This window comes from Peromyscus maniculatus, chromosome 6 (genome assembly GCF_049852395.1).
Source record: "Peromyscus maniculatus bairdii isolate BWxNUB_F1_BW_parent chromosome 6, HU_Pman_BW_mat_3.1, whole genome shotgun sequence".
In the NCBI taxonomy this organism is placed as follows: domain Eukaryota; kingdom Metazoa; phylum Chordata; class Mammalia; order Rodentia; family Cricetidae; genus Peromyscus; species Peromyscus maniculatus.
The window spans coordinates 113398040-113470128 of NC_134857.1; the positions used below are offsets into that span (position 1 = coordinate 113398040).

The following is a 72089-nucleotide window of genomic DNA, read 5'->3' on the forward strand; positions in this document are numbered from 1 at the left end:
AAAAAGAAAAAATAAGACAATGAGAGAGAGAGAGAGAGAGAGCGAGCGATCCAAGAAGTTTCTGTCTGCATAGAAATACAAGCAATTAAAAAAAAAAAGCAATATTGCTGCTCCAAAAGTTGAAATGCTGCAGCAACTAATTATAAAGCTGATCAGTAAATGAAAGGACAGATAAAGAATTCAAAGGTGAGGTTGTAGATTATGGTTCAGTGTTTAAGAGAGCTAGCTAGCTGCTCCTGCAGGGGATTATAATTTGATTTTCAATACATATATCCAGCAACTCACAACTGTGTATAACTACATACAGCTCAAGTGGATCTGACATACTCTTTTGGCCTCTGTGGGCACTCATTCTCATGTGCACAACATGCATAGACATACACATGTGCACTATTAAAAATAAATCTAGAAAAATCAAAGGAATGATTCCTTTAAAAAATATTAAAGAACTCCAAGTGAAACAATGTAGGGTATGAATGAATAGTTCAATAATCTAGATCAAGTATAAACAAGGATTTCAGTGTTTGAACATGAGATGAAATTGATTAATTAGAACATCCAGACACTAGTAGAGAGAAAAAAGAATCATAAGCAAAAAACGAAAACCTTCTGAGACTCACATAAAGACCTCCATAATTTTGTCTATAAGTACCAAGGTACAAAGGAAAGATACAGAAAATGTACCCAGGAAAATATCAACACAAAAATCTCCAGGTCTTGAGGGGAAATGAACAAAATGTATAGCAATCACCCTGAATCTCAAATAGACACCACCAGGAAGAACCTCACTGTGCTATTACAGTTAAAATATCAATCTGTACAGAACAAAGAAAGTGTATTAAATTCTACATAAGACAAACACCAATTCACTTGCAATGGGTATCCTCTCAGGATATCAGCAGATTTCTCAACATGAACTCTAAGGATCAAGATATATTTCAAATTCTAAAAGACACTAACTGCCAAACTAGGTTACTGTATCTAATACAGCTATTCTTCAGAATCGAAGAAAAACACATTCCTAGATAAGCATAATTTAAAGGAATTCGTGAGCATAAAGTCAGCATTGCATAAGATATTTAAAAGACCATGAAACCACAGGAGAAAAATAAATTCCATGGGAAAAGTGGATATGCAAATTAGAATGCAGAATCCAAAAGTAAGCAGGAGTGGTTATACTAATGTCTGGCAAACTGATTTAAAACCAGAATTGGACTATATATTGGTCAAGGGAAGAATACATAATAATGTTTAATGAAAAAACAAAAGGAAAAGAAATGATGTCTATGACTATGCCCAAAATTTTGCTGTACTTAACTTCATAAAATAAGTTTTACTGGACAAAGAGAAACAGACAAACTCTAATATAATAATAGTGGGTGACTTCGATACTGTAGTCTTACAACAGATAGGTCATTTGGACAAAACAAAAAAATCAACAAAGAAACTCAAGACTGTAGATCAGATGGACTAAACACATCTAATGAACAATATTTAACCATAGAATGGATACACACAGAACTTTCCCCCAAATTTTATTTTAGACCATAAACTAAACCTTACTAGATACAAAGACTTGAAAGAATTTCCTGTATCTTGTCATAATAGAAGGGAAGTGGAAATGATCAGCAAGAGAAATTAAAACAACTATACAGACACATGGAGACTGAGCAACACACATTTCAAAAGTTAGTGGGTATTTGAAGAATTCAGGGGAAAATTAGAACATTTATAAAATCAAATGAAAACAGGAACAAAACTTGTGTGACTCTGTGTGATGAAGTAAAATCAGCTCTAAGATGAATTTTTATAGCTATGAGTGCTTGTGTGAAAAAACAGAGATCTTAAATATCCTAACAATGCATTTGAGATCACAGAAAGACAAAAGTAACAGAAAATGGAAAGCAACAGAATGAAAGAGTTAGTAAAGATCAGAGCTGAAATGAAAGAAATCAAATATAAAAAAACAATACAAAGAATCAGAGAAATAGTTATTGGAAAAGATCAATAAAACTGATATTCCTTAAACCAAGCAAATGAGTGATTAACCAAATTAATATAATCTGAGATGAAGAGAGGAATATCTCCCAACCTATTACTGCAATCCATAATTGTATGGAGGAATATTTTGAAGACATGTACAGCCATAGTTAGAAAAACTAGAAGAAAATGATTTTTTTCTAGACACGTAGGTCCTATCAGGATTGAACCAGAAGATGTAGAAAACCTGAACAGAACAATGGGATTGACACAGTAATAAAAAGTTTCCCAGTGAAAGACCCCAATTTCCAGAAAGATTTGCTATGGAATTTTTATCAGACCTTTGAAGAATAACCACACAAATCTTCTTCAAACTACTACAAAAATAGAAAAAAGAGGTACTCTTATGGATCCATTGTATAAAGCCAGTTTTATCCTAAATCAAAGGTGGATAAATGATACAACTATAAAAGATAACCATAGATTGGTATCATTGATGAAAATTACTTAATTAAAATTCTTTAAAATTGAATTCAAGAACACTATAAAATATTGCCTATGATGATGAACTGTTTTATTCTAGGAATGACATATCCATGCATTAGTTAACATGATAAAACATGTGACTCAGGTGCAGACTGAAGACACACATTGGAAGTTGCATTTTCCAAGCCATGACCACTGACCCATGCGGATGGAGAGACCCTTCAAGCGTCTTTCAACAAAGGGTAGAAGATAATGGGCTCATTGGAGGAGAGCAATCCCGAGGAAAAACAGGCTACACCTCAGAACCATAGTAACCAAAGAAGCATGACATTGGCATAAGAAAGTATATAAAAGCCAATGAAGTAGAGTACAGATCACATATGAATCAGCACATTTATGACCCTCTGATTCTCAGCAAAGGTACCCAAAACACACAAAGGAGACAGCGAGACTTCAAATTTTTTATTTTAAAGACAGGAACTCTCTATGTAGTCCTGGCTGCCCTAGAACTTGCTAGTAATAGACCAGACTGGCCTCCAACTCACCGAGATCCTTCTGCCTCTGCCTTCCTGGTCTGGTCTGGGTTGCATAACAAAGCAGGCTGAGCAACTGATAGGGAGAAAGCTAGTAAGCAGCAATTCCCCATAACCTCTGTATCAGTTTCTGCCTCCAAGTTCCTTCCTTGAGTCCCTCTGCTGACTTCCTTTGATAATAGACAGATGTGAAACTATTGGCTAAAATATACCCTTTTGTAGCATGAATCCTAATTGTTCTTATCAATAAAAACCTGGAGTCAAATATCAAGGTGAAAGCTGAAAGATCAGAGAAGCAGAGTAGCCAGCCACTAGTTCTTACCTCTACACAATCCTCAGCCAAAAGGGCCTGAGGTCCTTTTTCCTCCTGCCTTATATTTCTTTTTCCATCCAGCCATATCACTTCCTGTCTCTATATTCCTAGTGCTGGGATTAAAAGCCTGAGATCCCAAGGGCTGGGATAAAACGTGTGTGCCACCACTGCCTGGCTGTGTTTCTCTTTTAGACTGGATCAATCTTATGTAGCCCAGGGTGGCCTTGAACTCACGGAGATTTGTCTGACTCTGCCTCCCAAATAAAAGGCGTGTGCCATGACTGCCTGGCTTCTATGACTAACTAATGTCTTAACTCTGCACTCTGATCTTCAGGCAAGCTTTATTTGTTAGATCACAAACAAAATATCACATTTCCCCCTTTTTTAATCTAAAATATAAAAGGTTATAACTAATATAAGAAAAACTATATACAGTAAGTACTGTAACTATATACAATATATGCATGCAATAAATATATCAACAATGTCTAGTTCATTTTCATTTGACAAATTCAGAGAAAATACTCTATTACCTATCCTATCTTGGTGAGTCCAAAGTCTTGTATCTAATTCATTTTCTATCCTAACTTGCTTTACCATCTAAAACTATCTTTTGATGTCTCTCAACCTTATAAACTTTATACCTCTTTAGTGAATTTCATTTCTGAATTTGTTAACAAGGAAAACTATAACTATAACTATCTACTCTTCAACTCCAGAGACCTAAGAAGGAAATAATATTAACTGAGTAAACAGGAAATGCAAGCATGCAACTTCCAAAAATCATGAGGAATGACAGAAACAGCTGGTTGCCTGGATAGTCACCCAAGGTTCCCCTCAACATTGGGGCATCCATCTTAGGCCTACAGGCCTATGATATCTGACAGACTTATTGGTGAAGCAGGATGTTCTGAAGGGCTGTCCTAACTTGTCTTGGCAAAGTTCAGCTGTCCTTTCTTTTGTGTCCTGCTTGTCTCACTTAGACAACATAAAGTCAGCAGTCAAGGCAAGGGCATTTTCTTGCCCAGTGGCTAATTTTTGCCACAAAGAAAGTAACCTCCATATGGAGTTTCTTCAATGCCTGTCATCTTCTCTGAAGTAGATTGGTGCTTCCAGGAGCAGACATGTTCATTGTCATAAAAGAAGAACCTACATTATTAAAACATCTTAAATGCCATATTATGTAGATCTCTGAAATGTTTATCTATCTGTCTAAAATATATCTCTGTTTGATCTTGAAAACATACCTAACATGACTATAAGTTTGATTGTCATGACTAATAACTTGAATTTTTTATATCCTCATTAGTTTGTAATAATTACTTTCAAGGACTAGAAATTTGCATTACATTGTTAAATGTGTTGTATAAGTACAATACCTTGAACAAGATTAAAAATGTATGATATTGTGTTCTATCAAAATTAATCTCAAATTTGTATCAATATACAAAATTTGTATACAATATACAAAAATCCAATCCAATATAAAATATTTAAAATTAGTAGATGCTTTTTAAAAGTAAATTCAATAATATATCTTTTATTATATCATACCTATATCCTCCCTTTTTTCTTTCCAGAGTAGATTCAATAATCTACCCTTTATCCCATCATTTTTATCTTTTTGTTCAGAGTAGATTCAACAATTTACCCTTTTATCCTAGCATATCTTTATCCCCGTTTTTTCTTTTTCTTTTTTTTTAAACAAGAACCCTGAATCTAATCTCCTTTGTTCAGCTTTTTTTCACTGACCATTACCAATAACAACTTGTAACCAGCTACCCAGAATGATTACAAATATCTATAACCCACTGAAAGACCAAAAACCACCTACCCCATCTCTTGGGACTGTGAGCATTTGAGTATTGTGTTCTTAAATTTACTTCCTACTGCCTAGGGGCAATGGCATCTTTAGGGGATCCTGAAAAGAAAAATTTCAGTTAATTGTCAAGCCCTGGGAAAGGTAGCTATATCATTTGTTGTCTAGTCTCTGTGTAATGGGAAAGCACAAGGCTTGTCTCAAGTCCTGGCTAGAGTAGTCTGTGAGGCTGGATCATCTCAGCCAGCCACCTCGAGATTGTCTTGAGCAGTTTGTAGTCAAAAGCCAATCTTTAGGTGGTGTTTTTCAGCTTAGTGGCATTATCATAATCCATGTGAAATCACCTTTGTGGGGTCACATCATCATTTTGGAGACTCCAAAGGTTACTGTTAGGTGTGGTTTGTTGCAGAAAACAAACATTTTAAATGTCATATGTAGCAGATCTCAAAGAGGTTAAAGGATCAATATTTGTTATGTACATCCATAGTACAAAAACTTAATTCCTTGTTATCTGATAGAGACTCAAACCTGAAATCATGTATAGGAAGCTAGATGAAGTCTTTCTTTAGAATTAGTTAGTACTCTATATGGCCATTAACATCATGACAAAAAGTTTAAAATATATATTATATTAATCTTATCAATTTTGAGATAATATTCATATCTTACAAAAAAGATTCAAATAGTCAAAATAAAACCAAAGGATTATGAGATAACGTCAATAAAATAGTCCATAATTTTTTGTTTTTCTTCTATCCCATATCAGGTGGCTTTTCTGACATGATACAGATTTTGTATTTTACTTTAACAAGCATGTGTGGGTTTAGAGAAGTAGAGAGCCACACTCCAACTCCAAAGCCAGATTTAACTTTTAATTGGACTGGGACTACAAAAAAACCCACTTGCATTATATGTCTGAAGAGAACAGCAGAAACAAACATTTGGGAAGATTTATGAAATTTTATCTTGTTGAAAATGTGATATATCAATAGGCCAATTTACTCTTTTTCTTGGGACTTTTTTTTCCAGAATGATTTGTCTTTTTTCTTCACATGTCTCTTTTGTCCAGTAGTCTTCAGATTCCTTAGCTGGATGCCTTCATTCTCCTGAAAAGACAAAAGCAAAACCCTGTCTCAACCCTAACTTTAGGGAGGTTCCCTTTTGGCAAGCTGTATCTGATTAAATGAGAAGCATTTGTTAGTTGTATGAGTCTCTCTTGCTCAAATCTAATCTTTTAATTGCTCTGGGGAGGAGTTTCCCCCATGGTGACCAGGAATGGCATGAGGGTCTGAGAGAGGCCCCCCCAAGCATTTCCTGATGGTAAAGGGTTACCCTGTCTGACCCTTGTTGATCTACATTTGTTAGTCTAATGCCAGCCTTTGCCACACCTTCTCCATAATCCAGAAGGGAGGGGTGTTCTGTTGGGATATTTCTTAGCAAAGCATTGTTTCTAGGAATGTCCCATTTACAGTCCCTTTTTAGGTGACCTTGTTTACAGAAATTGAAACATTTGACATTTTAATTTTTCTTCAAACCTCTGGAAATTACTTCTCTGATCCAAGTATCATCATGGTTATGAGATTCAATATTGATTGTATCTTGGATCCATTCCTTTAAGGGTGCTGATCTTGCCTTTAATGGGCTAATTACCTTTTTTGTACATTAGCATTTTCAAAAGCCAGAGATTCAATTATTATTTGTCTAGCTTCTGAATTTGTTATCATTCTATTTACTGCTGAAGTCAATCTTTATAAGCAATCAATGAAGGTTCCTTTTGGGCCCTGCATAACTTAAGTAAATGACTCAATTTTCTTTCCTACTTCTTCAATTCTGTCCTAAGCATTCAAGGCTGCCATGCAGCATAAAGCTAGGGTTTGGTCATCATATAAAGATTGTCTTTGTATATCAGCATAATCTCCTTCTCCAAGAAGGTCATGGGAAATCTCAATACTTCTAGTGTTACTTTGTTGTTCAATGGTGTTAGCCTCATCTTTCCACCAGATCCTCCATTGTAATTGAGGACCAGCCTCCAAAACTGCTATAACCAAATCTTTCCAGTCTTGAGGTATAATTCTACTACAAGTTGACAGAGAGCTTAACATCTGTTTCACAAAATGTAAATGCACGACCTATGAGACTAATGTTTCCTTGAATCCCCTCAAGTCTAACATTTGCACAGGAGTCCATTCAGCTCTTACACAGTCTTGAGGATATCTATCATTGGCAGTTCCTGTAAAGTTACTGGATAAATTAAGTTTGGCTGTTTGAAAGCCTTAGGCTGTTTCTCTGTAACCTTATAATGCAATGTTGAGATTGGTTCTCCTTTAAATTCCTCTGTCTTGGTCTGAATAGCTCTATGACCTATTTTAAAAAAGTTTTTCTAAAACTTTCATCTTGGCACTCAAATTAACCAACTTTTAAAATGATGAAACTAAAATGATCAAATAATATTTGTAATTGACATGTAAATCTCAACTAAATTAATTATCTTCTCATTTAATTGCTCCATTTTCAAACCGCCTAGCAAATTATCAGAGCCCTAACTCCCCCCATTGTAAAAATTGTTTCCCATTTTTTTTTAATGTGGGAAAAAAAAAAAAAAAAAAACCTCGCCGGGCAGTGGTGGCGCACGCCTTTAATCCCAGCACTTGGGAGGCAGAGCCAGGCGGATCTCTGTGAGTTCGAGGCCAGCCTGGACTACCAAGTGAGTCCCAGGAGAGGCGCAAAGCTACACAGAGAAACCCTGTCTTGAAAAACCAAAAAAAAAAAAAAAAAACCTTTCTCTGTTTTTTTTTTTTTTTTTTTTTTTTCTTAAACCAATTCCCCCCTTTAAGAAATCCTAATTGAATTCCTGCGATGGCAGCCCAGGCAGAAGAGGAAGGTTAGCCGGACCGGCACAGAGCTGCGAAGGCGGAGCCCAAGTGGCGCTAGGCAAGGCTGTCGGCCAAGCCCGCCCCTGCCAAGGTGGACGGGAAGCCGAAGAAGGCCCCGGAAAAGGATAAACCATCAGACAAAAAAGTGCAAACAAAAGGGAAGAGGGGAGCAAAGGGCAAACAGGCGGAGGTGGCTGACCAGCAAACCACAGATGTGCCTGCAGAAAATGGAAAGACCGAGAACCAGAGTCCAGCCTCTGAAGTAGAAGAGATAGAAGCCAAGTCCGACTAACCATCCATCGTGTCTGTCAGTGTCCCTGCCTCCCTTCTAGTACAATCCAGAGGAATATTTTTATCAACTATTTTGTAAATGCGAGTTTTTTTAGTAGCTCTAGAAACATTTTTAAAAGGTGGGAGGAAGTCCCGCCTCATCCCATTTTTTTAAGTGTAAATGATTTTTTTAAGAGGTTAAATCACTTGCTGGTTGTTTGTTTTTTGGTACAACCAGAAAATAGCAGGATACTGAATCAGGAGAGGCTGTGACTGTCTCGGGGGTCACCATAACATTCTGTAGAGGGGACCTAGTTTTATATTCTACAACACAAAGTATACTTGGAGTCTTGGCCGTGCATTTGTGTCTGGAATATGACCAGTTATTTCTGGTCTCGTGTTTCTAGTAAAACTGTATCCTAAAAAACCACTCCTGGGTCCTTGCCCTGTCAGAACTGTCTCTGGTCATGGCAGTCCATTTTCCTAACAATTGTGATAATGTGCTGTGAAAGATTGAAATTTTGAATATGCACTGTATGTGGCATAACATTGTGAGTCAGTGGAATTAAGGATTGTGAGCATTTGATTGTTATGTGAGGTCTTAGGGAAAACTTGCCAAGCTTAGGATGGAACATCACTGGAATAAGTTCAAAGAGAACGTGAACACAAAGTATTACTCTTAGAGTTTGGGTCCATGTTTTAAGAACTGAAATGTCTGTGTACTCAACCAATAAAGTCTCAGTTGTGAAAGAGAAAAAAAAAAAGAAATCCTAATTGACTCACCAAATCTGCGGACAATGATGGTTCGGATGACGGTGAAGTGAAAAAGCTACCTAAGCCACAACCCACTGGGAGAGGAAAGAAACCAGAGTCAGCCATCTGCATGGGGGAACAAATGAAAGTGGCTGACTCCTGCGGCTTTTGGAGCCCCAAAGCCTGTGAAATCTGCTGCAGAGAGGCTGCAACAGAAAAAACAAAACAAAACAAAAACAAAAACAAAAACAAAAAAAAAACTCAAAAACTCCAAACTCCCTCAGAGGTCTTGGGGAAGAAAAGGGAAATCTAACCAGCGGGGTAGTGACTCTGGCCACGTGTGGCTCCTGCCTGACCTGGTGGCTGCAAAGCCACAGGCAAACAGCTTTGTTTTGTGAATTCATGCCCCAAAAGTTGGGTGCCAGATAGAGCATGAATCGTAATTGGTCTTAGTAATAAAAACCTAGAGATAGATATCGGGGTGAAAGTTGAACAATCGGAGAAGCAGAGTAGCCAGCCACTGGTTCTTACCTCTAGGCAATCCTCAGCCCAAAGGACCTGAGTTCCTGTCTCCTTCTGCCTTATATTCTTTTCTCTGCCTAACCATATCACTTCCTGTCTCAACCTCCCTAGTGCTGATTAAAGGCGTGTGTGCCACCACTGCCTGGCTCTGTTTCTCTTTTAAACTGCATCAATCTTGTGTAGGCCAAGGTGGCCTCACAGAGATCTGTCTGCCTCTGTCTCCTGAGTGCTGGGATTAAAGGTGTGTGCCACCTCTGCCTGGCCTCTATGTCTCACTAGTGGCTTAGCTCTACAATCTGATCTTCAGCCAAGCTTTATTTGTTGGATCACAAACAAAATATCACTACACCCTTTCATCTTCCAGTTGCTTTTGGTCATGGTGTGTTATCATAATACAAACCCTAACTAAGATACCATGTTTTTTTTCCTTCCAATTTAGAAAGACACCATTTATTTTAAACGTGAGACTTACCTGTGTACTTAAGATGTATCTTATTTTGGATACTTCCCCTCACTCTTTCGTGTAAGTGAATGTATAGGTGACTGTAGCCAATCAGGCATGATTCAGAAAATGTGTGTGCAAGATTCAGGTAGATAAATTTACATGATTGAATCACAGTTTGAAGTGCCCAGGACCAGAATCTATGGAGCATGGTTGTATGTCTCTAGTTCAGAAAGGATCAACTATACCACATCTGCACTTTTCTAATCACATTTAGGCCCTCAAAATTGTCTGATTTTAAATTATAATTTGTGGGTAACTATACCTATTGTGTGGAATTAAAGGCATCATCATTGCTAATTTCTATTGATATTTCACTTTGTCAAAGACAAAATACTGTGACGGGACTTTATTCATGTATGATATTGTCAAATGCTATACCCACATCCCGTTGCTCCCCACTTGAGAGATGAAGGTCATTGGGAAAAAATATGCTTACTTAAGTGCTACAGTGTCAGAAGACTAGGGGACCTATTGATTCAGTCCCCCCTGAGGGAACTCAGGTAGGTGAAAAGGGTATTGGATGCAGTTACAGGAGATGCAGGGCATTGTAGAAAAGAAGGCTGCATGCTGGGTAGGGTCTTATGCATCCACACTTGCACTTCCCTCTTCCTTGGAACATTGCAGTGGTGTTTGACCTCCTTGAGCTGATTTATGGGATTATTTATACAAACACATTACTTTTCAGAAACTTAAGCATCATAAGCAATTATGTGTTTTATGTCAATTGATGCTCAGTATCAAAGAACAAGAAGGGAGAATGTTATACCATCTGATGCTGCATGAAAATCACTATATTCAGTTTTTAAATGTAAAGAAATATTAGTTTCAGTTAACATCTTAGTGAATTGGGTGTGGCTCTTCTCAGTTAGGAGAGGAAGAAACTCTAGAAAGGACAGCTTTGAAAGGATCAGCACTGCCATATTAACAAATAATGTATTGGGCCTTGTCTCTGGTTCCTGGTACAAATGCTTCTAAAATTCTTAGAATTCCATATGGTGGGGATTAGGGTTGCATCCTTTGTTACTTATAAAATGCCCTTTGGCCATTTCTGAGTCACATAGATGGAGTGACTTTTGGTGAACCTTGGCGTAGCATCAGCATGGTGGTTGGTTTCTAAAGAACCTGACCAAGTTATCTTCCCACCACTGTGACAAAATACCTGAAAGAAGCTACTGTAAATGAAAAATTATTTTCTTTGAGATGATGGTTTCTGAGATTTCAGTCCATGTGTGGCTGTTTCTATTACCTTTGTGGTGTGACACTATTCCAGGATAGATATGAACAAATGTCCACTCACATCAGACAGGGAACTGACAATAGATTAAAGTTAGGATACCACAAAGATCCAACTTAGTAAACCAATGAATTTTATTGGGTTTATTTACAGAAATATGGGTGAAAAATACATAAACAGAAATGATTCAAAGACAGTCTTTTATCGCCAAAAGCCCACTCCAGCATAGAGACAGGTCACAAAATCTGGAAACCTGGGGTTCACTGTGCAACTTGGAAGCAGGTCAATAGATTTATGTCTCTTCCAGGCAGCTCAGCTTGTCTGAGCCTCTTCTAAGCAGCTTGTTTTAGAGCACCTCTCAGTAATTCTTACTGCTTATATAAGCTTGGAAATGGAAGGGCCTAGTCAATCTGATAAGTTTCATGGACTTCCTGAAGCTATTGAGTTGTTAACTTTCTTAATTTTTTTAAAAAGATTTATTTATTATGTATACAGTGTTCTGCCTGCATGTATGTCTGCAGGTCAGAAGAGGGCACCAGATCTCATTATAGATGGTTGTGAGCCACCATGCAGTTGCTGGGAATTGAATTCAGGACCTCTGGAAGAGCAGTCAGTGCTCTTAACCTCTGAGCCATCTCTCCAGCCCTAACTTTCTTAATTTTGAGGAGCTTTCCTGATAGATGGAATATTTCACCTCACTTTAGAATAACATGTCTTGATGAGTTTCTTTCCAAGGTAGAATGTTGGATTTTGTAGGAAATTGCTACACAACAGGACAAAAGATGAGGCAGATCATCCTAGTGGGGAGCACATGTTAGAAGAAATGTACTTACTTTGTGGTAGCCAGAAAGAAGAAAGAGAAGGAGGAGAAGGAGAAGGAGACTGGGAGGGAGTGGTAAAGCAGAGTGGGAAGGGGGAAGGAAGAAGAAGAAAGAGAGAAGACAGGTCTAGGCATAAGACCCAACCTTGACGACATGTCCAGTGACTACTGTCTCTACCCAGGCCCTAATCCTCATAGCCCTTTCAGTTAGGACCTCAGCAGTGGAGTAATCCACTGATGAATTTAGCACCCTCACAATCCAATTACTGATCACTTATTTTTACCATAAAATTTGAATTAGCTGCATTATCCAGTTTCTAAACTGGACGAACAGTGGTTAAGTAACCTGCTCTTTTGTCGGTGACAGTGCTACTCTCCTGTGGCTCATCATAAAGAGTAGAGAAGAAGAGGATGGCATTATGTGAACATGTCATGTAAAATCCACATATTCAAGCACAGATGCCAAGCAGAGCTGTCATAGATGAGATGGGCACTTAAAAAAACAGGTGTGGGGAGCTGCCTACCCTACCCTTCTTTCTGTTCTCTGCCACGTGAAGACACGACAAAGTACCCACCACACACAGAGTGCCAGTACATGGGTCTTAGACTTCCCACTTTCCAAAGATGTAAGGAAAAATAAAAAAAAAAACACCTTCTGTTATTTATAAACTACCCAACCTCAAGTATGTGGTTATAGGAGTAAAATGGTCAAGACAGTGGGTGATAAGAAGTTAATGTAAGGGCAGTAAGAAGAAATGGCCATATTCAACTTGAGCCTCTCACAGGTAGGAACATCTCATTTAAATTAATGGGTTATGGAGGTTTATAACATTTTTATGTGATGCAAAGGGGGAAAATTATAGAGTATGGTTTTACTCAAGTGCAATGTAGAGAAAATATGCTAGTAAGAAGCATATTTCACTTCGGTTCCCACCTCACCCATAAGATGCTCACAAATGAGTTTTCTGAAGAAAGATTTGCCAATTAGAATTGTCCCAACATGGAAGAATTGCACATCTCAGCTGTCGATGGCGTTATTGGAAAGACTAAAATTAGAATGCTGGAGGAAGAGGCCTTAGAATCTGTGAAAGATGTGGATTTTCTTTCAAAAGAATAGTTGTCAAGAAGAGTCATTTCCATATTTAAGACCCACAAAACCATCCTCTGATACACTTTGTAAAAATATACATTTTCCACAATGTGCACTTAATCTCTGTGGAGGGAAAGGATGGGAAGCTACTGAGCCTGGGATAAGGAGTGGGTGTTTATTGGGAGGATGCCGTTAGGGTAGTGTACAAAACACAGTCAGTCAGAATGACTAAGCCCTTTTCTGATTCCTTGCCTTCTAAATGATCTGAGCATTCAGGCCTAAGAAACAAGCCATTTGTGTACTATTCAAGAAACTGTATCTATGTAGACTACTTTTAGTAAGACTCTTGAAACAAAACATACACGTTATTTTATTCTGTATGGGCTTTTAGTGCATATTCATCACTACATAATATGAGATTTGAAGTTCTTTCAAATGTTTTCATGTCCCAAGGCCTTTTATGAGAATGAGCTTTTTTATGGTCCTTTCTTAAAATCAGAAAAGGCCAGAAAAGATTGCTATCTGTAGTCTTTCTGTAACTCCTGGGCCTTTATTTCACTGCTACCTATCGAATAGCACCCTCCTCTTAGCACATTCGAGAGTGATTAGGGAACAAGACTGATGATACTAAAGATAATTTGGTATGTCTGATGGCTGACAGTTGCACATAGCAACATGACGGATAGCAAAAGCAAATTGCATAAGAAAGCCCCTGTTCAAGTTGCATCTCCGAAGAGGGAGTGCTAAGCATGTGTTTCCTTTGAATTCTTAACTACTTCCTTAGTTCAATTTTTACACATTCAACTTCTGATTAACTATAGACATCTATATAATTAAAAGGCTCATTCTTTTCCCTTTTGTTTTGTTTTTGCTGCATAGTTCAGGCTGGCCCAGAACTTGCAGTGATCTTCTGTCTTCTGCCTTTCAGTGTTGGAATTACAGATGTGCACCATCATGCCCAGCTTGAGAAAGGAAATTCCAAACACAGGCAGAAGCTATCTTGAGGGTATTTGATGAAAAGGTCTTAACAAAGCTGGACTTAAGAATGGAATGTAGTGTTAAATTGTTCCTCACTACTGTAGAGGACAGAATGCATGGAGAGATGCTGGATGAAAAGGAGAGAAGACATAACGTCTGGATGACCACAGCCTCAATGTTCTATCCTGAGTGACAAGCCACAAGTGAATGGAATCAGGAAAGAGCATTACTTTTGCTATGGGCAGTTGTACTGGTTATTAAAATTTGTTTCTTCGCTTTGTCATCTCGACACAGGCTAGAGACACCTGGGAAAAGGAATTATCAACTGAGGAATTGCCCCCATCATGTTGATCTGCTGGCATAGCTGTGGGGGCATTTTCTTTCTTTAAAAAATGTTTTATATGTGTGGATGTTTTGTCTGCATGTGTGTCTGTGCACCAATTGCATAGGATCCCTGCAGAGGTGAGAAGGGTGTTGGGTACTCTGGAACTCCAGTGACAGAGGGCTGTGAACTGCCATGTGGGTGCTGGGAAACCATTTTTAAAAATTCTATCACGCTACTATTTTATTTTTTTCACATTTGAGTTTCAACAAATGACAATTTTTATTTATAGCTAAAAACATCTGAAAGTTTCATCATACCTAGGTGCTAAGATGTTTCAGTTAAATATTCTTGTAAGACTATATACTCTGTAGTTCTGAAAACTACTAATCATTTCTATGAATTGAGTCCTGTGTAGAAACAGATTCTTGACTATAAATCTTAAAAGTTCTAGCTACATAAATTGTAATGGTGAATATTTTTTAGCATTATGATAAAAATTAGTTCAGAAAATTCTACAGACCTTATGTGCTGATGTTCATTTCCAGGATTTATATCAACATGATAAATATTAATTCTTGGTGTATTTACATTTTGTTGCAAACACAGGAAGGCATGATTGTGCTCTGCAGAGACTATCAATTTTTTAATATTATTAGTTACTTGAGAGTTGCATTCAGCGCCGTGGTCATCATCACTGACCTTCTCTAACTCTTTGCAGATCCACCCCATCTTCCCTACCAACCTCTTTTAAAATGAAACCCCCAAAGACCAATTTACAATGCCAAACTGTTCTTGAAGGAGTGTTCTTCTGTTGGAGTATGGTTGAATTACCAGGGCTTATTCTCAGAACAAACAGTCTCTCCCCTTTCTTAGCAGCTGACAATTGTCAAAACTAGGATTGGGGGTGTGTGGCAAACTCTTCTCTTCATCCTGGGATGCAGTCTGGCTTGGGCTTGTATAGGTTTTATGCACATTGTAGACTTGCTATGAGTTCATGTGTGCTGCTGCCCTGCTGTGTCCAGAACAATGGTTCTTTATAATCATCTACCATCTTTGGCTCTTATACTCTTTCTACTTATACCATTTTCTACAATAATCTCTGTGCCTTGTGTGTGTGTGTGTGTGTGTGTGTGTGTGTGTGTGTGTGTGTTTGTGTGTGTGTGTGGTTCCCTTTAGGACTGAGAGTTCTGAAGTTCTCTTACTCTTTGTACTTTGCTTAGTTGTGGGACTTTCTATTAATGACCATCTACTGCAAATGAAGATTCTCTGGTGAGGGTTGAGAGATACATTTATCTATGTGTACAATTATAAATCAGCAGGAATCAGTTTAATCCTATGTCTATTTAGCAGAGTAATAATAGTAGTTTCTCCTAGGGCCTCTGTCCTGTCTAGCCATAGGTTCTTGACCCAATAATGGTACCAGGTATGGATTTCATCTTGAAGAATGGGACTTAAATCTAATTACAAAGTTGTTGGTTGCTTCCCTGATGTTTGTGACTACTGCATCAGTCACCATGTCTTGCCAGGCCAGTCATTATTGTAGTTTTTTGTTTGTTTGTTTGTTTGAGACAAGGTTTCTCTGTGTAGCCTTGGCTCTCCTAAAACTCACTGTGTAGTCTAGACTGGCTTCAAACTCACCAAAATATGCTTGCCTCTGCCTCCCAAGTGCTGGGATTAAGGGTATATGCTGCCATGCCTGGCTAAAGAAGAAAATTTTAATATAAATCATCTATTTTTCTTTAAAAAAAAAACCCTATGTAGCAGGTATCTAATAAATGAGGCAAATGTGCTAACTCATTTTATCATCAGAACTTTGAGAAAATAATGGTACTGTTTCCCTGTATATGTTACAGATGATAAGACTTATATTTAGGGAGGGCATGATGTAGGTTAGATCAGAGAAGGAGACTCACAGATGGCACAGAATCATGGACTTGTAGGGTTAGGCTTTGTTCAACTGAGCACCCCACAGAAGCTGATGTTGACTCTGTTGGTCAGTGGGGAGAGACGGACGTGAAGTGGGATCAGCAAGGATAGACTTGATGCCTGGAGAACACAGTAGAAACCAAAAGGATGATTCATAGGTACATCTTCCTCCAACTTGAGGGATTAGGAGGAATGGGCTTTGCTGCAGGGAAGCATGTCACTTTCACTACGGAGGTGCTAGGGTACTTCACTCATATTTGGGGGTTTTGAGGGACTGCTTGGTAACTTGGAGACCTGGATGCTGCCACACACCAGAACATGAGCCACTAAGTTGGGAATGTGCATGAGCTGTAACAATGTCTGCCCCTCCCGGGTTCAGACCATGAAACTGACTATGGCTGAAGTTCTGCCTTGCAAGACTATTTCTCTTTGTCCAAGAAAGCCCAATTTAAAATAATTCATGGAACCCTATTTCCAACTTAGCTACACTGACAGGCTACAATTTCACCACACAAAGGTTAAGCAATTGCTAGGGTCACACATTTAATAAGTGATAGGGCCAGGAGTTATACCAAGCTCTACCTAATACCAGACCTGGGTTATAATTAACCACAGTCCAAAGGGCTTTATTGCCTTTTAATTCATAGGTCAAGAGAGGGTATTCAATAAGTAATTAATTAATTCAGCAACAATTTGAGAATATTATTATTGTTGGATATTATAGAAGAAAGAACACACCCCACCTTCCATTTCATTTTGAGAACAAATTTTGGAAAAGAAAAAAAAAAGAGAGAATCGGTAGGGAAGCTTTTTGGAGGAGGAGAAGGGGGAGAAGACAGGCAGTTATGAGGAGCCAGCTTTGTGTATGCCATGGTGTGTACAGTGGTCAACAACGTGCTAACCTTGCTTTTGCTCTGGATGGGAGCTCATTTCAGAAGTCCCAAATGTTCTTTCCAGGCTCCATTTGGGACTTATTCTTGGTTATTGACCTATGATCTTCTGCAGTGGTTCACTGCATATTAAGAATTCATTTATTTGTTAATTCTAAAGCTGGAGCTTATTATACTCCACTTGGGATGCTACAGAAAAATAATGTAGACCGTGAATCCTAAAAATAGAAATTTATTTCTTACTGTTCTGAAGGCTGCTAAGAAGTGTGTTCATAGATTTAGTAATTGGTGAAAGTCTGTATCTTGGTTCATACAGGGTATCTTGGAATTGTGTCTCACATGATGGAAGAGCTAACTATCTCTCAGAGATTCCACCTCCATGTTTATTTTCTGTTGCTTAAGATTGAAACTAGGGCCTTGTACATCTAAGGCAAGAGGACTACCATCAAGTTAAAAGCCCCAGCCTTATGGTTCCTGTAATGAGAGTACTACATTCATGAACTGTTGGCTCCTATGACCTAATTACCTTTCAAAGACCTCTCCTAATATTGTCATCGGGTAGTTTTAGTATTTCAACACGTGAGTTTTGTGAATAGAAACAGGCAGCTTATACTATCCCTCAAGCTTGGAATGCACATGCTGTGACAATTCTTAGGGAGGTCAGCTCTTCATTCATGCCAGTATTTTCTGTGACAATAATAAAGCACAGTTTCTGGAGTAAATTCTCCCTGAAGCATTATAGCTTTGTGGGAGTCTCAGCATCTACATTATTATTCAGCAGAGACACCAAATGAATGCATTAGAAATGTGGCACTTATTCGCATCACTTATTTGCATTGGAAGTGAGACTATTTTAAAAATTATGACCATTATATAGTGACCACCTTTAAACACTTTCTAACTTTTGACTTATATACCAATAACTAAATAATGTGAATTTTAATTCTCAGTGCTTTCAGATATGAAAGGAATGTCCCATACAGCAAAGCAGCAGAGCATTTCTTTTATTGTTGTTATTTATTGTTGAAACATGCTTCATTAATTAACCCCATTTCTTTGGAGGAGGAAAGGATCTGGGAGAGGGGGAGGTGAGGGGAGAGACTTGGAAGAGTGGAGGGAAGGGAAACTGCAGTCAGGATGCAATGTTTGAGATAATAATAATGATGATAATAAAATAATAATAATAACAACCTCATTTCTCTACCAACACAAAATGGTTTTGTCTGGCTAATGGCTTTTAGTGGTATTCATTTCTTGTTTTCTATCTAAAGAATGGGGTTGGTGTTTTCAATGTTATTATTATCTTATTGTCATAAAGGTATATGGTAAATTTTAAGAAGAAAATAACTTAAATACATTAATAAAATCATCTCCATAAGAGTTATATGGCAAACATAGCCATATGCTCTCTATCTTTCACTCAGTAGTTCAGATATCTACTGTTTTCTGCCACTGGTCAGTCAAAAATTCAATGGCACTTTGGTTTGGCTTGTTATGATCACAATGGACATTTCCAACCAGAGACATGAAGTGAACTAAGATTTGGAAGCTGTATAGTATTACAGAGCTGTGGTAACTGTGGTCCTCAGTTGTCTCATCAATACTTTGAAAGCCCTGACATTTTCTTCATGTATGGTGGTATTTTATTTGTACTGAAATGTGACTTTCATTGTATGTTAATAAATAAAGTTGCCCTGGGGTCAGAGCTATTAGAGCCATAGCAAGAGCGTGGTGGTGGTGGTGGTGGTGGTGGTGGCGGCGGCGGCGGCGGCGGCGGCGGCGGCGGCGGCGGCGCACGCCTTTAATCCCAGCACTTGGGAGAAGAGCTAGGTAGATTTCTGTGTGTTCAGGGATACAGCCAGCATTGGAGACATACGTCTTTAAGACCTGGAGGGCAGTACTTACAGGCAGCGACGAAGCAGTCATGTGTTTGGGTTTACAACCAATGAGAAGGCAGAGCAGAAAGACTATTTAAAGACAGACACACAGGAAGTAGCTCTCTTTCGGGGAAGCTAGGAGCACTGCAGGAGGTAAGATTTTAGCTCTGAGCTCTGACCTCTCGGCTTTCTCTTTTACATTGGTTCTGTGTTTCTTATTTTAATAAGATGGTTGCTTACATCTACATTCATGTTCCAGTATTTCATAGTTCTCACATTATGTACTTCTGGTAGAAAACATCTCCTTCACTTGAAAGAAGAGAAACAAAGACACATGCAGAATTAGCTCACAGAAAGGCAATAGGAGGAAGAGTGCCCCAAGAGAGTGACAACCCAGCTGGATTCGTCACCTTGGCAAGATACCTAGTCTGCAAATTATTTTATGTTCTATAATTTTGTGAGTTTATCACCAAGGTAATCTTCAGTCAGCATGATGGTGCATAGCTCTGCCTGAGTGTGTTAAGAAGTAAACTTTGGTCATAGGGAAATTCTGAGAAATTTGAGCATAAGTTTGGAATATTTTTTTGGTGTTACAAGGTAGGCATTAAAAGTTTATTAAACAGTTTATATACACACAAGAGAAAAACTTGCATGAATGAAAAATTGTTTTACTAAAATTTTGCTTTAATTGTAATTATGTAATATCAGTGTTTGTCTTTTGTGGTATGTGAATGTGCATGTTGTTCCTGAGAACATTAAACACTTAGATCTTCTTGTAGAAGGAATTTTAGGAAGTTTTCAAAATTGAGACCTTCATCATGGGAATGAACAGTTCTTAATTACTCAGCCATGTCTCTAGTGCTGTAAATATTTTAAAAACTATTTGTATTATTTTGATGTAAGAAAATGGGGACAAACTCATACAAGAGAAAAACCCTATTTATGTAAATAATTTGGTAAAGACTTTTGACACCACAGTTGTCCTCAGCTTCAAGAAAAAAATACATTTCATTTATTTTTTATTGTAGGCTTGAAGGAAGTAAATTATTTACCATGTTCACTCAAGACATATGTTTGAGATCACTGTATTGTGGTTTCTATTTTGAAACATTTGAGGTAGATACTAAAGTGCACTCTATGTATGGAAAATCCATTTAGTGAAGTTTATTTTTTGATCTTTATATCCCTTCTGTTGCTTTTGTTCATCTACTATTGTGCTTTCACTTAGTGATAGGTATTTTTCTGCTGTAATGAATAGAATGTGATCCCAATCAAAAAAAAAAAAGTTTATTAAACAGTTTATATACACACATGTATGTTCCTAAATGCATAAATACAACATGATCAGTCTGTGTAAATGTTACTGGTATGTTTGTTTTATAATAACAATTAATGAAAAGAGAGGCCATGAATTTGAAAGAGAGAAAGGACTGGTATATGGGATGGTTTGGAGGGAGGAAAGGAGGAAATAATATAATTACATTATAATTTCACATAATTGAAAGAAGTAATTAAGAAAAATAGTTTAATGCTTGTCTATTATATTTTGAGATGGCCATTAAACATTACTTATGGTGATGCAGAGGGCCCTTACTTGTTTATGATGTGTTAGTTGAATGATTGTTATGTGTATTTCAGGATTAGTATCTAGTGTTGAGACTGAGTTTGTGGATACAATACAGCATAGATATAACTCAGTAGTGGAAATGCTGATTGTTACTTAAACCATATGCTTTGGGATGTCTTACCAAAATAATGTGAAGAAGCCAGTCTCTGAATTGCTGCCTCATCTCTTCTGAGCCAGAGACTGAGGGAGAATGCTATGATAGAAAGCAGCTTAGGCCTGGTCCCACATGCACGTTCCATGTGAAGTTTAAGGTCTGGAGGCAACCATCACAAATAACTGGGGTTCCATATCTGGAAGAGGCATCAGTCTGAATGCAAGGATACCTGAAGACTTTGCTAGTCCATTCTTCCTCATAGGTCCCAAAAGTATTTTTTAGCAGGGTTTAAGTTGTCTTTTTTTTTTTTTTAATTCATACAAAACCAAAGAATAAAAAAACACTCAAAATAAAAAACAAACAAGCAGAAGATCAATAAAGACAAAAAATGCCAAACAAAGCAAAATGAAACAAAATGTCCACAAAAATACCATTGAGTTTGTTTTGTGTTGGCCAACTACTCCTGAACATAGGGTCAGCCCTGAAGTATGCTTGATAAATTCAGTAAGACCCCATTGATAAAACAGATTTTTCCCTTTCCCAGGGGGATATCAATACCTTCTGTTAGGTGTAGGACTGTGTCCACTTCCTCTTCTTAGAGATGGGACCCCATCTGGCTTGAACCTGTGAAAGTCTTGTGCATGCTGAAACAGTCTCTGTGAGTTCATATTAGCAACAGTCCTATAGTGTCTAGAAGACACTATTCCTTGGAGTCATCCATCACCTCTGGCTCTTATAATTTTTTGGCCTCCTCTTCTGTATAAATCCCTGAGCTTCGAGGGAGGGGTTTTATTAAGACATCCCATTTAGGACTAAGTGCTCCAAAGTTTCTCATTCTCAGCACACTGTCCAGTTGTGGGTATCTATATTAATTCTCATCTACTTCAAGAAGCAGCTTCTCTGAGGTGGGTTGAATGAAACATTGATCTATAGGCATAGCAGCATGAACTTGGAAATCATTTTATTGCTATGATTCTTTAGTAGAATAAGAATAGTAGATTGTCCCCTAACCCCCTGACCACTCTAGTCTCAGTTTCCTGGCCATGCTAGCAGTGCCAGATATGAATTTTGTCATGTACTGGGCCTTAAATTCAATCAGAAAGTGTTGGTTACTACCATTACATTTGTGCCACTATTGTGTAAGTGTATTTTCAGGCAGGCCACTGTTGTAGGTTGCAGGTTCATAGCTGGGTGATATTGATGATTACCTTTCTTCTCTAGTCTTTATTTTCTATAGATCTGGAAAAAATGAATAGTAAAAGACTTAACTACATAATTTATACAATCCCTTGCTTTAATTTGTCCAATATCTCATATGTCTTTTGGAAAGCACAGAAGCTACATATAGGATTTGGGGCAGTGCTATTTTAGACGTTTTTAAATTAAAATATGAGCCTAGGATGCTGATAGTTATGACAGCTTTTCTTATGTTTCTACTTAGGATGATATTACAAATAAAACTTTTCAAATTAACTGAAAACTGTAGCCATACAAGGCAGAACTATAAACAATCATTCATGTCCTTGATCAATGGTTGCTTTAGTAAACATATGTTGGAGATAGCCATACTGTCACTGAAGGGGCTTTAACAGGCCTGAGCATGGCAAACATGACGCTCATAGGCCTTACCCTTCTCCCATTCCCTCTGCCTTGCTAAAAACTATTAGATTATGTTTTTAAAGCTAGCCACCAAGGTCTATTCACTTATTTGTCCACTTCCTCTCCTTGGGACTGACTGCCAAGATCCAGCTATCAAAGTAGTGAAGTCCAGCAATCAAACCCTCCTTGTGGCTGCCCTAATTAACCTGTCTAATCAAAATTAACCAATTTGAGCCTGTCAGTAGTAGTGTACAACTTTTAATCCCAGGTTCAGGAGGCAGAGGCAGGTGGATCTCTGTGCGTTTGAGGATAGCCTGGTCTACAGGGAAAGTTTCAGTACAACCAGGGCTACACAGTGTAGCCAAATTTCTAAACAGTCTTATTAAATAAGAAACACAGAACCAAATATAGGGGTGAAAGCCTTAGAGATCAGGGAAATAGTGATAGCCACCAACCTTACCTCTCCAGCTCTGCAGCTATCAAAAGGTGAGTTACTTCCTGTCTTACCCATGCCTTTATTGCCTTGCTGTTCTGCCCTCTCATTGGCTCTTAGCCCAGCTACCTCATTTCCTTGTCACTGCCTGTCTGTACAGACCTCCAGGTCCATATGGTTGGTACTGGGATTAAAGGCATGTGTTACCACTCTTAGCTGTTCCCTAGTGTGTCCTTGAACACACAAAGACCCTGCCCACCCCGTGACTGGATTAAGGGCATGTGCTACCACTGCTTGTCTTCTATGTTTATTTAAAAATGGCTGGCCTTTTCCCCCTTGATCTCCAGGCATGCTTTATTTATTAACATGCAAATAAAATATCACCACATTTCAGCACAAATAAAACATCACCGCATTTCCCCTTTTTTGTTTAATAAAAATAAAAAAGTTATAACTAATATAAGACAAACTATATACAATAAGTACAATAACTATATATAATATATAAAAGCAATAAATACATCAGCAATGTCTAGTCCATTTTCATTTGACAAATTTAGAGAAAATATTCCATTATCTATCCTATTTTGGTGAGTCCAAAATGTACCTAATTCATTGTTTATCCTAACTTGTATTATCAACAGAAAACTATCCTATGATATCTTTCAAACTTTTACATTTTATACCTCCTTTTTTTCCCCAGAGCTGAGGACTGAACCCAGGACCTTGCACTTGCTAGGCAAGCGCTCTACCACTGAGCTAAATCCCCAACTCCCATTTTATACCTCCTTAGTGAGTTTCTTTTTTGAATTTCTTAACAAGGAAGACTGTAACTACAACTATATAATCTTCAAACTTCCTCAGAGACCCAAGAAGGAAATAATATTACCTAGTAAAACAGGAAGTGCAAACAAGCGACTTCCAAAAAATGTGAGTTGACAGAAACAGCCAGCTGCCTGAACAGTCACCTGAGGTTTCTCCACAATGATGGGGCATCATCTTCAGCCTATAGGCTTAATGTATCTGACAGACTCATTTGTGAGGTAAGATGTACACAAGGCCTACAGTTCAACCTCACATTTGGTGTGAGTATTCCATTTACCAGATAAACCTGAATTCCACCAATTTCCTGTCATGATTCAGGATTTTAAATTTTGGAAATTGCTGGTATTTTTAGAATTTGGCTGTCTATTCTTCTTGGCTTGTGGATGGCTTCATCTCAGTGTCCCATTCTTCTCCACATCCCATTCTTCTCTGCTTGTGGGTGGTTTCATCTCTTTTATTAAATGCCAGTCTCTAATACTGAGAGGTTAGACTCTGTCAACCTAATAACTCCTTCAAGAATAACTGTTTCAGCTACTGCTCCACTGCACCCCAGAAGCCATCAGTCCACTGCCTGTTCAGCTGCCTTTGAAGAAAGGGGCACTGTACCTTTTCCGGATGGCAAAGCCACTTCAGCAATGGTGCCATATTATCCTGGTCTCCCTCAGAGGACACTTGTTGCTAAAGCTGCATCTACTCTTGTTTTGGCAAGGATCAGTAGTCCTTTGTGTGTGTGTGTGTGTGTGTGTGTGTGTGTGTGTGTGTGTGTGTGTGTGTGTCTGTCTGTCTGTCTGTCTGTCCTGTTTGTCCATTTTGGGTAGCATACTGTCAGCAGTCGATGCTAGGGCACTTTGTTGCCTAGTGGCTAACTTTTGTCACAGTGAAAGTTAACTCCATATGCAGTTTCTTCAATGTTCATATCTTCTCTGAAGTAGATTGGTACTGCCAGGAGCTGATATGTCTCATAGTAATAAAAAAAGAAAAAATTATAAGTTATTAAAACATTTTAAATGCCATATTCTGTAGATCTCCAAAGGGTTTGAAGATGACCTATCTAAAATATATCTCTGATTAACCTTGAAAACACCTAATGTGACTACAAATTCAATTGTTATGTATAACTACTAATTTTCATTTCCTTATATATTAATAGTTGGTAATAACATTCAAGGATTAGCAAATTGCATTACATTGTTAAATGAACTATATAAGTACAATATCCTGAACAAGTTTAGAAATATACATATAGCATTTTCTAACAATATCAATCTCAATATATATAATTTGTATACAATATGTAAAAATCCAATCCAATGTAAAGTATTTAAAACTAGTAGTTGTCTTTAAAAAGTAGATTCAATGATCTACCGTTTAATCTATATTATATCTATATCTTCTCTTTTTTTCAGAGTAGATTCAATAATCTACCCTTTATTCTATCATTTCTCTATATTTTTTCAGAGTAGATTCAATAATATACCTCTTTATTTATACCCTCTTTTCTTTTCTTTTCTTTTTTTTCTTCTTTTCTTTTCTTTTCTTCCTTGTTTTAAAAAACAAGAACCTTAAATCTAATCTCCTTTGTTTATTCCCATTCCTGACCATTAACAACAACAACTTGTAACCAATCATCCTAAACAATGAAAATTATTCCAAACCCAAAACCCATTGAAAGACCAAAAACTACCTGTCCCATCCTGTAGCAGGAATCTTAAAAGTTCTTATTGATAAAATCAAACCTGGAACCAGGTATTGGGATGAACTGGAGATCAGAGAACAAGATACAGCTAACCTCACCTGGTCAACTGCTCAGCTGTTCTTGTTTCCTCAGACTGGAAGCTTCTGTGTCCTCATCCCAATGGCTCTCAGCTGAACTGCTGCTCGGAAGCCTGAAGCTTAACCAGCCGAATGCTTAACCAGCCACATGCTTCTAGTTTCTGGTCCTCACGCCTTATATACCTTTCTGCTTTCTACCATCACTCGTTAGGATTAAAGGCTCACTTTCTGTGATTAAAGGCGTGAGTCACCATGCCTGGCTGTTTCCAATGTGGCCTTGAACTCACAGAGATCCCAGATGGATTTCTGCCTCTGGAATGCTAGGATTAAAGGCGTGTGTATCACTGCCTAACTAGTGGCTTTTCTGTTCTCTGACCCCAGATAAGTTTATTAAGGTACACAATATTTTGGGGAACACAATACCACCACACCATCCCACCCCATGGGAATGTGGGTGTCATGTTCTTAAAATTGCTTCCTGCTGTTTGTGGGTGAGGCATCTTTAGGGGATCCTGAAAAGAAAAATTTTGGGTTAATTGTCAAGTCCTAGGAAAGGTAGCTATATCATTTGTTGTCCAGTTTCTGCATAATGCCCAAGTGCAGGGCTTATCTCAAGTCTTTGTTTAAGTAGTCTGTGAAGCTGGATCATCTCAGCTAGCCATCTCAAAATTGTTCTGAGCAGTTTGTAGTCCAAAGATGATCTTTGAGTGATGTTTGTCAGTTTATTGGTATTATTATTGTCCATGTGGAATCGTCATTGTGGGGACCCATCATCTTTCTGGAGACTTCAAATTCGCTGTTAGGCTTGGTCATGATTCCCTGCAGAAAACTGATAGAGACTTGAATAGAAAAACATGTATAGGTAGCTAAATGAAGCCTTTTTTCTATTATTAATTATTACTCTATATGACCATTAATATCATAACAAAAGTTTAAAATATATATATATTAATCTTATGAATTTTGACATAAAATTTATACCTTAAGAAAAGTTTAAAGAATCAAAATAGAATCAAAGAATTGAGATTAGAGACCCTGTCTCAAAAACCAAAAACCAAATACACAAAAAAATTAAACACCTCATCCTAACACAGGGTTCCCCTTTTACTTTTATAAACTGCCATTTGCCTATGGGCCACACCTGTCTCCTCTCTATCCAGAGGCAGTTCTTTCTCCTTCTGGGACAAATATCCCTTCCCATCTCCCTTCTTCCTTTCCCCTTCTCCCTCATCCTCTATCTCATGTCTTAGACTCTTATGTCCTGCCCTCTGTCCCCCTGGGGCAAATAAATCTCCTTTGTGCTGAGAACTTGGTCTTAGGGTGTCTTGTGCAAATACTGGTCCTTTCAGTCACTACCAATGAACATGTGAAACTTAAAGAATTCGAGCCTGTGACTGTAAAGAACAGGTTTAGCCATCACAGCAGCTAGTGATGGCAGGGAAAGATGATGTGAATAAACCCATTTTCAGGGGAAATGTTAAATCCTCAGGTCCTGGGTTTGAATTTGCTTTGCAGTCACTGAGAAAGTGAAAGACATGACTAATTATTTGTTATAGTTAGATGTCTTAGTCAATGTTCTATTACTGTGAAGAGACATCATGACCAGGGCAACTCTTATCAAGGTAAACATTTAGCTAGGGCTTGCTTGCAGGTTCAGAAGTTTAGTCCATTATCATCATGGTAGGAAGAAGGCAGAATGCAGGCAGACATGGTGTAGGAGAAGTAATTGAGAGTTCTACATCTTGATCCACAGGTAGTAGGAAGAGAGAGCTACTGATCCTGGCTTGAGCTTACCTCAAAGCCTACCCTCAGTGACACACTTCCTCCAACAAGGCCACATCTACCCCAACAAGACCATGCCTCCTAATCCTTTCAAATAGTGCCACCCACTAAGCATTTAAATATCTGAGCCTGTAGGGGTCATTATTATTCAAAGCAGCATATTGGCAAAAATAGCTGCAATAAAAGAACAAATGAATTTTCAAAATATTTTTGACAGAGCTCTATAGAAGCTTAGCTTGCTTTATTTGAGTAATATGATGCTAGTTAAAACATATTGACCTTTTCATGGTTAAAAAATTATGCCAAATTTCTTGTACTTCTTTTAAAAATATATTTATTTATTTGTTTGTTTATTTAATGTGAATGAGTGTTTGCTTGCATTATGTATATAAACCACATACATGCCTGGTGCTCACAGAGGCCTGAAGAGGTCATTAGCTTCCCTGGAACTGGAGTTACTGATAGTTATGAGCTTCATGTGGGTTCTGGGGACCAAACCCAGGTATTTTGCAAAAGCAGCAAGCATATTTAATTATTGAGGCATCCCTCTACTTCTTCTTGTATTTCTTGATTAGCAGTAAATTTCATTGTTAAATTGGAAATTTAAGGATAAGAATTAAGATGAAAATAATTAAGAGGAATACCTTGATTATTATCAGCCAAATAAGTAGCAAACAAGTTTATTTACTGGGCACTTATATAAGTATCTGGAGACATTTATGTTGTTAAGAATTAATTTTTTTTCCCGAGAAACTGCACCCAAAGCAATTAATTCAGCATAGTATGTGGAGCTCAAAATATTACTTTCACTTTACTGTTTGCAAGGATATAGGTCATATTGGGATGTTATAAATACTGTAAGGTTGCAAAATTATAAGTAGTACGGGAGCAATAAGTCATAAGAAAAGTGAAATTCAGCACAACAAGGGTTAAAAAGAAAACAAACATTTAATTAGTACTTGCAGAGAATACTACAGGAATCTCTCTAATTCATCCTTGGTAACTCTTGTAGGGGCAGATAGATTTTAATGTTAATATGTGCTACAGAAGTTGTGATATAATGCCTGGCAATTAGCATAAGCTCGAAGCCAGATAGCTGGAAAAACATGTTCCGGGACACTGCAGATCAATTCATATTTCTGTAAAAGGAATCTGCTGGGTGTTCCGTCAGTGGAACATCAAGCATCAAAGGAGAGTTTAATGGATGTCAGTCATTATCTAAACCCAGACTCCTTCAGCCAAGTTCGTGTGCATTGTTAATCATATGCTGCGAACCTGGTAGGGGAAAGTGGGGAGAAGTATCACATGAGATGTTTTCCTTTTTCTGAGATTTGAATTGCAACATTTGATATTTGTGAATTACTAGGAAAGAGTGGCTGCTTGGGGCAGTTCTTCTAGGGGAACTGTGTGCTTTTAAGGGAGGTAGACAACAGTAGAAGGGCTTTGAAGGCAGCGAGTGCTTGGTCAGTCTACTGAACTCCTTGCTTTGGCCGCCACTTAAAATTAGCAGAAGAGCTGAAGTAATGACTCAGTGGTTAAGAGTACCCGTTGTTCTCACCTTTGTTGTTCGTTTTTGCTGTTTTTTTTTTTTGGGGGGGGGGCTGCCACCCAGCTCCCGAGTAAATCACACATGGAGGCTTATTCTTACTTATAAATGCCTGGCCTTAGTTTGGCTTGTTTCTTGCTAGCTTTCTTTAACTTTGAATTATCCCATGTACCTTCTGCCTCTGGGCTTTTCCCATTCTCTTACTTCTGTAAATCTTACTCTTAATCTGTGGCTGACTGTGTAGCTAGATGGCTGGCCCCTGAAGTCTTCCTCGTTCTCTGACTCTTTCCTTTTATAGAAATATGATTTAATCTGCAATGTCTTGGAATCTAAACTTAGAAATAGCCTTTGGGAATAGTCAGAAACTTGATAAAGGAAATTATAAAACTCTACATGATAGTATCATAGAAAGATTTGAAAAAACAGACAGATGTACCTTGAAAAATAAGATTAAGTTTTAAAAGAAGTCGGTTCTGTTTACGTTTGTCCTATATGCATTATGACACCAATAATAAAAAAAAAAAACCCTTCATTTCGTGTGAATATTGTAAGGAACCTGGCAAAGCATTCCAAATTTTACTTTGAAGAATTTATATCATATAAGAGCAGCTGGAAGAAAACTAAAAATCAAAAATACTAAGAATGAACATTTCCTTAGCTGATGTGAGGATGTGCTGTAAAATGGGTCAAATGGAAACCATATGATGCTGAGTCAGGGTATTGAGCCCCAGAACCAACTGTGTTCAGGGATTTAAAGTCCAGGAAAACATTGGCTTGATGTTTTTATTTTCTAAGTAGCATGTTCAACACATTTATGAAACAATATCCAGTGTGCAACCATTTGAGAGGAAAAGACATTCCTATAATGTTCTTATTTTTATTTATCTATTTTTCATTTAAAGTTTTATGCAGTGTACATTTTTTGTGTATAAACATCATTTTTTAAAAATTTTTGAAAGTAGATTATAGTAACAGCACTTTCTCTCTTCACTTTCAAAACTCCCTCCAACCCTACTCATGCACCTCACCTTGCTGTCTCTAAAAGTCATGGTGTCTGTTTCTTTGAATTTTTATATATATTTATAAATACATAAGTAACAACTTGCTCAGTCCTTATAATGTTACTTGTGTGTATATAATTTCAATTCTGACCTTTTAATACTGAATAACCAGTTGGGGACACTCTTCCCTGGCAAATATTTCTCCTGCTCTCGGCATTTCCTAGTGGCCTATAATTCTTTATCCAAGGTTGAGGCCTCATAACCATGTTATGTTTATTATAACCCTTTCATGTTAGCATGTCTATTGATGTTGTCCTTGTTCAGGTCATATCTAGGCAGCCATGTTAGGGAGCCTTCCTGTGGTAGCTTCTCTGACCTTTCTAGGAGAGGATCTCATAGCAAACATCTTAGTCCTCTGACTCTCACTCTTCCCACTCCCTCTTCTGCCATAATCCCTGAGCCTTGTAGATGTATCAGATAAGAAAAGACTTTTAGGAAAAGGGATACTAGGATGATCACTTTGTGAGTTCATCCAGGCATCTTCTTAATAAATATGAATATTGATTCATTTCTAATTAATTAATGACATGCATATGAGGAGTTTTTACAGACTTGTGGTGAAGTTAGTTCTTTCCGTGTAACAGTTTGTTTTCTTTTTTTAGTGATTCTGTAACTTGTTTCTTTTTGCTCTTATGAACTTAAATCACTTTGCAATGCATTCTACATTTTTATATGAAATATGGGCACTAGGCAAATAATTTATGACAGCTTGGCTACAAAGTGGCTCCTGCATTTATGAAAGAAGGAATATGGGATTAGTTAGAAAGAGTTACACACATGGTGCAGAAAGAGGAGGACCATGTGCTCTGATTCTGTTATACCATGTTATGTCTGTGGAGAAGAACAGAGATGCGGTATTTCATTAAGATGTATTAAGTGGAAAGTAGTGTCCGTGTAGCTCTTTTCCATCTACAAGCAAACCTGTATAGTTGCTGAGACAGTTAAAGCAATAGGAACCAGGACTTTGAAGCACAGACAGAAAGATATACAGGTATATGTGATGCTGTAATTAAAAATACCTGGGGATGACTAACTGCCTTTGATGATCATATAGACGCATTTTCCTCCAGGATTCCTCTAGGGGCTGTTTTTCCTCCAATCCACTACAATTAGGATTTTTATAGTTGGAAGGTATCCTCTACAGCATGTGTACAGAATGTATGCACAATCTAGTACATTATGGGACAGACAACTTGTCTTTTGAAGTTACTTCAAAATCTCTACAAATCCAAGATTCATGTTTAACACTTGTATTTCTTCACTGAGATATTTTTACCACTGAATGTTATTCATTTTGTGTTTTTTAATATTGTGTGTGTGTGTGTGTGTGTGTGTGTGTGTGTGTGTGAGAGAGAGAGAGAGAGAGAGAGAGAGAGAGTATGCAATGCACATAGGGCGTGCTTATGAAGGACAACTTGCAGGAGTCACTCTTTTCTCCTTCTGCCATGTGGATTATGTGGCTCACACTCAGGTCTTCAGATTTGGTGCACATACCTTTGCCCACTGAAGCATCTCACCAGCTTGTGAATTATTCTTCTGCCAGTTTTTGTGCTGTGCAGCAGATAGACTTTAATTTTCTGTGGGCTGTCAACCTTTTGAAGACATTATTTTTGTTACAGCTGAGATGGGGGAGGCGGTGTTCTTGGAGAACCTCAGGGACAATGACGTTGCAGGGATGTCACCAGTCAGTGTGCTGAGGGATCTTCTGCTCTACCTGGACAGACATAATGGGTGGTTCATGAGCACTGCAAATGATGGTTTCCAGTCTTCGTTTTCCTTATTGTCTGGCAGCAGTGAGTGGTGGCATTAGGCAGGAAGAAGTCCCAGCAGGCTGCACCCTCTGATACTACAGTCCCTGCTCAATTATCTGGATCATTACTGGGTTTGTAGTCCCTGTGAGGGTCTCAGCTTATCAGGACCTTTCCATAGGAGTTGCACACTCTGCATCTTCGCATAGGTGGATGGAACTTGTAAGGCACCTTGGTCCTTGTCGATGGTGGTTGTTACAGCTCGCAGCCCTGGATCTGAAGCTGCTGGCCCCAAAGAATTGGTTAGAAAAACCTCTAGGAAGTGATGTTCAAGAGCAACTTTGCTCTCTGGGGCTTGCGTATGGTTTCCAGAGAAGGATAAATGCTTTGCTAGGTGGTAAAGTCTTGGATTGGGGTTTCCCAGCATGCTAGAGAATGCTGATGAACCCTCTACCTGGTCAAAAATATGTCGTAGATTTGCTCAGTTGTTTGACAGGACATGTTCTAACACAATTTAAGCTTATCAGCCTTCAAATATCTTTTAAATGGTAAATATCTTTATAAATGAGCCCATTTATCTTGGATGACTGAATAGAGAAGCGTTGCATGTCTAATTCAGCTGGACTGAAATGTGCATCTTTTTGTGATGAGATTAACATTTAGATACTCTGCCAGTTGTGTATGTGATGATGTTCTTGGATCTTAGAGCCCTTAGAATTCTCCAGTTTTGTGGGACAGGTAGACTTTACGCTGCATTTATGAGCAAACTAGTAGCAGATCTGGTTTTCTCTAGATTGTCATCTATTTGTTAATGTGAACTGCTGGTGAAAAGAGTGAAGGTGGGTGTGTGTTGTATGTGTATGTTTGTATGTGTGTGTATTGTCTTTGTGTCTTTCTGTTTGTAGGGAAAATTTTCCCTCTCAGATATGACTGGTTGCTGTGTTAGGCTTCATACATTTTCTTATAGAAAATGTTTATTAGGTTTTTAATTTTTTCTGTTTTCCCAAATGCATTAGCTATATTTTCCTGTGTGTCAGCATGCCTTCTCTCTTGAGCATGGCTGACAAGACAATCTCCTTTTCAATGCAACCCAGGGCCTGAAGAGAAAATATTTTGGTTATTATTTATGTGAGGAATCATAGAGATTACTCTTATAAAGGAAGTTTAACATTTTTACTCATGAGTTTTGATCACAATAAAAAGTTGTCTGAGTCCAGTGCTTTCCTCTGAAGTCTGTTTTTAGTATGTGTATTTAGCTTTACATTGAAGTTTATTTTTTTCACCGTCATAATGTGAGTTGATGATAGATGGAGTGGTAGAATTTATAGATAAGGATCATTCTTGAAGTTTTGATTTTAATCTATAGATTTAATATATTAAATACTAATATATTAAAGATATATATAAAGATAAAATATTTAACATATTTAATATATTAAATATATTAAATATTAATATATTAATATATAATATATTAATATATTAAATAAATTTAATATAGATTTTCAGATGATTTCTTAGAAACCTGAAGTTGATATCTTTTGAAATGTATCCCTTTTCATGCCTACTTTCATTAATTCAGCACTTCTCTCTGTTGTAGTCAATTTACCTAAGGGTTTTCAATTTAGTCTATCATTTCACAGACCTTATTACTTGAGTCATTGGTTCTTTGTATTGTTATCTACGTTGATTTCTGCCCTGATCTTTCTCTCTATCTCCTGATTTTGGGTTGGGCTTGTTCTTGTTTTTCTAGGAGACTGAGATGTATGGTTAAAAATTTCATTTGGGATCTCTCTAATTTTTAAAATGTAGATATTTTAACAGATTATCTATCTATGTACCTATCATCTATCATCTATCTATGTCTATCATCTATCTATATCATCTATCCATATCTGTTAAGTCCACTGGATTTATAATGCTATTTAACTCAGATACTTCTTTGCTGATTTTTTTGTCTAGATGACCCATGTATTGGTGAAAGTGGGATATTCATGTCACCAACTATTACAGTGTTGTGAGTGTGCACCTTTACTTACAGTAATGCTTTTGTTTGTCTCGATTTTTTTTAAATGAAATTTGGTTTATTAATGTTCCAAATCATTACAAACTGATTTTATATGTATCTTCTAATTTTGATTTGAAGTCTAACTTTTCCTTTACTAATGTGGCTACATCTTGGTTGTTGTTCTTGTTATTATTGTCTGTTTTTTTTTTTTTTTTTACTTCCATTTCCTTGGAGTGTCCTTTTCTATCCTTTCAATCCAAGGTAGTTTTTGTCCTTGTAAATGATCTTTGTTTCTTGTTTGTAACAAATACATAGATCCTATTTCCCAACCTGCTAGTCTATGACATTTGATTGGGTATTAAGGTCATTTTAACATTTGAAGTTATTATCAATAGTTAGCTACTAATTCCTAACATTTTACTGTTTTTTGTAGTGTTTGATATTTTTCTAATACTGGTCTGCATATAGAGTATTATAGTACAGTTTATTATTTCTCATAGCCTCATGGGTATATTTATTTTCCTCTTTAGTATGTAGGATTCTTCTTGTATTTTTGATAGTGCTCACATCGTGGTCATAAATTCTTTTAGTTTTTGTTTACCTCAAGGTTTTTCTTTGTCCTTCAATTATAATGGATAGTTTTGGTATATATAGTAATCCTGTTTGGTAGTTACTGTGTTCAAAGCTTGAAATACGTCACTTCATGCTCTTCTTTCATAGTTTCAGTTGAGAAATCTGCTATTATTCTAATGGGTTTGCTTTTTTGTGCTTTGGCAGTAATATTGTCTGGTGACTTCCAAAGTACTTTCTTTGTTCTATATATATATTTTCCCCTGGTCTTATCTGTTTGCCATTCTAAATGTATCTGCATAGCTATCTCTCTCTCTCTAGATTTTCATTTTTATTTTGCTTTTGTTTTATTGAATATACTTTTTTTATCTTGTACTTTTTGTCTTTTTATGTGCCCATCGTTCATATACTTGGTTTTATATTGGTGTCCTGTAAATACTGTATGTTCTGTTCATACTTTATCATTACTGTATCTATGTTGTGAGAACAATTTAATTCCCAAATACTTATCTTCAGGCCCTGATAGTCCACCTTCCTACAGATCCATTTTTTTTTCTACTGAGATTTTTAACTGGTGGGCTGAGGTTTTCATTTTAAATTTGTTACTTTTTCAGTATTTCTACATGTTGACTAGCTTCCTTTTTCATATATTGTGTTGACATCTTTATTTCATTCAGCTGCTTATTCATTTTGTCTATGACTTTATTCAAAAGGTTAGTCCTTTTTGAGTTTGCTGAAATGCCTTATAATAATTCTTTTAAATTCTGTATCTGTTATTTCATCCAGTCCACTCTCATTGGAACCAAGTACTATGCAATTGATAACTTTTTCAGGAGCTGTGTGGCCTTGAGTTTTTATGTTTCTTGCACTGAGATTTTTCACATTTGGGATTAGGTGATAGGATGGATTTTATTTTTAACTGTCTTTAAAAGTTGAAGTTTTTTCAGTGTTCTATTGGGACTACATAGAGGTAGGGTTGAGGTCTTATTATTCCCCTCTGGACTTAGAGTGCATGTAGGCCAGCATCTATACTTTCAGCTGATTTTCTAAGGGTACTGCACATGATTCAGCACCATTCTGAGAGCAGAATATTAGTAGAAGAAGCAACCCCAACTGAGGATAGTTCCATCTCATGTATTGTGGAAGGTGCCCTTTTATTCCTTTGATGATAATAGAATTATATTTTCCTTCTGATTAATTCACACATTTTGTTACCACTCACACATTTTGTTATTCTGCATAAAAGAGGTTAATATAAATAATTTGTTAGCATAGTTGGTTGTTTTTACTCTTTGGTTCTTTGGGGATCCCATCACCCAGCTCCCAAATAATCACATGTGAAGACTTTTTCTTATGAATTCCTGGCCTTTGCTTGGCTTTGCTCTTTTTCTCCTTCTATTTATTGTCTGTGCCTGCCAGCCCCGCCTGTCCTTTCTTCTGCCTTGCTATTGGCTATTTAGCTCTTTATTAGACCAGTCAAATATTTTAGACAAGCACAGTAACACAGCTTCACAGTTAAACAAGTGTAATATAAAAGAATGCAACACACCTTTGCATCATTAAACAAATGTTCCACAGCATAAGCAAATGTAGCACACCATAAAATAATATTCCACAGCAAGTTAGGATAAAATTGGTTGTGTTATTTGAAACATAGTCCATATACAGACTCAGCATGTCTGTGTGATTGTGCTTATTTCCCATGTAAGGCTAAATGTTTGGCTTTTAATGGACTAAAATATAGCTCCTGTGAATGAAAGGGTGCAAGAGCTCAGCAAAGAGCAAAGCAGGGCTGGTGCAGACTCAGGCTGTGTGGTTTTCAGGGAAGGTTCGTAAATACCTAGTGCTGTAGTGCTTCATGCAAAACAAAATCCTGCAGCTGCACTGTTGTTAGCATGTTGCTTTGCAACTGTAACTGTGTGTTCATATCCTGATCTTATTTTTCAGCACCCATTTATGCCTGTGTCCTAGGTTAGATCTGGTCAAGATCACAAATGAGAGTCAAGAGAGTGAGGTTGCTACAGCTTGGTGTACAGCATGCCCGCACTACAGGTGAAAAGAAAAGATGCACTTTATTTTCTATCTTGGGTGCCATGCCTGGGGACTTATAGCAAGAGACAGATCAACATAAGAAGGCAAACAAATTTACCTATGGGAGTTTCATGTGATACAGCTTTCTTCAGAAATAAAGACCCAAAGAAAAAAATAAGACACAGATACACACACACACACCCCACCCCTGATATCATTATATGATTGTTTTTAGCCTGAAAATAATTTAAACTAGGAGTTTGTGACTAAATCACTTCATGGATATGCTTAATATTATTCTAATGGCTATAAAATTTATTTTAAACATAGTAATACATATCCTTTAAAGATAACTTATATAATACAGAAAGGCATAAAGAAGGAATGGCTGTAGATAGTTACATGCCACTTTTTTCACCAAGTTAAATTAAAAGAAAACTACATGTCCACATGTTGTCTAGTGTCAGGATTCTTCCTCTCTCAGGAGCCCATTAGACACCTGGGTATCAAGTCCATCCATGGTTGTCATTCCTGTTATTTTCTTCCATACTCCTGCCTTGCATTGCTGCCCTCTCTCCTGGCACAAACCCATGAGGAACTGGACTATTACCTCAATCTAGGTTGCTACTCCTTGGAGTTCAAAGTTTACAGCTCATCATTAAAGTCTTCCTTTCTTTCTCTCTCTCTCTCTCTCTCTCTCTCTCTCTCTCTCTCTATATATATATATATATATATATATATATATATATATCTCCATATATATGTATATATATCCATATATATATATGTATATATCTTCTTGATGTTGGGCAAAAGTAGAGAAATTTAAAACTTATACAGCATTTACTTGGACTTTGGTGTAAGCAATTTAGAAAAGATAAGGAAAAAGTTAATTATTACTTAATACTTAGAAAAATCTTTGAGTTGAATCTCTAATTTTGACCCAAGGTAAGAGTAGAAAGGTGATAGTTACTGTTTGTGTTGATGTTTTGGGAATAAGTCTTTTTTTTCTTTTCCTTTTATTTTATTTTACAATACCATTCAGTTCTACATATTAGCCACAGATTCCCTTGTTCTCCCCCTCCTGCCCCCTCCCCTTCCCCCCAGCCCTCCCCATTCCCACCTCCTCCAGGGCAAAGCCTCCCCTGAGGACTGAGATCGACCTGGTAGACACAGTCCAGGCAGATCCAGTCCCCTCCTCCCAGACTGAGCCAAGTGTCCCTGCATAAGCCCCAGGTTTCAAATAGCCAACTCATGCAAAGAGCACAGGACCCGGTACCACTGCCTGGATGCCTCCCAAACAGATCAAGCCAATCAACTGTCTCACCTTTTCAGAGGGCCTGATCCAGTTGGGGGCCCCTAAGCCTTTGGTTCATAGTTCATGTGTTTCCATTCATTTGGCTATTTGTCCCTGTGCTTTATCCAACCTTGGTCTCAACAATTCTCGCTCATATAAACCCTCCTCTTTCTCACTAATTAGACTCCCGGTGCTCCACCCGGGGCCTAGCTGTGGATCTCTGCATCCAGATTCCTCAGTCCTTGGATTTCTGGCATGACTATTAGGGTGTTTGGCCATCCCATCACCAGAGTAGGTCAGTTAGGGCTGTCTCTCGACCATTGCCAGCAGTCTATTGTGGGGGTATCTTTGTGGATTTCTGTGGGCCTCTCTAGCACTTTGTTTCTTCCTTTTCTCATGTGGTCTCCATTTACCATGGTCTCCTATTCCTTGTTCTCCCTCTCTGTTCTTGATCCAGATGGGATCTCCCACTCTCACAGGCTCTCTTTCTCTCAACCCTCACCCTTCATTACTCCCACTCACGTCCAGGTTGTTAGTGTAGATCTCAGCCATTTCTCCTATTGCTCAACATCCCTAATCATCAGGGAAATGCAAATCAAAACAACTCTGAGATACCACCTTACACCTGTCAGAATGGCTAAGATCAAAAACACTGAAGACACTTTATGCTGGAGAGGATGTGGAACTAGGGGAACTCTCCTCCACTGCTGGTGGGAATGCAAGCTTGTATAACCACTTTGGAAATCAATATGGCGCTTTCTTAGAAAACTGGGAATCAATCTCCCCCAAGATCCAGCTATACCACTCTTGGGCATATACCCAAGAAATGCTCAATCATACCACAAGAACACTTGCTTGGTTATGTTCATATCAGCATTGTTTGTAATAGCCAAAACCTGAAAACAACCTAGATGCCCTTCAACTGAAGAATGGATAAATAAATTGTGGCACATATACACAATGGAAAACTACTCAGCAGAGAAAAACAATGACATCATGAGGTTTGTATGCAAATGGATGGATCTAGAAAAAATCATTCTGAGTGAGGTAACCCAGACTCAGAAAGACAAATATGGGAATAAGTCTTTAGAAGCACTTCAAATAGGAGTAGTCACTTAATGAACGGAAAGACATTTAATGAACAGTTCAGTCTCGTTTGTAGCAGATGAGGTCATGTCAACACATTGGACTGGTGGCTCTTCAGCAGTATTGGTTTCGGGCATTTCTGTTTATCCTTCTGTGCTACAGTTATAATTTCTCATTTCTTCAACTATGCTGAGATGGACTTGGGGCAATTTATACTAAGTTAGATGTCAACCAAATTCTCATGTGTGATGAAGAATGTATCAAATATTCGACAAAGTAAAAAGCTTGTTGGTGGATAGGTCAATGCATCAAGGGAAAGCTGATTTTGGTTCTATAAGGAACCTCACTGAGAACCTGTCTGAAATGTACTGATAAGCAGTTTGATGATTAAAGTGGCTGTTTGAGTGAGTACAAAGACACTACCTAGAGACTGCTAAGTGTGGAAGGCCTTGAGGAGGTACCTTCCAGTCACATTAGGTAGACATCAGCTCTCCCCGACTCATCACCTCACCGCAGCACAGAGGCTCTGCAAAACAGTAACTGAGGACAGTTGCTATGGTTACATACAACTTTTTTTTTTTTTTTTTTTTTTTTTTTTTTTTTTTTTTTTTTTTTTTGGTTTTTCGAGACAGGGTTTCTCTGCGTAGCTTTGCGCCTTTCCTGGAACTCACTTGGTAGCCCAGGCTGGCCTCGAACTCGCAGAGATCCGCCTGGCTCTGCCTCCCGAGTGCTGGGATTAAAGGCGTGCGCCACCACCGCCCGGCTCGGTTACATACAACTTATAAGGAAAAATTTAGTTTTGAGTTTATTAGCAAGATAAAAGCAACTTTTATTGATCAGAATGAATCATGAATAATTAGAATACTAGGGTAAAGAATTAAAAAAGTATATCTGGAGACTTAGAGTTTCCCTTTGAAATTCACTGCATGGTGATATTGTGTCACAAGCTAGGAAGGAGTACAGTGTTATTTACATATTCATAACTGTTGGTAATATGTGAAACTTTATATTGGGGGTGTCTTCTCAAATAATTAAGGCATTTTTTTCAGAATTACAACTTTGAATAACTTTAGAAGACAATGTTAAGCCGGGCGGTGGTGGCGCACGCCTTTAATCCCAGCACTCGGGAGGCAGAGCCAGGCGGATCTCTGTGAGTTCGAGGCCAGCCTGGGCTACCAAGTGAGCTCCAGGAAAGGCGCAAAGCTACACAGAGAAACCCTGTCTTGAAAAACCAAAAAAAAAAAAAAAAAAATAAAAAAAAAAAAAAAAAATAGAAGACAATGTTATATGTATGGAGATAGATGTTCTAAGTTGCTCTAATAAGTGTGGTGATTTGAATAAAAATGGCTCTAATAGGCTCATATGTTTGAATGCTTAGTCACCAAGGAGTGGAAATGTTTGAAAAGATTAGAAGGGTTAGGAGGTATGGCCTTGTTGGAGCAGGCATGGCCTTGTTGGAGGAAGTGTCTCATTGAGGGTGGGCTTTGAGGTTTCAAAAGCCCACACCTGGCCAAGGCTCTCTTTCTCTCTCTCTGCCTACCAGCTGAGGATCAGGATGTCAGCCCCCCAGATATTTCTCCAACACTATGCCTGCCTTCATGTTCTTATGTTTACAACTATGATGATAATGCACTATAAGCTTTTGAAACTGAAAGCAAGCCCCTAATTAAATACTTTCCTTTGTAAGAGTTGCCTTGGTCATGGTGATTCTTCACACCAATAGAATAGTGACTAAGACAGCAAGACATGAAAAAAAATCAGATACATCACATCATAGAATCTAGTCCTGAAAGCAGGATTTGAGTGTACATATTGAACAGATAGAATAAAGGCCTGGAGTCAAAGTGACATGCTCAAATTCTGGTTTTATTTTTCTATGTGATTGTTGTGTCTTGACTTATCTCTAAATGTGATAATCATATCTGTTTTGCAAGATACCTGTGAGGATTAAATATGTTAATGAATATCAAAGAATCAATGTGAGGTAGATATTGTAATGTCTTCTGTGCTGACAAATTAATTTTTGAATATCTCATTTTAGCATGATCTAAAGCCTTAATACAGCAGTGAGCTAAGGCACAGGCTTTTTGATATGTTTTAAAGATCCTTCCTATGTAAAAAAAAAATGTCTGAAGGAAAAAGAATTCAAAATAACCTTGTCTTGTGATACTGTCTTTCTCTAAGTATGATGTATGATTGTACAATTGTTGGTTAACTGTGTTGCATTTGGCTTTTTTAAAAAAGTGCTAAAAGCCGGGCGGTGGTGGCGCACGCCTTTAATCCCAGCACTCGGGAGGCAGAGGCAGGCGGATCTCTGTGAGTTCGAGGCCAGCCTGGACTACCAAGTGAGTCCCAGGAAAGGCGCAAAGCTACACAGAGAAACCCTGTCTTGAAAAACCAAAAAAAAAAAAAAAAAAAAGTGCTAAAAATGCAACATGTTAGAACAAACATCCTTCACAAACAAACTGCATTTACAGTTCTCAGAAGCCTGTGTGGGTAACATCACAATGAAAGTGTTTATAGAATAAATATTTATCTGAATCTTGCTTTTTTAAGTTTAAGTTTACATACATATATTCTTTGAAAGCTAGGTCTCCAGATTTAACCTAGAAAAGATAATTAAAATAACTGTCAGAAAACAAATTTTTACTTCTGGTTCACAGGACAGAGGTGGTCATTGACTTGGCATATATTAGCAAGTTCATATTATGAAGAATGCTCTTCCAAAAGTCCTGAGTTCAATTTCCAGCAACCACATGGTGGCTCACAACCATCTGTAATGAGATCTGGCTCCCTCTTCTGGTATGCAGGGATATGTGCAGACAGAACACTGTATACATGAAGAATGCTTGATTTTTATGTAAGGTTTTTGATTGTTTGAAAGGATAGTTAGTTTAGCATTGAAATACTGAATAGTATGTCTTTTTTTGTTTTCCTTCCTTTCTTCTTTCTTTCTTTCTCTTTTCTTTCTTCCTTCCTTCCTTTCTTTCTTTCTTTTCTTTTTTTTTTTTTTTTTGAAACAGAGTTTCTCTGTGTAGCTCTGGCTGTCCTGGAACTTGCTCTGTAGACCAGGCTGGCCTTTAACTCACAGAGATCTCCTGCCTCTGCCTCCTGAGTGCTGGGATTAAAGGCATATGCCACCATGCCCAGATGAATAGTATGCTTTCAGTGGAGATTTATTACTGTGTATTACAATACTTCAGTTAATATATGTATTTAGATAAATATTATAAGAATAATATATCTTCTTTCTAGAAAATTTACAAACCCCTCTGTAGCTTGTATCCACCGAGTAAACACATAGAGACTTATATTACTTATAAACTGTATGGCCATGGCAGGCTTCTTGCTATCTGTTCTTATTATCTTAAATTAACCCATTTTTATAATTCTATACCTTGCCACATGGCTCGTGGCTTACCGGTATCTTGCATCATGCTTCTTCTCCTGGTGGCTGCCAGCGTCTCCTGACTCAGCCTTCTTCTCCCCAGCCTTCTCCTCTCTCTTGTCCCACCTATACTATACTTCCTGCCTGGCTACTGGCCAATCAGCGTTTTATTTATCAATCAATCATAGCAACATTTATTTACAGCATACAGGACATCCCACAGCAACCCTCATAAATAAGAATTTTAAAAAGTTATTCACAGTCTCATTAGCAGTAAGTACTCTGCCTTTTGAAAAATTCATTGACACTCACATAATACATATATTTACAGCAATATTTCAATCATATATCAGTAATTTACATCTTCCAACTAAGTGATTTATTTTAAATGTTTGTCCATGGTTCACATTTTTACCTTATTTTTAATGTCCATGCAGATGTCCATATATGAATCACAATTATTCAAATACTGTACTATCACCACCGATTTAAAAAATATTTCTACAAACATCTTTTGTGACTGCACATCTCACAGTTTTTGTTTCTGATCCAGTTATGGGTTGACAGTAACATGTAAAATGTTTTGAAGTTCTCTGTAGGCTACTTTCTATAGGCTATAAAATAGTATTCCATCCTCTCGGCATTCAGTGCACATTTTCCTAACTTCTCAATATTTCTGGTTCTTAATTCACACAATACTCATTTATTCTTGATTATAAGATTTTGTGAATTGAAGACACCACCTGCTTTCACTCTTTTCAGCATGTTCAGGCCCTCCTTGTAGCACACCTCACAGCTCTTTAAGTGAAGTCTCTATATTTTGAATTACAAGAGCCTTAAAATTGTCTTCACTTGGAAATTCAAATGGTAGATGAAATCCAGAATTTATGCCATTGAGAAAGGAGCTTCCCGACATTCAAAATTCCATAAACATAGACCACACTATTCTTATACCTTTCATCAATATATTATATGGAACTAGAGAGAAAAAAACTGTTAATATTATTATTCATCATTCAATCCCTAAACAGTTGGTGGAAATGGCCTTTTGAGTTCTAATCCAACAACCATGTCAGTACATAGAGAAGAAATCTTGACTTCATGAGGCAACTTGGTGTAGTGAAAGGCCTCTACACCTAGGCATCTGGGTTCAAATTCTGATTGTGTCACTTACAAACATAGCTTTCTGGGAGCACTGGCTTTGTCATATTTCTCAAATTTCAATGCTAGCTGGTTCATTAGACGAGTTTCCCTCTTTGTCCTTCACTAGTGTATCCAGGGTCACTTGTAATTAATTGCCTGAGCAATTAAGACAGTGATTTTTTTTTCAAATACCTTCTCCCTATACCATGGTTCCTTTCATAGTTAAAGAATCTTTCATTGGGTACCTAAGTGTACACTGAGTTTCAAAGCTTAGTAAACTGTGAATATGTGGTTAATGAGGAGCACATAGAATCCTTGTTCTGTGATCACATTCACTGTGGTCGGTGCTACACAACTCCTTGGAATTCCTCCCATTTTATATTTCTTTAGGTCCTTTGCTTTTTGAAATGGACTGGAGACCTGTGCTGGAAAAGATACAACTAAGAATGACAGGCAGCTAATGACTGCTGAGAGGCGCTTTGGCTCATTCCAGGCATGAAGCCCTCACTGCTTGTCTAGAACAGACTGGTCAGCCCTGAAATCATATACACACACACACAACACGAATGGCCTCCAGCTTGTATTTATGTATTTCTTCATATATACATATATATGTAACAATAATATTTAAAGAAAAGGAGGCTTGAGAGTAGAAAGGCATGGGAAGGGTTGGAAGAAGGGTACCTGGAAAAGTTAGCAAAATGAAAGGGAGGGGAAGGGAGCCAATTCTATTTTAATTAAAATATGTTAAAGATATCTACTTTAAAAATAAGTAATTAAGTAAATACACAATGCAGAAAAATAAGTTTAAAAGACCAGATTAGAACAAATCTGACTGCCTGAGCTACAAAGCAGTCTCTTGAATTTCAAAATTCTCTCTATTCTTATTTTACATGTGGCAAAGGGAATAATAAATAATAAGTATTTTCTAAAAGGAAGATCCAAGGGTCTTCCCAGAGATTATTCCCAGGGGAAAGTTGAAGTTTAACTCACTCACTCCTTAGGATAGAGGACTTCACAAGTATTCCCAAATTGTGGATTAGTGATTCTCCGATTCTCCTTCTCCTCCTCCTCTGCTTCCTCCTCCTTCTCCTCCTCCCTCTCCTTTTCCTCCTCCTCCTTCTATATAACACACACTTTCTAAATAGCACAGGAGCTATTCCATCAAATCACACATGAGACTAACCAAAGCACTGGCACAAATAAAAAGAATGGGTATAGGGTCAACATGGCCTGTTCAACTGATGGTATGTGTGAGCAGAATGATCAAGAAGGAGTCTGGGACATTCTAGAGTTATATCTTAATGAGGGTGAAAAGTTTGGATGGCAGAACAATGAAGTCCAGTTGTTCAACAGAGCAGAGCAACATGCAGCCTAGAAGCAAGGGACAAAAGTTTGGAAATGAGACATCTATCTATCTATCTATCTATCTATCTATCTATCTATCTATCTATCTATCTATCTATCTATCCATCCATCCATCCATCCATCCATCCATCCATCCATCCATCCATCCATCCATTCATCCACCCACCCACCCACCCACCCATCCATCCATCCATCCATCCATCTACCTATCTATCCATCCATCCATCCATCCATCCATCCATCCATCTATCTATCTATCTATATTCAAATACATATATTCAAATATATGATTGAAGCCATGCACAAGGAGGGAGAGTAGATTAAAAAATTAAAAAGACAATATTGAGGGAGAAGATCCCATAATTCATCCAATTAACACTGAAGTAGGTAGAGAGATGGCTGACTTGTTAAGTTGTTAACTGGCTGTTCTTCCAGAGTGCCCTGGCTTATTTTCCAGTTTTCATATGGCAGCTCACACCTGTCTTTAACTCCAGTGCTGGGTAATGTATTGCCCTCTTCTGGCCTTTGTGGGCACTTGGCATGGATGTGCTACATAGGCATACATGTAGGCAAAACGATCATACCCATAAAAAAACAAACAAAACCCCACAAAAACAAACAAAAAACCAACAAAAAAATCAGAGTGGAATCCATGAGAAAAGAGTAGCAGTTAGCAGCTAGAAAGAATAAAAATATCAGAAAGAGATAAAACACTAAACCAAAATGAGATAATTCTTCAAAAAATTATGAAATGTTAGAGCCAAATGTTGCAAAGAAGTCAAGTAAGAACTAAGTGCTTATTAGATTTTAAAACTGAGTGTATTTGCTGTGATTTATAAAGATAATTTCAATTTAGGATTCGTGTAACATTCAGATCATTTGTGATAAACATCTTTTAATTTTATGGATGGAAAAATAGTCAAAATTATTAAATCTTGACCAAGATCAAGAATAAATGTTGGAAGCTGGCCTTAAACCCTTGCTTACCCAATGCTATGACTCATGCTCTTCTACTTCTTCAAACTGAATATGAAAATCTGCCTTAACTGAAATACTAATTTAGATGTAATATTGACTACAGTCTTGATAAAACATAACAATATTCAGCTTAGGGCTGGGGAGATGGCTTAGTGAGTTAAGTGCTTATGATGTAACCCACGAGGACCTGAGTTTGAATCCTGAGCACTCTGTAATTCTAGGAGGAAGAGTCAAGTAGATCCTAGGGTTTGCTGACCAGTTACTCTGGTGAACACAGTGGGTTCCAAGTTCAGTGAGCAAACCTTGTTTCAAGAACAAAAACAAAAACAAAAACAAAAACAAAAGGCAGACAACCACAGGGGATGAGGAAGACATCTTGATGTAAACCTGTGGCCTTTACTATACCATTGCTGAACATATCTGCACACATATATGTGCATGTGCATGCTCACACATAGACACCACACACACACACACACACACACACACACACACACACACACACACACATATACACAGAGGCTTGTTGACATATCAGAATATTTACTATGAGGGATGAAGTTGTAGAGATATGATATGATATATTCTATAAATTCTCTTCAACTCCCTACCTACTTTCATTTCTCTTCTCTCTTCTCTCTTCTCTCCTCTCTTCTCTCTCTCTCTCTCTCTCTCTCTCTCTCTCTCTCTCTCTCTCTCTCTCTCTCTCTCTCAGCTAGCTTTCTGTTACTATGACAAACACTGGAGAGTAAATGTTTATTACAGCTCATAGTATTGAAGGTGTCAGTTGATGGCTTACTGACCACATGACTTTAGGGCCCATGGCAAGGCAATAGAATATGGTAAAAGCATATACTAGAGTGAAACTGGTCAGAGACAAGGAAGTTAAAATGAAAGAGAACAGGGCCAAGGGAACCACAGTCCCCTTCAAGGACATACTGCTCATGCTTTGAAGACCTCCTGCTCACTTACCTGAGTTAAAGAGTTCTAAAGTTTACAGTTCCTCCCAACACTGCCATCCTGGACTAAACTTTAACAGATAAGCCCTTGAGGGACAGTTAAGGTCCAAACTACAGCATCATCCCTCCTCATTCAATCTTCAGCTGATTGCTTTGATAATATTGTCAACCAGGAGTGAAGCTTTGCAAAGTAAATGGGTATAGAGAGTCACATATTTAAAAACAAAGTTCTATTTTCAGAAGTACAGGTAGTACCCATCTTCTAAAATAATGTCTCCCTAAAACTATAATCTTTAAGTTGACTGATAGACCTTTTTCTGTCTTATAAAACATAATTGGCAAGATCAAATGTAACCAGAGTTTAATAGTTACCTTCACATTTACCAGATGCCTTGTTAGCAACACAAGATTCTAGGTCTAATGCCAAACAAGCCAAAGTAGAGCCAAATGCTTTAAAGAGATTCATCCTATGATTTTTTTCTAATAAACATAGATGTTTGCATCACCTAAATGCTGTCAGAGAGCAGTATTTCAGAATAAGCTCTTTGGCAAAGTTAAATGAAAGGCATGTAGGAACCTGAAGAAGTAGTCACTCTAGTGAGTCAAAGCGTGTGTGAATCTCATGTAGGAAATTCAGCTGGCTTTTGTTTTATACAGTGGAATTTTGTATTAAGTGAAGGAAAGTAATTGGCAGCAGCATTTGAGCCCGTTGTTCATTAATGTTTACTGCTTTTGTATAAAGCAACATTCTTAGCACCACTTGGCTTTCTAACCTAGGGTTCTTGCTATGATATTCACATTTACACGAATCATTTTTAGCATTAAAGGATGTCCTTACGTGAGTCCTCATTTTAGAGGACATACAGTACAAAATAAATACATAGAGTTTGGATTATTAAACAAAGGCTTTAATACTGCCATATTTCAGTAGCAAGTTTTGATAGCACAATTCAGTGTTTATCCCCTTTACATTACTATAGCAACAATTCTGTTGAAGTTACATATTGGCAGAAATTCCTTAGTAGAACAGAAAAGAATTTCTTTTGTAATTTTTGTTTGAAGTCTATGCTGTAGTGATGAGTTGAGAAATGACTTTTATGCAAAATAATTTATTCTTGCTTTTTTGGAGACAGGGTCTCATGAAGCCCAGGCTTGCCTTATGGATGACCTTCAACTCCTGATCCTCCCATTTCTGCCTCTTAAATGCTGAGATGACAGGTATGTACCACCACTCTCAGTATGTAAAAAACCTTTTTAAAATCTTTCTACCTGGGCTGGAAATATGGCTGAGTTGTTAAGAGCACTGGCTGTTCTTCCAGAGGACCCAGCTTCAATTTCCAATACCTACAAGGTCGTTGAAACCACCTGTAACTGATTACAGGGGAGCTGACATCTTTTTCTGATCTCCATGGGCACCAGGCATGCACATGGTATACAGGCATACATGTATTCAAAACACCCTTAACACATAAAATAATAATAAGAAATTGAAATCTTTCTACCTTGTATGAATGCATATACATACACATTTGCTTGCCCAACTTTGTAAACATAAAAAGCTGTCTTATTACTTAAATTACATTAAAATTGGATACCAATTCATAATTTCCTTTTCAAATTGAGAGAAAACAAGTAGTCAGGAGCATTTGGCATGAACCTGAAACACCTGTGCTATTTTTAAATGACCTATATGGAGTTTCACATAAAATAAGCAGAAAATCTTAGCTGTAATTCACATTACATTAACATAGAATAAGAGATAGGATTACAGAATATGTTTCATGTTTTAAGAGATAATAGCTAGAGCCTGACATTGTGGGAATGTACACCTATAATTCCAGCACTCAGGAGGTAGAGGCAGGAGGATCTAGACTTCAAAATCATCCTTGACTACATAGTAAGTTCAAGGCCAGCCTGGGTTACATAAGACACTGCCTGGAAAAAAAAAAGCAAAAACAACAACAACAACAACAACAACAACAACGAGACACACACACACACACACACACACACACACACACACACACACACACACACCAAAAATTCAAACAGATACTAGTCAGTGATGTACACTGCTACCTAGGAAATCTAAGGAAAATCAAAACAGTTCACAAAAGTCAAAACTAAGTTGATTCTCATTTCTAAAGCAAGGTTACTTCTTAGCAGTTTTTTGATGTTTTTTCTCATTGTTTTTGTGAACGCTTCCATTTGTGTTATTCCATTTTATTGCTGTGGTCCTAGAGACTGAAGCCAGTGCCTCGTGTATGCTACCACCAAGCTATACCCTACCCCTTAAAATCAGCCTGGTCTGATAACTGATCCAGAAGTTCCCAATGTTCTTTCCTTACAATATTGAGTCTCTGACTTGATATAAATTTATAATGAATATTTTTTTCAGAATCTCGTATCATAGAAGACATTGTTACAACATCTGAATTTCTTTAGGTTTGTGAAAAGATTTTATTTATGGGATGGAGAGATACCCTAGCAACTAAGAACACTTGCTATTCCTACAGATAGCAAGTGTTGGAGCACCATCACCCATACAAGGGTTCAAAATCATGTGTAACTCAGGTTCCAGGAGATCCAATACCATTTTCTGGGGTCCTGCAGTCATGTGGTACTCATATAGTGATACACATACATCTAACTAAAAATAAAAACAAACAAATAAATCTAAAGATCCTCATTTATTTACAGTAACAATGAAAATAGGAAGCTTGTATATTGATTTTAAGTTGCTTCTGAATTAAAAAAAATAATTTTTAAAATTTTAAGAAATTTTAGGGGTATGAATGAATGTTTTACCTACATGTGTGTAGGTACACCACATGCGTGCATTTTTTTTTAAACCATAGACAGGTTATTTTATATGTGGGAGAAATTACACTAAACTTGTTTTTGAAATTGGAATAGTTGTCTTTGAGACAATGCAATTAGTTATAAACTAAATGTGCACACATGTTTGCATCTCCAATTTGGGAGACATTAAGCCCCATATTATTACTTAAACTGTATTAAAACAGGGTGGTAGATCTTCTTCTACTACCAAGTTAAACAAATGTTCTCTAATTTTATGATACTGAATGTGTCCATCCATTGAACAAATATGAACTGATGACTTACTCTGACACAAGTTGACATGGAGAACATAAATACTCAATGCTCTCGAGGCTTCAAGACTCATTCTTATTGTAGCTATCAAGACTACTTGGTGTACATGCTAAGTAAAACAAAAAGAAAAATACACAAATGAAGCAAAACTGTATGCCAGTAAATTACAAAACCCTCTGGTTAACTGGGTCGGGGACAAAGGTTGTTAGTTTCATTGACCACAACTATCTGAAAAGAACCCAAAAGGTCAAGTTGACCTCCTACTGGCCACAGGGTGACTACCAAGGTTCAGTGGTTGGTTCTTGATGTGCAGCCAAATTTTTGGACATTGGTCTGATATTTGTAGTTAGAGCCTCCGATTAATTTAGGAAACCATAAAATGGGGCATGCCATGCCACAGAACATTCCCAGTTTCACTTTATCATATTTAATAGGAGACACACCATGTTTCAAAAGAATTCCTTAAAGTTCACACTTGGTTAAAGTTGCCTGACAACTGTTATCTGTGAATCATTGTGATGAATTCAGAAACGGAGAGATACAAAGTAAATATGATCATTGCTTGTGACGAATTTTGTAAGAGAAGGGAATGGGTAATGTGGTGGGTACCATTTGGGGCTGGAACAGGGGGAGAAATGAAGAAAAGCAGGGCCTTTCTAAGGAGGTAAAACAGGAAGTGAGAGCTGTAGAGGAAATCACTGAGAGAAAGAAGCACCTGCAAGCCTCCCACGTAAAGGGAACAGAAAATGGAGAGGAATGATATGAGAGAAGAGCGTAGTAAGGGAACGTGTCAGCTCTCGTGGGAAGCATTGTTCTAAATTGGATTACGCATGTCTAACAGTATCTCGCTATTGAACAGGACAGCTAAGGGTATCATGTAGTACGAGACCCTCCCCAGCTCAGCCCCTCTACACAGCAGGATTTGCCACTCACTGTTCAGGTTTGTCTCAAGCTGGTTTGGTGCTCCATCCACAGCACTCCAGGATCCATGCTGACTGAGCAGTTTTAGTGACAGAGTGAAACCAGAAAGCATGGCAAACTGAGTGCAGGCTCTTAAAGCTTGCACACGTGGCGACGTCACTTGAACTCACATTTCATTGGCCAAAGCAGTTACTTACCTTAAGTCATCACAGAAGCGTAATTCTCCAGTGTGCCTGGAGATGGGTAGATCTGGACACGCTGGCCAACAGGAGCAACTAGGAATTTGTTTGTAGCAGCGTGGTTGTGTGTGTGTGTGTGTGTGTGTGTGTGTGTGTGTGTGTGTGTGTGTGTGTGTGTAAGTGCTTGAATCCAGAGAGAAAGTCCATTAGTATTTTAATCTGATTCTCAAGAGACCTGGATGACAGTTAACAACTGCTGGACCAGTTGAGAACTGTCATGTAAACATAATTATTTTTACAAGGCAATTTGCAGTCTGAATAAGAAGCTAAAGTGATTCAAGAGCTGTGTGTTTCTTTGTGTGAGGGGTGATAAGTCAAAAGTTGAGAAAAATGCGTTGACCAAAAAGGTAGGGGCTTGCATGCAGAGAGTAGTGACTTAAAAATACCCAAGTCTGAGGGGAAGTGATTACTGTAAGGAGATCCCAGAAGACCCCTGGGGGAGATGGTGGCCACTACTCTCGACAGGTTTGACTTTGGCACTGAAAGAAGTAACTCTTCCCTGCCTTAGGAGAAAGGGATGGAGAACCAGGTACTCTCATGGAGCAGTTCATAGATGGTAGGGAAGGCAAGGCCTCTACTTTGTCTGTGATGTATGAGCAAGGTCTTAGTCTACATTAAGGGGATTGTACTGCATTTCAATAGCATGGAGCAGCTACAAGTGAAAGGTGAAATCGAGCTCACTGAGAGAAGAAGATAATAGGGCTGCCCACAGCACAGGGGCTAAGCTGGTGTCAGAGAACGTAGATGCGTCAGAGTTCCAGGAAGTGGGATTCTGCGATTTCCCTCTATCCATGGAAACAGGAGCTGAGAAAGTGTTTGGATTGCTTGAGGCTGGGGGATTATAGGGCAGGTGCGACAACATGTTTAACATAAGCTGAAGTTCCAGAGTCTCTAGATAGACAATTAATTTCATTTTTAATTAAAGAACTTAATTGCGTGTATGGATAGAGTGCAGTGCTACAACCTTTACTTTCCACGTGGAAGTCATAAGTTAGAGCTCTAGCATTGTAAGAAAACCAAAAATAGATCAACAGAAAGCTGCTCAACAGTGGTACAAAGAAACTGCATCCAGCTACAGCCTAGAGTTGTCTTTCATGAACTAGAGGCTTTGCTCCTTGTAAACTTGCCTTGAGCAAATGATTGATAGAGACAGTATAACCATGGACAAGGATGGGAGCCTTAACTTATCCCTTACTGCTTAAGTAAAATTAATCATGGTTCAGCCACATGAGATTTTTATATGCTATGAATACTCCCCTTGCTCACTAGTAAAAATCTGGCAGAAGAAAAAGTAAAAGAAGAAAAAGAGAGAGAGAAAACTCTAAGACTATAATTACATACTCAGACACAGAATTGCTTAGCTAGGCATCTTGCTATTTAATTAGTATGTTGTAAATCTTGCTGCTGTGGCTGATACGAAGACATGGTATTTAGAGGAACCATTAATGAAGACAAAAGAAGATCTGGAGTGGCCCAGCTCCAGTACAGACCCCAGGCTGAACTAATGTTATATTGCATTTCTCTTTACCCATTTGTCTGCTGAACCCCTGACTTACCCAACCCCCCATTTCGGCAAGATTACATCACAGGCATTTGACACACACGATATTGCTCTGTGTCAAGGCTGCATATGCACACTAAAGGCTGCATGGCTCTGACAGCAATTCTGCATTATCAAACCATGTTCCTTGAAATCTTTCATTTCATTTCCTGTTTCTTCTGAATGGAAGTCTGACCTTTTCAGCATCTATTGCTGACAGACAGGTGAGGCGAGCAAGCCACACCTGATCATTCGGAATTGTACTTGAGGCTGAAGTTAGATGTAACTTTTTATATCCTTCCTTAACGGAACTGAGCAGGAGGCAAAGAAGTTCAAGTTGTAAACCGAGACTGTTGCTGTGAATGAATGGCTTTTCCCCAGAAGACCCTCTCTCTGAATCTCAGTTGTTGATAACTTGCAGGTTTTATCTTCAGGAACTAAGATAGTTTTTTTTTTTCCTCGCTTCTGGTCTGCCAACTTGTAGACTTGTCTTCAGCTGAGGCAAGGCTGCCAGATTGAATACTGGAGAACCTACCCAACTCTATTTATTTTAGAGTATGATAATTTGAGGGAAAATTTAAATTGTCAGTTTTCCATTACACCCTGCAGCTCCCAGTGCTGGCTATCTTATCAGACCTAAAAACATACTTCTGTGGGAAATTGTGTAAACAGATGGAGAAGCCAAGAAGAGAGCGGGCTGATATCTTGCCAGGGGCCACACAGTCTGCTCAGGGTAGAGCCAAATACCCTGGATGCTGACTGATCTCTCCCCAGGTTGTTCTTCTCTAGTTGCCTACAGTATGTGGAAGGTAAGGTCCCACAGTGAACACTGAGCAGAAGTTTGAGCATACAAGGGTCAAGTACCATAGTCTTGGCATGTCCACGTACTGATCTCTGGTGGGTAGGTCCAGAGGCCCAGGGATTCTGTTCAGCTCATCTTTGCAGATGTGATACCATGCCCAGTGTCTGGTGTATACTCTATAACCCAATCTATGCTTAATAAAATCAGAATATATCTAAATGACTGAGAAATGTTGCTAGGTAATATCATTTCTCTGCTCTAAATGCTGCAACACCAAAGCCCTGACAGATTGTTTCTTGTTGCCTGTATGATGGCATTCCCTCTGCTTTCCCGTCTACTCTACCCCTTCCCCCACACCCACACATACCTGCCTCTGCCTCTTTTCTGGTCCTTAGGGGGTGGGTAGGTTCCTTACACTGGCTTTCTTTATATGCCTGGACTCACACTCCGCATACCTAAGGGACCACTCTCCTTCCTTGTTACAAGACAATATTCAGTGGTCACTTTGCATCACATCATAGCCCCATTACCCCTGGTAAAATTGAAATCTTCTTTTTGTCCTCTGCCCACCCACGCTCTTCCTCTCTCCTAGCCTGCTCTGTTTTCCCCATGACACTTACCAACTCTAACTTAGTATTTAACTATTCACTACATTGATATTGTTTTGTTGTTGGTGTCCACCTCACTAGCATGTAAGCCTGTAAGGGGGATGATTCTTGTGCTCTCATGCATTGATTCTTCTAGCATTTCCTCCTGTATCAGACACTTCCAAAATACTTTGTAAAGGATTGTTGAACGAGTAAATGAATTAAAGCTGAATCGATGAAGCAAATGAGCAGATGAAAGAGCAGAAGAGATAAACCTTTAAAGCCAGGCATGAAGATGAATGGAGCATCAGCTGTACATTCGCAGGCAAGCTTTCGTTTTCGTAAGAAGCCCTTTCAATTAATGGTGAATTTGGCCGACATCTAGAGTCAAACCTGTAGACTTCCAACCCATAACCGTCAAGCTGACTTGATAACTGTGTGGTTCAGCTTCTAGTGAGGTCGGACAAAGAACTCAGTGTGTGGTTTTGTGTTTCCCCGCGTGAACTGTGAGCCTCCTCCATCACATGTGCTTGTTAAGTAATCTGGTTCCCAAGCTCTATCTACCTCCTCATGGTTACTAAGGAGGGGTTCACCTGGTGGTTTGAATGCATGCCGAAGTTCCAGAATGAGCAGTGTGTATGAAACTCCCTAAAAAGATGGGGTGGAGTCGAACAGGACTTTCCCTACTCTGGTACCAAGGTTTCACAGGAAGTTTGTATGAAAGTGCTCCATTAGTTAATTAAAGTAACACTCAGTAAGATTGCTTTGGTAACAGTAATTTCCAGAACCTTTAAAAGGCTGACGTCATTCTCAATCTCCAGGAGTGGGGTGCTGTAGGCAGCATCTTGAACACCCTATGTGGGCAGTGCTTCAGCTTCCTCTTCCTTTTGGCAAAGAAATTCTTTGCTTTGTTTTTGTCTTTAAAGAAAAAGCCTATTATAGCTAACCCTTACTTTAGCTCCCTATAATTCTGTTGTCTATCTTATTAATTTCCCTCCAGCTAATACTATAACTAGGACCTCCATATTCCCTAGGAAAAATATAAAATAATATTTCTGTATGTCACAATTCCTGGCATGCATCATTGTAAATGAGAAAGATCTCTCTCTCTCTCTCTCTCTCTCTCTCTCTCTCTCTCTCTCTCTCTCTCTCTCTCTCTCCTCTCTCTCTCTCTGTTTGTGTGTGTGTGTGCGTGCACAATCCAGAATACTACACAAAGCACCCTACATGTAGTTCACCTGAACAAGGCTGCTTGCTAAAGCAAAATTTGGCAGGTTTGTGAGGATTCTGTCTTCTGTATGAAGCCTTGTGAATTAGTGGGATGCACACACATAAATATTTCACTGGGTGCAAGTGCTCATGCCCCCCTGATTCTCCCATATTGATTACCACTAATCTATCCCTTATGTCGCATTCCATTCCTGTGGAAATAAGATAGGTATGTGCCTGGAATAAATAGCCTTCTCCCCATTTGGAATCTGTGCAGGGTCTAGAGCACATTACACCCTTCCGTATAATGGAAGTATCCACACGCTGGCAATTGCTGTCTACAGACGTAATGAACCAAGTGGGAGGTAATGAGAAGTGACTGTCACGCCATCTCTGGGGCCTGGTTTCTCCTGCTGCACAATTACACTGTGACCCCAGAGAAACCGAGAAGACTGGAACATTCTTTCCTTTTCTAATGATCTTAAAATCAGCCTTAGCGTATGATGTGCACGTGGAGGGGTGCAGGCAGCATCATTCCTTTGGCAGTCCAGAATGTCCGGGGAGATCTACGCTTGCAACGTAAGAGGCAGCTGTCCGCATACGCCTGTCCTTCCCTCAGCTGACTTGGCCTCTTGCTGGAAAGATGCCAGACCACAGGGACAGTCCTTTTCTACATTCCCCAGTGTGTCTTTGGGGTGAGAACTGTTACTTCTTCCGTAAGTGGAGAATGTACAAGGGGAGGCATTATACAGAGCTACACTCAAGCTGCAGGGATATGTGTTTCAGCTTTAGAAGGTTTATTAAAAAAAGGCTTAAAAATCATGGTGATAAGTGTGGTGATAGCAGCTGCGGGGTACCATGTATCCTATCTCCCTATCTCGGAGCTGCATTTCAGGAAGAACCTTGATTATAGCACCTTGGACTGGTCCTTGGAGACTGGGGTGGCAAGGGTGAGGGAAAGGGTAGAGGCGGGGTGCCTGCTGAGTCAACTTCTCCAGAGGGAGTGTGTGAAGAAAGGGAGAGAAGGTAGGAGCCTTTTAGAATTCCTTTCATTGTCCTCATTCTGCTGGGCCTGCCCACGCTCTGGGGGAAGCCTGCCAACTGCTCCCAGCACAGTGAATGGAGACAAGCGGGGCTGCTTGTATTGCTCGGCGAGGGAAGAATAGCAGCGCAGGCTGGCTGCTGGCTGGACCACACCACTCTCCTCTCTTCCTCGGCTGCCTCTGCCAGCAGGAAGCCCCCAGGTGGCATTAAGGGAGAATTAGTGTGCAAATTACAGGCACTGCTAATTTCTCACCACTTCATTAGTTGACAGTTCCACAGAGCTCTGCTGCCATTCACCTCATGTCTGAGGTAAGGCCCTTTCTCATCAGGGGAAGCAGAGTTCAATCCTGTTGTGTTGATCTTGTGACTTTTGGTGTCCCCACACCCTACTCCATTGCATACTAGTATATTCTGATATCGGTTGGTCACTTCCTTGGAGATCCCTGCGGCATCTACCTCAAATCTCTTTTTATGGCAAGTTTGGTTTGGAGTTAGCAGAAAATGGTAGAAACTGATTCTTTTTTATAGAATAGGTCCAAAGATATGCCATAAAGAAAGGAAGACGGAAACAACATATTTAAATGGAGTCTCTTGGTGCATTTTCCTCATAGATAGTACTTTTTAAAGGAGTTGCTATGTGCCGAACAATGTTCTTGGCACATTTCATTAAGTCCTGTTATTTCTATTTCATGGAGGAGAGAACTGAGGCACAGGGTGGTTGGAAAACAGGAAGTGGGTGCTGAATCCGTACTCTATGTCCTAGGGCATTTTGCTTTAGATAAATCCTCAGTTATTGTTGGATTCATTCAATAAACAGCACTGAGACACCATCACCTTAATGTTACTTACTTACTTTGCCAGAGTGTCTTACCCTGTGAGTCCTGTGACTTGCTGTCCATCTTGTGTATGTGTATGTGTGACACAAATGCAAGCCAGAGAGTCATTCTTAGGAAATGAAAATACATGTAGCTCCAGAGCTGACAAAGTTTTCACCATAAAGCGCCAGATAGTAACGTAAATTTGGGCTTTGCAGTTCCCATGGCCTTTGCCTAAGCAAGGCTGGAAGCATCCATAAACAGCATATAAATGAATCATCATGTCTGTGTGCCAACACAATTGTAATGATAGGCAGCGGATTGTATCTGGTCTGTGGGCTGCCTGTACAGAGGAAGAAAGGAGCAAATTCTGTGACTGCAAGTGGCCTGTGGGGGTACTCCTTGTTTATGGGGTGTTTCAATGAAATAGAGTCAGGGTAAAGAGAACTGGGAATGCTTAGGGACTGGGTAAAAAGTTTGTAGAGAAAGTGAAGTGTGAGTCTTCCCAAAAGATGGGAAATGCTGGTTATCTTTGATCAGTGAAAAGTAGGGTATGCATATTGAGGAGAGTAGGGAGGATCAGTCTAGAAATAATTTATTTTTCTGATCAAAGGGAGAGTCACACATACCTCATGTTCTTATACACTACAAATATGAAGAAGAGCCAGCCTTTGGTAGCGGCCCGAACCAACAGGCCATGATGAAGAGTAAGGACAGGGGTGGGGGGAGGCGGGGGTCTGGGCATTCTGTTGCCTGCCTCCAGCACTCATATTAAGCATATTAAAAGATTCAACTAGCATTTTTACTCTTTAAGTAGCTGTCAGGTAAATAACAGAAAACAATCATCAGAAGTAATTTACTTCTAGAAGTTTTCTGGTCTTTTTGATATTTCAGAAAATTGTACTAAACACCTGAAAATTATTTATAATTACTTTCTTTTTCTTAGTATTTTTTCTATATAATACACTAAAGAGAAGAAACAAAGCATTTCTTTTGTTTAAAGAAATATATAAAGAAAACATATGAAAATATTTACAGAAAAAATTAAAATGGCAATGATAAAGCCTACACTGGTTTTATCCCGCATGTCAGTTTTCTAACAACTTACACTGTTCCCCTCCCCCTTCCGCTTTTGGCTTTCTAGCATCGCTTCCTTATAATTTGGTTTCTTATGTTACTGTTTCTGTTTGATTATAAACCCTAATTTTTTCATCACAAATAATCTGGGGAATTATGCTATAGGCCTAAAGCATATTCTAGAAGTTTAAATGTTATAGCAGCAGCCAGATGTCCCCTTCATTCATTTATTCAGCTCCTGTGTTGGACTGGCTGTGTGCACCAGTAGTTACTTCTTACATTGTAAACTTTGGAATCTTTGGCTTATCTCTTGTATACCTGGCGCTGGAGCGTCGGGCCCATATCCGGCTGTTGCCGGCAGTCGGCCGCCAAGGAGTGTGTAACAACTCACCTGCCGGATCAACTAGCCCTGAAAATGGATGGTGCCCAATTTCCTATTTAATAAGACAGTTGGTTACATCTACATACCCCCATTTTCTCTGGGTTGCTACTGTTATAGGCATTCTGTAAAAGCCAATAAGTGCTGTTTTCACCACCAAACCTGAACTTGCACACCCATACCACCGTTCCCCCGGTCCTCTATATTTCCAGGCAGTACTGCTTCGGCCTCTATTTGGTTATTTCCCTGTGTGATGGCATATTAGATTGTCTCGAATCCTCAGGAGGGTAACTGTGTCATTTAATCTCTCCCTGCCACCAAGCTCCATGCTGTTCTATTCAGTATGCTCCTGTCTGGTTACACCTCATCTGGCCTGTCCATCATTTACCCCAGACCCCTTGCCTTGTCTTGTCCTGGTATGTCCCAGGTTTTGTCTTTTTCTAGACTTTTTTAACCATACCCTTCCACAACTTGATTACTTAGATCCTGCTGGGAGGCTTAAATCCTGTAGAATGACCCAGAGAATGACTATATTTTATACTTAGTAAGTCCTTAATTAATCTATTTAACAAATAAGTGAAAATTTAGAGGAAATACACTTAGTACTTATTGCTTCTATAGTAAATTTGGAATGAGAAAATAAATGCTGTTAGCCACTGGCATTAACTGAATCATGGGAAGGCACACAAATATAGGCCTGGCAACTCCACTGCACACATGCGGTCATACAAGCTTCCCTTGGTCACTCAGGCCTTCTGCTTCTGCACCCCTGTTAGTACAGCAGCACCCCCTCCCTTTTGAAGCAAGGGGAGAATAGGAAAAACACAACTCCAAACTCAAGTTAGATCAGGAAGTTGTGTGGCAATTTCTGGAATGTCAAGAGTAAAAATAAGAAAGCAAGAATTAATCCTGCTAGCCCCAAATGAGAAGCTGTCACCATGAAAGCTGTAACTTTGTAAATGAATCTAACACCTCTGAAAACTCCCACAACCATGCCAAGTATTTACATGTTCTCTCTGAACGTGGCATCTACAGCAAGTGGTTTTGGTCGTGAAGCACGCCATCTGTGTGATTACCCAGCCCTCCGAGAGTACTCTGAACTCAGCAGTTGTATAGCAGATGCATTTAAATATACAGCATTCCCACTCGCAGAGTTCAGAAGGGGTGTTAGAAAACAACCAGCCTCCTTGAGAACTCAGACTGCATCTGACATTCTTCCAGACACCTAGCCATCCCTCGTGCAGTTCTAGGAGATATTATCATCATAATAGATTTGCAGACCGCAGAGCAGGTCAGCCTGACCCAGGCCATCAGCAGCTGCCACAGTCATTAGTAAGTCAATCAACCTGAGAAATGAAATCAGATCACTCTTTAGTCTCATTCAAGTGGAGGTCGGTGGAGTCGGAGAAAAAAGCAGCCTGCAGGAGTCAAAGGGTGATACACCAGAGAAGGGAATAAAAGTAGTTTCACCGTAATAATATCCTGCCACGTTCATAGAGGTCTTTCTCTTGAAAAATACCATTAGGCTGTAGTTTCTGAAAAACATTGAAGAACTGAATTCTATCTCTGTCCTTTATATTTTATTTACTTAAATATTTTACATATATCCACTAAGGCATTTGGTTTTAGTTTACATAATGATATGTGAAGTTCTGTTTATTAGACTGTGCGTCTTAGTGAAGGTCATTAGGCAATCCTGAGTAACAGCTTCTCTGGTTACCTGTTGCTTGGTGGCTTCATGTTTCTTCAGGATAGCCATAAAGCCATGGTAAGAAGGGACAAATATTCCTTACATGAACAAAACAGCCTTTCCCACTTTGCTTAGGGGTTCTTTTCCTGTGTTCCCAACCATAGTGGTGTATGGGACACAAGGATGTCAATGACATTGCAAATGAGCAAACTGTAAGAGAGAACTGATTGTAATTTCAAGAATTTAGGAGGAAAAAGTAGAAAAAAGATGTAAAGATATTCTACATTTATACAAGACAATTTAGAACAATGAATTGAAGATGACAGAGAATTCCCAGTAACATTTCCCTGTACATTTCAAGTGAGGTTTGCTTTGTGATCCATATCATGAAATACAGGACCAGTCTCTGAGAATTATTGGAACCTGAAGCTCATAGGTAGCTCAGTGGTTGAGGAAACATCCTGGGTGATGTAAATAGATCATATAAATACTGTTGGGAAACTTCAGAGGCAGGACCTCTGCTACATCAATACAGACAGATTCAAAAGTGCCTCGGTACTGTGACACACAGCAGCATTGCTATGCTTTGCGTTCTTCTTCCCCTTCCTCTTCTTCCTCTTCTTCCTTTTCTTCCTCCTCTTCTTCTCCTCCTCTCAGTGAGAAAAATATGAAAAATACCATAGTTTCCTTAACTCATACTCGATCAGAAACTGGCAACAACTTTTGGAATGTGAAGAGTAAAAGTAAGAATTAGAGGGAAAAAAGTCCTAAGAGTACAAAACCCAAACAAAACAACCCCCCTAAAAATGTTATGTTCTGGATCTCAACAGGGAAGGGTGGTTCTCAGGCATAACAGACTCTACCTGTTTCAAATGGACAGGGAACAACTATGTTAGTCCCTCTTCTCCGCCCATCATTTTCAGTCTTCATAAATAAACCACATGAGTCCACGGCTGTTAATACATTTCAATTAAATGTGCATTATATGGACAGGATCTCTACATGAAAGACTTGAACAGGATCTCCATACACTGGAGTGACCTTGCCTTCAAGAGCCAATTTAAGGACTCTAAGCTATTTGCTAGTCAGTAAATGAATGTTAAAAGAAAATTTATTGTAATGTAAGGTAATAACATTTTATTTCAGATTTGCAACATGCCAAAAGACATTGCAGGCTGGCACTGGCTGGGAGAGCAACATGTCTGGCCCTTCTGGGGTGGCTCACAGAACACATAGAGAAGCTGAGGATTCAAGCCGGAGGGAGGTGAGAGTGCTCATGTCCAGTGGAACTTGTGACATCTGAGAAAGAAGGGAGAAAAGTTGTTTGAGATTTTATGCTTAGGAATGTGGGCTATTGAGTTTTGATTTTAAATGAAATGACACTGAGGGAATGTTTAACTGTATCCTGGTTGCACTGTAATCCAAAGGGCTTCTGGGTGCACTTTCTCAGAAACTGCAATCAAATCTTGGAATAATCTGAAAGTTTATTTAGGCATGCAGGGGAATTTCGTCAATGCTCAGCATTTCCAAGTTAGTTAAATCAATTTCTCAAAACCAGCAGGAAAGAAAGGGTTTGATTTTCTCTCTTCAGAGCCACCTCTACCTTCACATGTATGCCCTACCTTCACATGTATGCCTTGGCATAGTTATAGATCCCTCAGACCACAACAGCAAAAGATCTCAGCAGTTTTGATGTTTCTTCTGTGCTGCCATTTAGACCTCACACTGAATTGTGATCAATACCCCCTCATTTAATCTCATGATTAAAGACAGCCACAATCAATATTAAGAAGAGGATAGAGGGACATTACTAAAAGCAGAAGAAAGGTATCAAGGCAGTGTGTGTGTGTGTGTGTGTGTGTGTGTGTGTGTGTGTGTGTGTGTGTGTGCATGCATGCATAATGCTTCTGGATTTTGTCAAATGGAAGATATTCACAGTTGCAAAGGCAATTTAAAGCCAAAGGCATGGAAGATGCAAACTACCAATGATTAGGAAAATTTGACTATTAGTTGTGGTATGGGAATAAAAGTCCCAGACAGCCTTTCTGACTAAGATTCTGACAGAATGCTTGTTTTCTTACCATGTTGTGGTTTCTGCTTGTGATAAGTGTTTTGGCAGAATTCTGTCAACTAGTGCATGCTAATTAATATGGCTTAGAGGGAGGCAGTAAAATAATTCTACCAGCGATGAGAGAGTCACAACACGATGGGTATTTGGGGTATCACTTGGAAAACATAATAATGAGATGATTTGCAATGTATTAAAATTGAAAATGTTTTTCGAAACATTCGTAACAATAATAATGATAAATTACTAAATTTATTGAGGTTCAAAACTTTTTTTTAACCAACACTTTCCTTATCACATATTTTTTTTATAATGTAGTGAATGAGACTAGTGTTTTGAGGGGGAGGAAGTTGGGATGTAGAGTGTATGAAATTTTTATAACATTGTTTAAGTCAACGGTAGAAATAATGAGAACCTCCAGGTCCATTCTATAGATCACAGTTTTTCCTTTATTCATTTTTTTAATATCAATTTAACTTTAAAAATGTGTATGCAGAAAGTAAGATGTAACAGAAAAAAAGCCAAACTCGATTTGATATAAATGCTAAGGAACTCAGTCATCCCACTCTGTGCGAATTCTACAGTCACTAAGAAGAAAGGCTTTGCTGGCGTTCATCCCCCTTGCTCCTCTTCTGTGCAGGGTAGAACATGCATTGGAGTAGCTTCAAAATAAGAAAAAAAATTTCCAATTTGTTTGTTACACTAGTGACTGATGGTTAACTATTATGGTGCATAGTGGGAAGACATGTTAACCGGATATCAGAGCTAATTCTGGATCAATTCTTCCATTATTTAAATGTGTGAGATGTAACTGTTTTGACAGCGATACTGTTTTGTTCTAGGGGCAGATGTTCATGATAAACTGTACCACAAAGTTACCCTGTGGTATGACTTGGACAATTTTATGAGACATGTTAACAGTTTCAGCCCCTCTTTCCTGTCTTGGTGAACACTACTACCATATTCAAGTCAGTTAAATCTTTGGAGTCACCCTGATTCTTCTCTCTTCCAAATCTAGACAACTATATGCCCCTCACAATGCATTTCTTATTTACTCCACTTAATTTTCCACTGTAATTTTCTACCCAGGTAACTATAATAGCTGTTAGCTAGTCACCCTGGCTAAAATGATGTTTTCAAGACAAAAATAAAATCATGCCATTGCCATGCTTAAGGCTTATAATTTCTAGTAGCCTCTTATACTACTCATACCCTGTGAGAGTTCCTGTAAAACACAGAGGCTTCTGGGGTATTTTACATGAACACAAATTCCTTGGCACTCCTCCTATGGAAGGGAAGCACTGAGTTTTCCTCCCTTTGAGGAAGTTTAGCCTCAGTGCTTTATTGGAATAACAAAAAGCAGCCAAAAGACTGAAATAATAGCTCAGAGACTGGATCTTGCGTATGTTAGGGAGAAAGTAGTCTTCATAGACAGCTCCATTGCCAACTTGTGAGACGAACAAGTCATATGGAGAGGTCCTGGGGTGAGATTTCAGGATGGAGGGCCAAGGGTTGTGAGGTTGGTGGGCCGTGTGTGTGGTGTAGCTCCAGCAAATCAAAAGGAAATTTCCCAGAAGTTTTTCCATATATCTCAATTCAAATTGTGAGCCATCTTTTTTTTTTAAGCTAAGTAGTCGGTATAGGTAGTAGTTGTAGCACATAAGTAGCCCCAGTATTCCCTCATGCTATAGAAGTATGGTTCTTGCCTCTGTTTTGGAGTGTATTCCTTTCTGTTCTCCTGCTTGCTTACTTCCCTCCAGGCTTTCTCTATTTAACATATACAGAGTCCTTTGTATCCTGAAGTTCAAGTGGGCCTTTCAGGTCACTCTTTCTGAACAGGACTCACACCATTCATAACATTCTAGTTTATGTTTTTAATCTTAATAATTAACAATTTCATGTGTGCATGCATATAATGTGTTTTGATCAAGTCTGCCACCCATTCCCTCCACTTCAGCTCCTGCCCAATTCCCATCTTATTATTCCTTCTCAATTTCATGTTTTTTTTTTTTGATTGTATGTTTTTTAACTGTTTTTTTTCCCATAGTACTGACAGGATGTGAATGGATATGGGGGCATCTACAGAGCATGGGCAGCCTCTTAAAAGCTTCATTCCTTAATAAAACTGACTCCTCATGAATCGCCAATAGCTCCTCAGCTGGAGGTGGGACTTCACAAACTCCTTCCACATCCATGTTGGGATTTTTGTCTGGCTTCATCTTGTACAGATCTTATGCATGTTGTCACACCTACTATCAGTTTGTGTGTGCAATTTCCCTGTTGTTTTGCTGTGGTCATCTTCTGTCCCCTTCAGTGATGATTCCTGAACCTTGGGAGGAAGTGGTGGGATTTAGATGTCCCAATTAAGGCTAAAAACTTAATTGTAGTCTCTTATTCTTCTCATGTTGACCTGTTGTAGGTCTTTGTGTTAATCACCATCTATGGCAAAATTAAGCTTCTCATATGAGGGTTGAGAGATGCACTAACCAATGGGTATAATGACAAGTTGGTTAAAGCTATATTTATTTAGCAGTAGGTTATCCCATAAAGCCTATAACCTACCTAGCCTTGGGTTTTGGGCCCTGTTAATGGTTCCAGGCAAGTGTTCTGTCTTGTCAAGCTAGCCTTAAATCCAATCAGAAATGTGGATTATTACTTTCATAACATTCATACCACTATTACACCAGTGGTATATCTTGACAGGCTGGTCATTATTGTAGCTTGTAGGGTTTATGTTCCTACTGGACAGTTTTTCTCGATTTTAGGTTGGTACCAACTTTATTTCTTCATGCCCAATGATCAAAGTATGTGTTATCTTCAGCAAGAGGGTCTTACCATTAAGTTACAGAGGGTAGCCCAACAATCAGAAGTGATTTCACCCTATTATTCATTTCCCATATATTCTTTTGCTAACTAAAATATAAACATTTTGAGATAGGGTATTTTATTCTTTTTCTTCCAGTGAGGATTGAACCCAGGACCTCACTCATGCTAGTCAAATGGTCTGCCATTGGAATGCATTCCCCAGAGAGACTAGGGTCTTTCTGTATCTTTCATAAAATACTTAAAAATACAATGCATATCTTCTTTTATGAATTACATACACACCCACAGGACTTCATCATTATTGCAACCATCCTTGCACTCCCCTCCTCCATCATCATCACCACCGACTCATGGAAGAAACCACTGAACTCTGGAAGAAATCAGACTAGGATATCCTTAATACATACAAATGAGACAGAATAGTAAGGTAAGAAGAATTAGAATATCCAATAATATCAGCCTTTCAGGTCACTTGAATCAATGACAGCTGTACATTTCCCTTTTAAGATTTCTGTTAGAAAGCTGACAGTTTACTTGTACTATTTTCTATTGTTCCTTGGCTCATGTTTCAGTATTCAGCATGTCCGTTAGTCACAAAATAACAGGGGGCTTTTTACATTTGTCCAGCAATGAAGTCATGGAACAAAGTCCATGAGAATGTCAGGTGTGTTAATCATTTAACAGGGAGGCACTGGCCCCTTTCAAAGATGAAGCAGTAATTTCACAATCCAATTAATGTGAACTCTGGTTTATATTTTAATACCTAGCAATCACTTATGAATACTAGTAGTATTTTAGGTTATTGAGCTGAAGAGATGATGAACAAAACTTAGGTAACTTGTAGAAAGATTGTTGCTAATGGAAAATTGAAGAGATGTTTAATTTGATTTAATTTCAGTAAATTTATTGTCATGATAAACTACATAATTTTAACATATACCATGAGAGCAAGTTTGAGATTTGTGTATGTGTGTGTGTGTGTTTGTGTATTTCTGTTGTACACATTTTAATGTAGTCATCCACATTAATTCACTGGCTAGCAAGAAATTAAAATGTTAAAATGGAAATTCAGGTGTTGAGATTCCTAAAATATCCAAAACAATCTTGCATCTCTTCTCCCATCTGCCTGTCAACATGACTTTCTGAAATAACTAATCTGGAAGAAATACTTTAGAAAAAAAATGTGCAGTCTTGTTTTTTCCCACTCTAATAAATGCCAGTCTTGGGCAGTGTTAGTCTCTGTTTCAGCTTTAAAAGCCAAAAGAAACATGGAAATAAATATACAAAAATGTGATTTAAAATGCAAATGTAGATTCTTTAGGAAAATTGTGAAATCTGATTGTAGGTTTTTTTTGTTGTTTATTTTGTTTTGTTTTCATGGTGGCTCAGTTGACAATATTGTTGGTACCTTCCTCTTGCTGGGAAAGCTCAGCCTGCTCACAGCGGCAATGCTCTTTGTGCCCTCTCTGATAAAATATGCTTTACCTAAGAAAACCCGAGCCCCAGTCACAGAAATCAACAGGTATTTAACTCACAGAGCAGTATACCAGTAGACCAGCATACAGAAAACTCACCATGTATGACAGCATGGTTAATTCCGGAGAGTTCTCAGAATAGTAATAGCAGTTGCATATTTTAAAAAAGGGTAGTTAACCTATATTCTCCAACCAAGAGCCGATAATATAGGTTTCGAAAAAGAATCAAGCCCCAATAAAAGAGACCATTTGTTTCTTCTTTTATTGCCTTTCATACACCAGGCTGCATGGATGCTTTATCATTAGATTTACTGGGGGGTCAATTATAAATGGATAATTATGGCTTCTTTTAGTTTCGTTTCTGTTCTGGTGAGATAGTATGAGACTGTGTTTTCTGTTGAGCTTCAGAAAAACGTAAGACTTGGAGTAGAGTCTGGTCACTCTAATAAAATCTTAGAGCTTGTTCATGAGAAACTACAGAGTCATTTTTGGACCTGAATTTTCACTCTGTCTCCCTTTTCTACAAAGGGATGTGTGTTATAAAAGTCAATATTTTGTTAGATGAAATGAGCAGGTATGTGCACAGGAATGCCTGCTCAAAGGTAATGCTGAATGCGTGAGCAAACCAGAGCAAGTTTATCAGATAGCACAGCTGCTGCAAAAGGCTTAGATTCAAAAAACTGAATATTTTAAAATGGTTTTATGTCTTAAGTGTAAACCATTTCCATTAAATATGCTAATTACAACCACGGACCTCCCCACAGACAAAGGAAAGTATTCCTAATTTTACGAACTCAGTGGTGTTCTATCAGTTCTTCATGCCATTTTCTCTTCTCTTTTGGGAGTACCACTAGGTTACAGTGTGGTTGAATAGAAGCAAAGGGGGTTTGAGAACAAAAAATTGGATGACCTCAGGACATCATGTGATTCCAGGTATCCACCCAGGTTCTAAGTGTTGGGGCCTGTGGATCCTCCATGATGGAGGGATCAAGATGTCTAGTGCAGTTTTTGAAAGCACTGGAGTTGGGGACTACCTGTTGTATTACATTGCTTTGGACCTGACTGCATGTACCTCTGCCCTGAGTGTTATCCTTCCTGAGAGTATTGTGCCTTTCAGCTACACATGTGCTTTAAGGTAAAGGACAGAGTCCCTTATTCAACTGTGCGGGTTCCCACCTCAAGGAGTCACATCTGCCTGTTAGCCAATTTGATGTGAGGTGTTGGAGGAGCCGAGATGACAAGTATGTGAAGATGGAAGAATGTTAAAGGGGTTTCCTTCTGGATTTGGTGAAAGTCCCCGTGCAGCCACGGGGAGAACCCAGTTTAGGACTGTTCCACAGGCATCCGTCCTTCAAACAGCAGTTGTAATATTTTATCCAGAGAGTCAGACTGTTCTGGGCTTCCGCATGTGGAATGGCTTTATTTTTCCCACAACTATTTGCTTTTTGTTCCAATTCATAATCTATTTTTTCTTCTGGAAAGAAATTAAACTTTGAGATCTCCTCCATAGAAATTGCATGCTCAAAATTCATTTGTAGAAAATAACACTTTGATCATATCTCTCAATATATTTTTCTTTTAGTAATTATTTCTGGCTGATTATTTTGTATTGTTTTTAAAAATGAAGACTGATATATTCTCTTCTTGCCATTCATGCAATAGAGGTGGATACATTTTTAATTAATTGATTGATTAACATTTGTCTTTTGATACAGTCTTTCAAGTGTAGTCCAATGTAGCCCAGACTTCAAACTAGTGATCCCCCTCCCCCACAAGGTTGTTTATTTGTTTTTCTTATGAAATATTACATGCATAATACATAAAATATCAAATTGAGAAAAACAATTTGAGGAAGGAGTCCTCTCAATCAGAAGTAAAACTACCAGGAGAGGCCAAGCTCCGCTCATCTGTCTAACCTTTGCTCTGTGTTCCACATTAGCAGTTCCCACCTTTCTCATATGAACGAGTCTTTTACTTGGCCCCATCCCAACTGAATCTTATTCCCTACCCCCCTCGCAGTCAGCTGCTGTCATTCCTAATGTGTCTGGCAGTCTCAGCAGAACAAGAAAAACAGATCAGTCTTGTTCTTAGTATTTACAGTGGTTGTATATATATTAAAAGGACTAAATTATCTTTTTCTTTACTACAAGTCTCTATTCAAAGTAAGTAACAGGCTTCTCGTTGGCAGCACATGTTCTGGAATTAAAGCAACACAGAGAAGCCTGGATGGCTCTTGTACAAGGATGGCATGTGCAGTCAATAATAGATTTGAGATCTTAGTTGATTATCTGCTCGAATTTTCTACACTTCCATGAATTCCTTTTCTTTTAGAAACTCTGATATTAAAATATTGCATTTATGGGAGCTTCTCTATGCTGCCTCTATGGAATGGCTATCATAGTAGCAGTTTTACTGCTACCTCTGCTCTTGCCGATTGTAAGTACCCTTGTATGACTGTGTCAGAGACTGCTGTGAACTCCAGATGCTAACTCCTCCGTCCTTTGAGAGCCCCATAGCAGAGATACCATGTTGTTAGGGTTTACATCCAAGGGCACTGAAGTTAATCAAGTTGATGAAGAACATGCAGCCAGTGAATTGTAACTGTGACCCAGAATGCACCATGGGAGTGCTGCACTTACAGCAGGGTCCAGCTACAGGTTTAGTTGTAGATCCCAAGTAACTTACCTGTACCTCAGAGTTTTCCTCTGTATAAAAGAGGTGATTTGGGTTGCTCTAGTTGCTGGGAGTCTTTACTACATTAGAAATTAAATTAGGAACTGTTATTGGTGCTGCATGACCAGAAGTTTTGCTAGAGATTAGAGAAGTAATTGTCAACCCCAGTCACCATTTTGAACTTGAGACTGAAGTCAAATGAATTTAGAAGGATCTGCAAGAGGTTTTCACAACCTACATGAATGTACTGTGACTTTTGTGTAAGATAGATGCTAGAGGAAGCTTCTGTGGGAGCTTGGGAATAAAGAAAAACAAAAGGAAGGCTTGGATGGAAGTCATAGGATACCAAAAGAGTCAGTGAAGCCATGCCACCAGACAGAGAAGAAGAGCAAACACAACCCTAGGTGTTCAATGTCCTAGTGAAAGGAGAGGACACAATTTTCAACCAAAGGCAAGCAGTCCTAACCCCAGGATAAGCCTAGGTATTGGTGAAGCTGTGGTTCCTCTGGCAGATGGGTCAGCAGTGGAGAGAAATCCCATTTGGAGGGCCATGGTCTGGGGCCATATTGAGGTAGAGTCTATTGTTAAAAACTGAACTACTCCAAGAACATGAGATCAGTGAACACTCACAGGTCAGGAAGCCTCAGTTTGACATACCACAAGAAAGACCCAGAGAGGCAACTATAGAGAGGCAGACATTCTGGATCCTGACTGGCTGAAATATTGTATGTTGGGATGTACATAGGGAAACATAACACTGCTCTCAGGTGGTGGCCAGCAACAGATCTCATCAACTGAGAGTTACCCTCATGGCATAGTCAAGATGTGAACAATATAAACCAAATAAACAATCCAAAAAGCTGTAAAGGAAAAATACCAACCCATTTACCAACATAGAAACATTGAAATAATATACAGTCCCTCATCAGCAATTTTCAAAGCCAAGAATGCATAGTAAGTCAGTAACTGCTGACCAAGAGTTCCATGCCCTGCAATGGTGTCTTTTAAAAATTGGTGTAGAAGCAAAACCATTTCAAGAGAAGCACAAACTAAGGTAGTTCATGACCACCAAGTGAGGATTGCAGAAGGTACTTCAAGGTCTACTATACAGAAGAAAAATGTCTCAATCTCCACAATCCAGAAAATAATAAACTTCAAGAGATAGTAGTTAAATAAAGGACAGCAAGGAAAGAATACACCATGTCTAACACAATTACCCAGAAAAACCCTAATTCTGATAGGGGAGAAAGTGAGAACAAATAAGAATCCAACCAATCATAAAAATGAACAAAATTATAAAAAGTTAGTGAAAATCTCTCAATAATAGCATGAAATGTAAATGCTTCCAACTCTCCAGTAAAGAGACACAGACTGGTTGGCTGGATTAGAATCTAGATCTAAAAAAAATGTTTTAGCAGTAAAGACACCTACAACATGAGTGTCAAAAGATGGAAAACAATATATCAAGTGAATGGAAATTGAAGATAAGCTGCTAATGAAAACAAGCTTCTGATAGCTGACAAAGTAGACTTCAAACCAAAATTAACCAGAAGAGATAAGGAAGTCCATTGCATGTTAACAAAGGGAGCAATCCATGAAGATATCATATTAAGTATAAATATATGTGCACCAAACACTGGGATGTTCAATTTCTTCAATCACGTTGATTGATAATGAAGGTCAGATAGGTTCTGATATAATTAATAATGGGTGATTTCCTTTTATCTCTTCTATCTAAAATCCAACAAGGTTTTAAAATTTAAACTGTGACATAGATAGAATGGACTTAACAAACATCTACAGAAGACTCTACTCAGTATAAGCAGAATATACAGCCTTCTCAGAAGCCTATGGAATCTTCTTTAAAATAGAGAACATTCTAGGTTCTGGACCAACAAAATGCAAAATGACCTCTGTATCTTATTAGATCACAATGGAGTAAATCCTGAAACAAATGGTAAGAAAAACTACAGAAACTAAAAAATAAATGGAAAATGAACTCTTGAATGAAAATACTCTTGAATGACCAGTGATCACTGATGAAATCGGGAAGTTTAAAATGTTTCTAAAATCAAGTAAAAATGAAAGCAGAAGCTACCAGCACCATTTGAATATGGCTAGAACAGTTGTAAGAGAAAAGTTGATAGGTATGCATGTCTAAACTGTCAGAAAGATCTCACATAACATGATGCGCCCAGGACAACGCAAACCCAAAGCACCAGATGCTAAGAAATAATAGAGGTCAGGAAGGACCCATTAAAGGGAACCAAATCTACAGAGAGGAATCCTCCATCCCTTGTGTTTTCTCTCTTGTCAACAACACAGATGCGAGGATTGAAACTCCAGCATGAGGTCCTGGAGTGTGACAGAACCTTCAACATAGAAGGCCTGATGTTGGACCTGGAGCAGAAATGCAGGGGATTGAATTTTTTATGCCATCATGGTTCCATAGTCGTCCATAGGCTATTTTCGATTTCTTTTACAGTGAGAATGTTAAAAGAATCAGAAAACACCATCAATATCATCTGTAGTCTCAGATTAATCATAACTTATGCAGAATAATAACCTTACTTCCAATTAATCCAGAAAAGCATTTCATTAATTATTGACTGCCTTTATTTATACTTGCATATTGAGATAGATAATCAGATTTTGATTCAATATAACTTTTGCTTTTCTTGAAATAATAAAACATTTTGGTGTTGATTTTGTCATATATTGTACACTTAAATTAAAAGAGGTATTTTATTATATTACTGAGTTCAATATAGGGGACATATAAACACTGAATCATATCTGAGATGCTATCATATGGCATTTACAGTGTGAGCATTATAAAATACCATCATTTGTTATATGAACTCTGTACAATAAATGTCGTGAGTGGTCTCTCTCAATATCTACTTGACTACATGTAATACATCCACATATCTTTCATTAATGCTATTTTTGTATAAGCATAATAATTATATATTTAAGTAATATAAAAATAGAGGTGTCATGATTTTTTTGTTATTAAAAGGAGAAAATAAATCAATTCATTTACAAGTGATGTGTGGGGCTAGATTCTCTCTCCCTACAGGCACACCAAGTTGGGTGTCTGTCCATGAACCAAAGTAC

General features: G+C 38.4%; 1 long non-coding RNA gene across 4 annotated transcripts; it reads right to left on the reverse strand.

Moving 5' to 3' along the window:
* Positions 1-3695: 3695 nt before the first annotated feature.
* Positions 3696-50702, reverse strand: LOC107400817 (uncharacterized). 4 transcript variants are annotated; one of them, XR_013052380.1, is made up of 6 exons: positions 50558-50702; positions 31429-31648; positions 21474-22154; positions 20943-21111; positions 6134-6237; positions 3696-5233 (listed from the first exon to the last, which is right to left on the reverse strand). It is a non-coding gene; the product is annotated as an uncharacterized LOC107400817 (long non-coding RNA). The 4 variants fall into 4 exon arrangements; XR_013052378.1 differs by lacking the exon at positions 3696-5233 and having other exon boundaries at positions 5983-6237; XR_013052379.1 differs by lacking the exons at positions 3696-5233; positions 20943-21111; positions 21474-22154 and having other exon boundaries at positions 5983-6237.
* Between the last annotated feature and the right edge of the window lie 21387 nt (positions 50703-72089).